At 45.4% G+C, this 71,458-nt stretch overlaps 1 protein-coding gene across 8 annotated transcripts; it reads left to right on the top strand.

Moving 5' to 3' along the window:
* Window positions 1-25,169: 25,169 nt before the first annotated feature.
* Window positions 25,170-68,172, top strand: RGS8 (regulator of G protein signaling 8). 8 transcript variants are annotated; one of them, XM_060197801.1, is made up of 8 exons: window positions 40,470-40,789; window positions 41,153-41,216; window positions 41,876-42,067; window positions 43,056-43,184; window positions 46,581-46,682; window positions 49,309-49,373; window positions 60,952-61,118; window positions 63,262-68,172. In XM_060197801.1, the coding sequence occupies exons 4-8, from the start codon at window positions 43,159-43,161 to the stop codon at window positions 63,442-63,444; spliced, it is 543 nt and encodes a 180-aa protein (XP_060053784.1). In that variant the 5' UTR covers window positions 40,470-40,789; window positions 41,153-41,216; window positions 41,876-42,067; window positions 43,056-43,158; the 3' UTR covers window positions 63,445-68,172. The 8 variants fall into 8 exon arrangements, with proteins under 8 accessions (XP_060053781.1, XP_060053783.1, XP_060053786.1 ...); XM_060197798.1 differs by lacking the exons at window positions 40,470-40,789; window positions 41,876-42,067 and adding an exon at window positions 25,170-25,342; XM_060197800.1 differs by lacking the exons at window positions 40,470-40,789; window positions 41,876-42,067 and adding an exon at window positions 40,087-40,126.
* Window positions 68,173-71,458: the final 3,286 nt, after the last annotated feature.

The following is a 71,458-nucleotide window of genomic DNA, read 5'->3' as shown; positions in this document are numbered from 1 at the left end:
CAGATGCCTGTATATCTGCACTGCTTAGGGGTGGGGATGGGGTGGGCAGACATAAAGCACACTAGAAGCCTGGGAGTGCAACCATGGGAGGTTCCGAGGCCTTGCTGCTTTCTATGATGATGTGCATATAATATTCCTACCACTTGCCTTGTATTTGGGGGATCCCTTCCCCACTAAGAGGATCAGACCTAAAAAGTTGGAAAGTGAGGAAAAGGTGGATCACACTCTAAGAGGATAAAAAGTGACCTCCACATTAATAAAGACACATCTACAGAAGCAAGAGAGATGGGGGTTGGGGAAGAGACACTAGACCTACGAAAGAGGAGGAGGAGAAGAGTTGCTGGAAGTTAGGTGGCTCTCTTTACATCAGAAGAGGCTGGTCACCCTTTCCCTGTCCCCTTCTTGCCTCAGGGTACTATGTTTCTCTAAGCAGCTTCTGGGAGCAACAGTGTCTACTTGGGTGTTCAGAGCTCCCCACTTTTAGCTAGACAACAAGTGGTCTCTTACTGACAACCAGCATTGGAATTTGGGGGCAAGAGCTGTCAGCGTTTCAAACCCTGTCCCTACTGGAGTCCCTGACATGATCCTTGGAACCTGCATCTGCAGATCCTGGGCAGACCTGAGTTGTGCCTGCAGCCAGCCTGGTGGCAGGAGAGATGGAGCTGGCGCTAAGACGTGCAGAGCTAAAATTATCCTGCCCTTATTTCTGTAGCTGAAAGACTCATGTGGTCAAAGTTATGGGTATAATGCTGTCAGTCCACGGATGGCTTCAAACCCTTGGCAGAGCTCTTTTTTCATCTCAGGATGCGACTGGGACTGGGGGAAGGTGGGGCCCAGGCTGGACCACGTGGAGAGTTGCTTTTCTGCACAGCCTATGATCCAGGTCTTTTTCTGCTCCCTCATCTTCTTCAAAGACAAAAAAGGATCAGGCTAGACTCTCCATTCTGGGAGGTTGCATGGACAAGCAGTTTTTTTGTCAGGGCTCACTGTATAGGGATAAATCCAAGCCAGGTAGAAGGAAACAAAAATTTTCTGGTTGATTCAGCCACTAACTGGTCTTTCTCAGGACTCAGTGCTATTTAACCTACTGGCTAGGTATATAGATTCAGACTACTTGGTTGAATTTCCACTAGGAAAAGATAGAAACAGGCTGGGGGTATGGATCGACCTGTCAATGACCATGTTCAGCAGGGGAACAATTATAGAAGCCAGACCTCCTACCTTCTGCACCCCATAAAGATCTTTGGTCCATATACCCAGAGGGATAAAGAATAGCGAAACTTCCAATGGAGGGAATGGGAATGTCACTCTGGTGATGGGAACTGTATGAATTGTAACCTTCATATCCCACAATCTTGTTGGCCATTATTAAATTACTACTAATAAAAAAAAGTTGAAAAAATAAGAAAACACAAAGCGGAACTCGGACTGGGTTTGGTGTGTTGCACCAAAGTAAAAGACTCTGGGGTGGCAGGTGAGTGTGGGGGAGGGTTCAGGTCCTGGAACATGATGGCAGAGGAGGACCTAGAGGGGGTTGAACTGTTATGTGGAAAACTGAGTAATGTTACACATGTACAAACTGTTGTATTTTACTGTTGACTGTAAAAAATTAGTCCCCCCAATAAGTATATATATATTTTTAATTTATTAACAGGATGTGGGAAAACCAACCATCACTGTGGGGCATGTGATGATGCTGGGGACAGCACCTGTGACCTTATGCTTTAGGGTCACACAGTTTATCCACTGCACCATCTCCTGGGTCACAAGGTCTTTTTGAAATATTATTATTTACTTTTTAATCTTTATTTATTTATTGGATAGAGACAGCCAGAAGTTGAGAGGGAAGGGGGTGATAGAGAGACAGAGAGATACCTGCATCTTTGCTTCACCACTTGCAAAACTTTACCCCTGCAGGTGGGGACCGGGGGCTCAAACCTGGGAATAGCACTGCAACATGTGTGCTCAACCAGGTGCACCACCACCTGGCCTCTGAAATATTTTTTATTAGAGGTTTCCAAATGGTTTGTAAGATTATAAGATTACAGGGGTAGGGCAGGGGTAGATAGCATAATGGTAATGTAAAGACACTCTCATTCAAAGTCCCAGAGCTGAGTAGTACTCTGGTAAAAATTATAATAAATAAATAAATAAAAATTACAGGGGTAAAATTCCATCTGCATCCATTATTCCCATAGTTCTCACAGATTGTGAAAGATAGTTTGGTTATTTGTTTATTTTTCCAGTTTTTATATCTAAGCAAGCATCAGCTTTATTAATGCCCAATGATAAACTTAATTCATGGGCTTTTGGAAAAACAGAATAATCCATCTAAAAAGTCATATTGACTTATAGAAAGGGCCTAATGGGCCAGGCAGTTGGTGCACCCACTTGAGCTCACACACGTTGCCATGCACCAGGACCTAGGTTCAAGCCTTTGGTCTCTAACTGCATCTGTGAGTGTTGAGGCAATGCTACAGGTCTCTCTCTCTCTCCCCTCTCAATTTCTCTCTGTTTCTATAAAAAATAAGAAAGACAGGACCTACTGAGAATGTCTAGATGTCTTAGGTGCCTCTGTCCTTGGACTTTTCCTGACCAGCATCAAGATAATCTTGTGCCCAGCTAAAAGGTTCTTGGAAGAATTTTCCTGGTGATGCAGATGGATGATGGGGAGAGCAGAAAAAGGAATAACTTGGCTTGACACATATTAAAATCAAATTCTTTTTTCTCTCAATTAGCTTTCTTTTTTATTTATTTTTTATATTTATTTTCCCTTTTGTTGCCCTTGTTATTTTTCATTGTTGTTGTAGTTATTATTGTTGTTGTTTATGTTGTTGTTGTTAGATAGGACAGAGAGAAATGGAGAGAAGAGGGGAAGACAGAGAGGGAGAGAGAAAGATAGACACCTGCGGACCTGCTTCACCGCTTGTGAAGCGACTTCCTTGCAGGTGGGGAACCGGGGGTTCGAACCGGGATCCTTACAACCGGGGGTTCGAACCGGGATCCTTACACCGGTCCTTTGCACCATGTGCGCTTAAGCTGCTGCGCTGCCGCCCGACTCCCTAAAATCAAATTCTTAAGTATGCAGAAGTGACTCAGTGGCAGTGCCTTGCATGCACAAGGATCTGGGTTTGATCCCTGGTACCACTTAACAACACAAAAACTAATATCGGGAGTATCAAGGATGGTGGAGTGGTGCTCTGGCCCCCCTCTCTCCCTGTCTCTCATAAAAGAAATTAAATGCTTGACACTTCTGAGCACACACTACCCAGTTTTGTACTTGGATTTGGACCTATGTGTTCAAAGCCAGGCACAGCAGCCAACATTCTTAGAAAGCTGGCTCAAACCACAGTAGCTTCTGTGTTCTTAGTGGGCATGAGGCCATGTTCCTCATCCAGAGCATCTCTGAGCAAACCAAACTGGGAGAAAAAAAAATGAAAACAACCAGTTGTTGCTGTTTCTTTGGCCTCCTTCCTCCAGACTCTTTTTTATGATAGAAGCAGCCTTCCAGGCAGGTGGTGACTTCAGCATTCTTTCTTGTTCCTGGCAATGCCAAGTTTTAGAAAAGGATTGGAAATACCTTCATGCTGAGATGTCAGTGTCTGAGTCCAGGTCTCACCTCTTCAGGGGAAGCTGGTTTTGGTGTACGATGATGTACTCTCACTTTAATTTGAGGCATTGGCCTGTGGGTAGGTCAGGCATCCTGGGGGCATCAGGTTTTCTTGCCCAGGTAGCAAAGGACCTTCTCTTGTCTTGGTCTTTAGACCTCTCATCTGGCTTAGCCCCAGTAGGCAGTATGATAGCAGCAATTGGACACTGGAGTCAGATTGATGCTCTGATTTATTTATTTATTTATTTATATTTTTGTTTTTGCCTCCAGGGTTATTGCTAGGGCTGGGTGCCTACACTACAAACCCACTGCTCCTGTAGGCTTTTTTTCCTCCCTTTTGTTGCCCTTGTTGTTTTATCGTTGTGGTTATTATTATTGTTATTGATGCCATTGTTGTTGGATAGGACAGAGAGAAATGGAGAGATGAGGGGAAGATAGAGAGGGGGAGAGAAAGATAGACACCTGCAGACCTGCTTCACTGCCTGTGAAGTGACCCTCCCTCTGCAGGTGGAGAGCTGGGGGCTCGAACTGGGATCCTTTTGCTGGTCCTTGTGCTTCATGCCATGTGCACTTAACCTGCTGCTCTGATTTATAAGATGCCTCTCTGAGAAATTTCTCAGGGATGGTGTGGCCTCAAATCTCCTTGCTCTCCCCTTTCTCCTACAGCTCTCCACACACAGGAGAAGCTATTCAAGCAGAAGAATTGTTCCAGCTGCTGGAGTAGGACACTGAGAGGAACTCCTGGGAATCTGAGACACTATAGGAATTGGAAGCAACCTACAACTCCTCCACATATAGCCTTTTTCTTCTCTAAAAATCATTTTCTTCATTTTGTTATTATTTTTTATATTTGATAGGACAAAGAGAAATGAGCTGGGTGGGGGAGATAGAGAGGGAAAGAGAGGCACGTGCAGCACTGCTTCACGACTTTTGAAGCTTACCCCCCATAGGTGGGAACCAGGGGCTTGAACCATGGTCCTTGGGCATAGTAGCCTGTGTATTTATGTATCACTACCCGGCCCCCACAGCCTTATTCTACAAGTAACTACACAAGCTATATCCCTTTTCTGGTACAGAGTGCAAATTGTTATTTTTACCTTAGTGTTGATTAGATGAGTATGTGGGTCATTTCTAAGACTTTCGGCTTCATGCTCACCTACATTAAGGTATAGCCTAGACTGGTAGCTTTAATAATAACAACAACAACAATAATAATAACCTCTGGTAATGTTAAAAAAACCAATAAGGTCTCCTGGTAGAATGTGTGCCCTTAAATATATACCTGAAAGCAAAAGTACACAATAGTCTGCAGTGAGTACCCCCAACACTTCATCTGCACTATTCCAGACTTTAGGTCCATGATTGTTCAACAATTTGTTTGGCTTTGTATGTTAACTTTCTTTTCAGCCACCAGTTTCCAGATGCCAGCATGATGCCAACCAGACTTCCCTGGACTGACGACCCCACCAATGTGTCCTGGAGCTCTGCTTCCCCAGAGACCCACCCTACTAGGGAAAGAGAGAGGCAGACTGGGAGTATGGACTGACCAGTCAACACCCATGTTCAGCGGAAAAGCAATTACAGAAGCCAGACCTTCCACCTCCTGCACCCGACAATGACCCTGGGTCCATACTCCCAGAGGGATAAAGAAAGGGAAAGCTATCAGGGGAGGGGATGGGATATGGAGATCTGGTGGTGGGTATTGTGTGGAGTTGTACCCCTCCTATCCTATGGTTTTATTAATGTTTCCTTTTTAAGGAAAGAAAGAAGGAAAGAAAGAAAGAATGTGTGCCCTTATGCACGTGATGCCCTAGGTTCAACAACCCTGGCACCACATGGGAGTATGAGTGAGGCTAGGGGACTTCATGGGTGGTGGAACAGTGTTATAATGATTCTCCTTTCTCCATTTGTGACTCCCTTTCTATTTGGAAGAAGAGAGAGAGAGAGAGAATAGAAAATTGGGCAGGAGAGATCACTGATATTAATCAAGTATGAGATCCTGGATTCATTGCTTGGCACTGAGTTAAAAAGGAGGAAAAAACTAATACAGAATGAACCAATACAAAATTCCATTTCACATAACAATCCTTCCCTTACCAGGTGTAGAAAGCCTTATCTGGTTATCAAAGGCCCCACATTCCCCTCCTGCACTGACAGCTAAAATCAAACACAAGAGCTCAGGCTCTTGAAGAGAGAACCAGCTAGAATAAGAATGGAAGAGCCAAGGTTTTCAAATCCTTGCTAGGAGATCAAAGGCAGGAGTTTTGTAGGCTAGGGAATGTGAAGGAGATTCTTCAGGGAAGAAGGAAGGGGAATCTACATTTCTTGACAGTCTTATATCACCATACGCAGTTAGACTTAATTGCGTCAACTGCAGGCAGGACTGGGCTGTAGGCAGATGACTAGCTAGTGGCTATAATGACATCTGGCCATAGAAAGGGCTTGCTGCTGACATCTCCTGCTGAGTTCACTGGGTTTCAGTCAGCTGGTGGCAGGAGGCCAGCCATGGGTTTGTCCACAGCTCTCCAGGTACACCAGGCATGAGTGCTGGTCTCATTGGTCTGAGTGAGCTGAACTGGAGGTCCCTTGCTCCCAGAAATAGACCATTGGGTTGGAATGGGCGGGCCTGAGAGTCACACCCAGCAGGAGCACACACAGGATCTGCATTCTGGAAGCAGCAAAGAGTGGAAAGGAAAAGCTGTCAGAAACGATTCTTGAGGGTTAGTACTGTTGAAGTCAGTCATGGGCCTGCTGCCTGGTAACACAGAAAGCCAACACTGTCATACTAGCTGTTGAAGCAAGAGGAAAACACTCATTTTATTGATATTCAGATACACAACAGAAACTGGAGTTACTACTCAAATCAACCTTCCTGCTCTCTATACAGAGTGAGCATTTTTTATAGGTGTGTGTGTGGTGGTCGGTGGGAGGAGGGAATACCAGAAGACTGGACTCAGAGGCAGCAGGGAGGGATCCAAGGGCTTAAGGTCTTCCCAAAGCCTTTTGGATCTCAGCTATCAAATTTCATCCTAGAACAAAGCCTATAGTTGGTTTGAACTGTTCTTTGTTATTTCTAAAGGGCAAAGCCAGTAGGAAGGGGATGGGGATGAGAGTCCCTCATGTTGTCTTTTTTTTTTTTTTTTAACCGCAGGCTTTAGCATCCTGACTGCCAGGAGAGCACTGACAGTTCAGTTCACTTATCTATCTCAGGCCACCTACTCTTCTATCTCCATGTTGTGAGCCTGTTCCACTGTGAAACTGCCATTGTGTTCCTCTTGTATATGAGTTTAGGCAGCCCCCTGTCTGCCTCCCCTGCTTTTCTCAAGTTAGGGGATGTTCCTTTCAGGAAAGAGCTATTTGGGGAAAGTCCCACCCCCGAAGGGCCAGGGAAACCCAGATTCTAGGCACAGGCACATAACGCCAAAGGATGGTCAGGGCTGGCTGGGTCTGCCTGGAAATAGTTGAACAGAGTACAGAGAGACACTGAGTAATTTGCTTCCTTGATGATTAACTCATCAGTAAATCCAGACAAGCAGTCTCAGGGGAAACCTCTCCAACCCATTATCGTGAGCACTCAGGCATCCTGGGGACTGAGTCCTCTGCTCTTTTTTTATACAAGCTGAGAAGCTTGGGTTTTGTACCAGTAGAGAAACAGAAAATGGCAGTTCTAGTTACGAGGAGGAATTATTACTTGTCTGAATCACATTAGATCAAAAGCCACGTGGGCCCTGTGAATATAGGGGTTAAAAGCCATGCTGTCTAGGTTCGTATTTGGAGCTGTCATGAAATCTTGATTGCACAAACATGAAGTCTTTAGACACTTTTCCCGAGAAGATGGTAAAATTCCTTAGAACGGAGACAATAGCTCCTTCCTTCTTTCCACCTTCTGCAAAACCAAGTGCACTATTGTACAATTAATGTTCAATTAACATTTGTGAAAGAAAGAATACAACTCATGAGTTAACTCCTATAAATTTTATCTTAAACTAGCTTCTTTTTGTTTTTTCAACACCCAGCCCATTTTGCATCTTGTTCCCCTACTGCCCAGGCTGTGTGTGCCAAGGGAACACAAACAAAACATAATTCGGAAGGGAAATCAGCTCTGAAATGCTCACATCTAAACAAATGTAGGTCGAAGACAACTGTAAATGATGTTCAGACTCATCTGTGGGTATTATCCATGTCCCCGTGCTGGCCCAGTTTGATAGATAATCAGGTGAGAGTTGATATCGGTTCTACATTTGCCCTTTACAACAGAGGGAAGAGGTGGGAGATGCTCTGAGCTGGATTAGGAGAAAATAAAGTTATAAAGACCCTGGAGGACTGGTGAGTTGCAGACACAGAAGCAAAAGGATATTACCTTTCTTAGCTAAGTCTGTGCAAATCTACCTCAGGGCCTCCCTTCCCTGCGAACTAATTTTGTTTGCTCTCTCACTGGGCTTTTCATGGTGGGGGTGGGAAGTGGGTGGTGTGGGACTTGTGAAACCAGAGCAGTCTGTTATGCAGATGAACCAAGGAGATGGCACAACTTCCTAGCTCCCAGCTCCATTTACAAAGTTTTCCTTTCAAAGAGGAAGGGGAAGGAAAGATAGGGGGGGGGGGGAGGGGGGTGGTGAGGAATCATAGTAGGTTTCATTTCTTTTTATTTATTTTATGTAAAAAATATTTATTTATTTATGAGAAATGGGGATAAAACTAAAGCATCACTTTGGCATATGCAATGCCAAAGATCTAACTTAGGACTTCATGCTTAAGAGTCCAATGATTTTATCTACTGCACCATCTCCCTAGCAGCTCATTTCCTTTTATTATTTTCAATCAAATTTTATTGATTTGCAATACTATAAAAATTCAGTGGAATAGTGTGACACCTCTATATGTCTAAGCCCTGCCACACCCACCACTAAAGTTCCCGTGCCATGAAACTATCAGGATGACCCCTCTCCCCTTTCCTTCACCTCCTTCTTCATTTTCCTCTCTGGCAACCATTGTAATTTTCCACAAATTCTAAGAGTTATTTCTGTTGTCTTGACAGTTGTTTGCTTTAGTTGTTTATTTACCACATGTGAGTGAAACCATTCAATATTTATCTTTCTGGTGTTTTTGAGCTCTATGACTTTTTCCATATAGGATAATCCCTTTGATTTCCAACTATATCATCTTAAAAAGGATGATTTCATCTTTTAAAATAGCTGAGTAGTATGCCTTTGTGTGTATATAGACCTCAACTGCTTTATCCAGTCATCCATTAATGGGCATTTAGGTTTGTGCCATTATTTGGCTATTGTAAAGTTGCCAGGAACTTAGAGTATCCTTTTAGTTATTACCCATTTGTCCTTTGGGTAAATGTCTAAGCGTGGCATTGCTAGCTTAGATGGCAAAACTTTCCTCTGTATGTTTTTGTGTTGCACATGCATGTGTCCCAGGAATCAAACCCAGGGCCTTATACATGGGAAGCATGTGTTCTACAACGGGGTTTCATTGCTGAGCTTCGACTATTTAAACAGGGTTCAAAAACTTGACTGTGAATCTCAGTTCTGCTATATTAATCATAAGTTCTTAGATAATTTAGTTTTCTTCTGGCTGCTCCAAATTCCTTAAAGGTCAATAAGCCTGCTGGATTGTTGTAATCAAATTAGATGATTGTGAGGTTTTTTTTTTTTTTTTAGTTATTTCAGTTATTGGTAAGGGCTGGCTCATCCACACAGAAAAGATTAAAGCAGAAGTCAGAAACCAGTTTACAGGATGACCCTAAATATGAGGACTGAATGGCTTCTTTTTTTTTTTTAATTTCTTTACTGGGGAATTAATGTTTTAGATTCAACAGTAAATACAATAGTTTGTACATGCATAACATTCCCCAGTTTTCCATATAACAGTACAACCCCCACTAGGTCCTCTGTCATCTTTCTTGGATCTGTATTCTCTCTACCCACCCACCCCAGAGTCTTTTACTTTGGTGTAATATGCCAATTCCAGGTTCTACTTGTGTTTTCTCTTCTGATCTTGTTTTTCAACTTCTGCTTGAGAGTGAGATCATCCCATATTCATCCTTCTGTTTCTGACTTATTTCACTTAACATGAATTTTTCAAGGTTCATCCAAGATAGGCTGAAAACAGTGAAGTCGTATTTCACTGTGAGTAGTATTCCATTGTGAGTAGTATTCTGTTGTGTATATATACCACAACTTGCTCAGCCACTCATCTGTTGTTGGACACCTGGGTTGCTTCCAGGTTTTGGCTATTACAAATTGTGCTGCTAAGAACATAGGTATACACAAATTTTTTTGGATGGGTGTGTTGGGTTCCTTAGGATATATCCCTAGGAGAGGAATTGCAGGAATTGCAGGATTTGCAGGAATTGCAGGAATTGCAGGATCATAGGATCATAGGCCCATTTATAGCCTTCTGAGAGTTCTCCAGACTGTTTTCCACAGAGGCTGGACCCATTGACATTCCTACCAGCAGTGCAGGGGGGTTCCTTTGACCCCACAACCTCTCCAGCATTTGCTGCTGTTACCTTTTCTGATGTATGGCATTCTCACAGGAGTGAAGTGGTATCTCATTGTTGTATTTATTTGCATTTCTCTGACAATCAAAGACTTGGAACATTTTTTAAAATTTATTTCTTTATTGGGGAATTAATGTTTTACATTCAACAGTAAATACAATAGTTTGTACATGCATAACATTCCCCAGTTTCCCATTTAACAATACAACCCCCACTATGTCATTTATCATCCTTCATGGACCTGTATTCTCCCCACCCACCCACACCCACCCCAGAGTCTTTTACTTTGGTGCGATATGCCAATTCCATTTCAGGTTCTACTTGTGTTTTCGTTTCTCATCTTGTTTTTCAACTTCTGCCTGAGAGTGAGATCATCCCATATTCATCCTTCTGTTTCTGACTTATTTCACTCAACATGATTTTTTTCAAGGTCCATCCAAGATCGGCTGAAAACGGTGAAGTCACCATTTTTTACAGCTGAGTAGTATTCCATTGTGTATATATACCACAACTTGCTCAGCCACTCATTTGTTGTTGGACACCTGGGTTGCTTCCAGGTTTTGACTATTACAAATTGTGCTGCCAAGAACATATGTGTACACAGATCTTTTTGGATGGATGTGTTGGGTTCCTTAGGATATATCCCCAGGAGAGGAATAGACTTAGAACATTTTATCATGTGTTTCTCAGCCTTGTGAATTTCTTCTGTGGTGAATATTCTGTCTATGTCCTCTTCCCATTTTTGGATGGGGTTATTTGTTTTCTTGTTGTTGACTTCGGCAAGCTCTTTATATATTTTGATTATTAGCCTGAAAAAGCTTTTTTAAAAGCAAAATTTTTTCAGAGAACTTTCAAATGTATAGTTTTGTCAAAATGAGAGGGTATGTTAATTTTTTCTGTATAAGTTTTAAAAAAAATTTTATTTATAAAATAGAAATGCTGACAAAACCGTAAGATAAGAGGGGTACAATTTCACACAATTCCCACCACCAGAACTCCCTATCCCACCCCCTTCATTGATAGCTTTCCTATTTTATAATCCTCTGGGAGTATGAACCCAGGGTCATTATGGAGTGCAGAAGGTCTGGCTTCTGTAATTGCTTCCCCGATGAACATGGGCATTGACAGGTCAATTCATATTCCCAGCCTGTCTTTCTCTTTCCCTAGTGGGGCATGTTTCTGGGGAAGCAGGGCTCCAGTACACACTGGTGGGGTTGTCTGCCCAGGGAAGTCAGGTTGGCATCATGGTAGCATCTGGAACCTGATGGCTGAAAAGGGTGTGTTAATTTTTAAAGTGCGGGGCTCTTTTCATTTCTTGGTACTTAAGAAATGAGAACTCTATGAAAAAGTATTTGATTTTCCTGATATGGAACACTTGCATGATTGCCAGGGAGCTGCTCTTCATGAAGGCTCTAGAAGGCAGGTTGAGAGAGACCCAGCCTGCCCTGTCTACAGTCTGAGTTAAACACAAGTCTTGTCTAGAATACCATCCTTGATGGACACTTTCTGCCTCTGGAAGCCAAGATGCTTCTGATCACATTTCAGGGTCAAGCTGTAGGAGGATGTTGGGTGAGTTCATTCAAATATTCAGGTCTGGGAGACGGCTCAGTGGTAGAACACAGGACTTGCAAGTGTGAGGTCCTGAATTTGATCCTAGGCACTGTATATGTGGGAAGGATGCTCTGGTTCTCTCTCCCTCATTAATTAATAAATAGGTTAAAGTATATATACTGGAGGGCAGAGTAACCCACTTAGTAGGAGAGGGGTGTTTCAGGGTCGGGTTGGGGTGAGTAGCTACACCTGCTCCTTCCATTTTTACAGGGTTAGTGGCCTCAGCTGTTACCCAGCAACAGCCTGTTCAATTCATCAAAGCCTCTGAGACTGGCTTTGAAAATGTGTCATCCAGTTGCAGGGCAGGACAGGACCTGACAGCTGAGCGTCCCCCCACCCCCCCACCCCGCCCCCCACTGGAGCAGATGGAGGCCTGTCTCCCCTTGGTGGACTCCGGGAGCACATTATATGCACTCAGGACTCAGAAGCTGAGACCCAGGCAGACTCTTCATCTGCTTTTGCCCTTGACCCAGAGCTGCAGATGGAGTTTGATAAACCACTCTGCAGGCTCCTTTTGGGGTGTGAGGTTCAGGATCTTATCCAGGGCAGGCACTGGGAGGAGTTTATTCTCTGGTTCAATCTGCCTGCACTCTTCTTCTCCTGTGTCATTAATGCAGTAGTTTAACCATGTTGTCAGCTTTCATGATGACCCTCCAGGGACCCCTTTCTTATATCCCAGACTTGTGGGAATAGAGAGAGCTGTCCTGCCAGGAAGGCCTGAGGCCCACAGCACACTGCAGGCCACTCCAGGGACTTTCCTTGCCTCCCCACTGCCATCCCCAGGGCTCTGAGTCTCCTCAGATTCCTAAGGCCCCTGTAGCAAGGAAGCCGACACAAGGGAGCCACTGCACTGGGAGAACAGCCTCCCAGAGGGACCTGCATGGAAGTTCCCGAGGACATGAGACATGGCTCGTGTCTGACCAGCTTTGTAAATTATCAGAGCCAGTCCCCAGAGGCTGAGTGACGGAAGTTCTCAGGCCAGCTTCCCCCATCCATACGCCACTGAGGCCACAGTCTCTAAGCTAATATTTGCTCCCAGGGAGAGTGAGAGATCTGTTTGCAGAAGTCTGCCTCCTCCCTCTGATACACCCACTAGTGCAAACCCCTTCTTCGATGGTTAAGCTTTGAGCACTGCTGAGAAACACCCACCCATTTGACCTATAGCTCCCCTTTCAATGTCTTTAATCCCTGATGAATAAATAAAGTAGGTGAAGGCTATCTGGCTGATGTGGACAACCCTCTGAACCAGGGATGGAGGTGTGCAGGAAGGTGAAAATACAGCAAGAGGAGAAGCTGCTTTTAATATGAAAAGATGAATTGAAATTGCAAATCATAACTCCCTCCAGGCAATAACTTGTCTTCTGCCTTAACCTTTACGGAGTCATAAAAAATAGTCTAATTTCATCTGAATAAATAGTTTCTGTCTCTCCGGGCTGTCTTTTTTACAGACACAGACTACATCTCTTAGCATGTACACAGATCTCCTGAATATAAGTAGCTCACTTCACGATCACTACAGAGGTGTGCACACCTGCTTTGGATTACTCCTTTTCTAATTTCTACAGTGAATTCAGTATGTATGAAGTAAGAATTATTTCAGGGTTAATTCGTTTATTTATCGATTGTCATCACTGGGGCTTTACTGCTATGAGCTGATTTTTTTTTTTTCTGATACAGAGACAAAGAGAGAGGAAAAAACACCATAGCACTGAAACTTCATCTGATGTGGTAGGGGCCAGGCTTGCATATATGGCAAAACAGTTGCACTAGCCAGGTGAACTAGTTCACTAGCTCATTATTTCATGGTTAAATGGAAGAATGAGACAAGCTTGATTCCCATTGGGATAACTCTGCTCTTTTCTTATTTATTCAGTCCTGAATGGAGAATTTTTTAAAAAAATATTTTAGATATTTATTTTACTTTATTATTGGATAGAGACAGATAAATTGAGAGAGGAGGGGGAGATAGGGAGAGAGGCAGAGAAATACCTGCAGTCCTGCTTCACCATTCTTTAAAAAATTTTTTTATCTTGTTTTTTTATTTATTGGATAAAACAGCCAGAAATTGAGAGGGAAGGGGAAGATAGAGAGGGAGAGAGAAAGAGAGACACTTGCAATTCTGCTTTACCACTTGCAAAGCTTTCTCCCAGCAGGTGGGGACCAAGGGCTTGAACTTGGTCCTTTCGCATTGTAATGTGCACTCAACCAGTTGCACCACCACCCGACCTCCTGCTTCACTATTCTTGAAGCCTTCCCCCTGTGGGTGGGGACCAGGGGCTTGAACCTGGGTCCTTGTGCACTGTAATGTGAGCATTTAACCAGGTGCACCACCGCCTGACCTCCGGACTGGGGAAATTTTGAATACTGGAAATGGAGTTTACTTGGCAGCAAATTCACTCTCACTTAGTAAGCATTGTTAAATTTTCACTTTACTCACAAAAACAAAAGTCTCAGGGAAAGGCATCAATGTCTTTGATCTTAGTGAAAAAAATTATACACCAAGGAGGGGCATACAGTTTCTCTCAGGACTTTATGGAATGATTTTTTTGCTAGATCACATTGCAGATACCTGCTCTTCATAAAACATATTGGCTCTAACAGTGTCGAACTTTGAGAACTACATGACTTAGAATGGAGAGAACAGAGAATTGTCTATCTTTCAAAGAGGAATCTTCCCTCTATGGTTAGGGTGGCATTTTGTAAATGTTCTTCTTATGTGGTCTGCCCTCTCTGGAGCTCAGAATTTTGATTACAGTTGTCAGCCAGAGTTCAGTCTGATTCAGATATCTATTTTTAACAATAGCTGAATGGTTTTTCCTTTCCAAGACAAGGAAGAATAAGGGACCTCGTGGAAGGGCCTGAACTTCTTTCTTGTTATGGAGGACTGGCTTTAGGGCCATCTCCTAATGGACTGGAAATTGAGTGTAAATTATTGCCTGTACTGAAGGGTTAGAAAATTCAGAACAGTGAGCTGAGTTGAAGATCAACAGGGCAGGTTGAGAGAGTCAAATTCTAGATATCAATGTGAGTGCCCAGATTGTCAAGTAATTATAAAGACTGGCTGTGATTTTCCATATCCATGCTTTTTTGGTGGGACCTTGTAGTTCTCATGAAGATGTATAGTCTACTTTGAATATCAGCAGGACTGAAAGCCTGGCCTCATCAACAAGTTCTGGCCAAGTAAGTTTGTTTATGCCAAACCTGGGCTACAAGAGATTTGTGATCCCACCAATACTTGAGCACACCATGCAAAGCACAAGGAGAGTTGCATGGATGGTGGAGCAGTGCTATGATGTTTCTTCTTCTCTCCTCTCTCAAATGGAAAACTTGCTCAACAACAACAACAACAACAACAAACAACAACAACAAAAAATGTGCATGTTTGAGGCCCTTGAGCTCATTCCCTGGTCCTGCATAAGAAAAAGACAGAACAATATATGTGCTTACATGTGCTTGTGTGTATAGCTTGCTGTGCATTTGTAATGGGATGTGGCCACAGAGTAGCCAAATGTGCTCCTATAGGAGGAATTACCCTTCATTCTGAGACAGTATCTATCATCCTTTTTGACATTAAAATTATTTTTATTTTATAAGGTGGTGATGAGAACTGCAATACCATTTTCCTTTGGTATCACTAGATTTTCACTGTTTTGGGCTGATTTTTTTTTTTTTTTTTTTCAGATACAGAGGTCAAGTGAGCCACTGTGGGAAAGACGCTACAGCACTAAAACTATCTCCCGTGTGGTGGAGACTGGGTTCCAACTTGGGGAAAACCATTGAAATATTCTTATTTGGAAAGATGAAAGGTGGCTGATCTTGTGGTCACCATCTGGGAATCTTTCTGAAGGATTTATTTTATTACATATGAAGGAGTTTTACATGAGACAGAAAGAAAGAGAGAGATAAGCCAGAGCACCACTCTGAAACATGTGGTGTTTAGAATCAAACAGAGTTTTAGACATTTAAGTCTGATGCTCTACCAGCTGAACCTCCTACTCCCCCAACCTATGACACTGTCTGGGAATTTTATACATTTTACTGGGCCATGATTTACAAGTCTGGAAATCACTGAGTGGTTACACTAGATCCCATGAAAAACAGGGAAGGGTAACTCCTTGCTCTCCTGAAGAGTAGGTAGTTTCTGTGGAAAGAATAGATCTTGGGCAAAATAGCTGGCTCAGCATGAACTCCTCAAGCTCTATTTGATAAATGGTCTATTCATTTAGATGGGCAAATTCATATACTCATTCAAGAAGACAAACCAGCGAATCTGAAGCAAAGAAGGGTTGACCACAGTTTTAGGAGAAACAAATACAATTCGACTGTCTCATAGGATCTGATTTCATTGAGTTATCTTTGTCAGTTTTGCTTTTTTACATTACAAGTGAATTTGGTATGAGCAATTTTAAATAGCTGGAATGGGTTTGAAATCTGGGCTATCAGTGCACTTTTGCAGTGTAACAAAGATCCTAACACATATTGACTTGAAACAATAATATTTTTTTTAAATTATATGGGTCCCTTTGGTAATTGATTGGATTGAGTTAACTTGTCTTAGTTGGGCTTGCTTATGTATCAATAATCAGCAAGTAGGGTGACAATGCCTGGATTACTTAATATCACACCTGGATGTAATACCTGAGTAATGCTCTTCTCAAATTACTGAGCACCTCTGATCCAAACTGCTCTAACAATATATTCCAGATGAGACTGGAGGAAACATATAGCACAGAACTGTAGAATTGTAGACTTGGAAACTTTATAGGTAACTGAGTCTAAGAGGAAATGGAGACCCAACAGAGTTAAATGACATGCTCAAAGAGCCAGAACAAGGTACAGATAACTATTTTCTTTCTTTTAAGCTAACTTTATTTATGGGATAGAGAGAGAGCCAGACATCAAGAGGGTAGGGGAAGATTGAGAGGGAGAGAGAAAGACCCTGCAGACCTACCTCACCCCTTGGAAAGCTTTCCCCCTGCAAGTGAGGACCGGGGGCTTGACCCTGGGTCCTTGTGCATTGTAACATGTGTGCTCTACCAGGTGTGCCACCACCTGGCCCCATAATTGTTTTCAACAGCTATGTTTATCCACAGTCATCTTGGGTGGAAAGGAAAAAATCTGTCTAAATTCTTTTTATCACCTGGGACAACATGAACAAAACAAAGAGAAACAAGATAGATATAGTCCCCGCTTCCATGGAGCTTATTGTATAACATGAGCACACAGACAAAAACCCAGGTAATTAAACAAAACAGAACATCATACTAGGATAAACACAGGAAATGATACAGAATCAAGGGGTGAGGATCCTGCAGGGGCATGGGGAGATCCACTGCTAGCCTAGGATGGTTGCAAATAAATTTATTAAATTCTAAAGGGTCCTCTGAGGGAGCTTCTATGAGTACCCCTATTTATTTATTTCCTTTTTATTGTCCTTGTTGTTTTTATTGTTGTTGTAGCTATTGTTGTTGATGTCGTTGTTATTGGATAGGACAGAGAGAAATGGAGAGAGGAGGGGAAGACAGAAAGGGGGAGAGAAAGATAGACACCTGCAGACCTGCTTCATCACCTGTGAAATGAACCCCCTGCAGGTGGGGAGCCGGGGGCTTGAACCAGGATCCTTATGCCAGTCCTTGCACTTTGCACCACTCGGAGTACCCCTATTTTATAGGAAAGTAGCACAGAGAGAGGTTAAGTGTCAGGCTCAAGGTCATAAAATTGGTAAGTGGCAGAATGGGATTTGTACTCAGAATATCTGTCCAACCCCAGAATCTATGGTCCTTTTATATGTTTAAGGATAGAGTTATTAGAGAGAGAGAGAGAGAAAGAGAGAGAGAGAGAGAGAGAGAGAGAGAGAGAGAGATTGAATCATCATTTCTCTCTGGCTGCATGCAGTGCTGGGGCTCAAACACAGGACCTTACACATCCCCCTCTGAACCTGCTCCCAGCCATGCCAGTACCTGCTCTTAATCATTTCCACCTGCTGCCTGAAGACATGGAAATAGGGAGAAGAGGATGGAGTTGAGTATCATTCAGACAGCCTATAGAAAGATCTGGTTGAGAATAGAATTTCTGGGTAGATATTTTAAATTCTATTTTCCACAAGCTTTAAACTCAGTGAGCGATGCTCCTATGTGTGTGTGCATGTGTGTGTGTGCGTGTGTGTGTGTTTGCATATATGCAGGCCTGTGCCCATATGTGTCCAGGTATAAGGAGGGCTGAATTTTCACGGATCTATGTATAAACTGGCCCATATGGTGCAGTTCAGCAGCTTCTTTGTTCTTTGACCATGAGTTTTGTTTGTTTGTTCATCCATCTCTCTGTCTGTCCTATTTCTCTCAGTTAGGCATCTTGGAAGCCTCCTACCCTGGGACTGAGTTATTTTGATTTTGGTTTTGTTGTTATTTTTTTTTTTTCCTTTGGGCTGCAGGCTCTGCTTTCTCACTGTCAAGAGGCTCTCTTCCTCTGTTCAGAGAGCTGGGCCCTCTCTGCATTCCTTCTCTCAGAGATTCAGCAGGAATTGTCTTTCCTTTGACAGATGATACTGTATGGGAGAGCAAAGAAAGCCTTCCTCCACAGTAGCTCATCAATCAAAGAGATAAAGCCACTTATGCTAGAAGCAGAATATGCTCTGGCAGGGAAGGGAGTCTAACAAATTATTTAAGTCTGAGTTCAGACATTCGTATTCTCTCTCTGTATTTTAGAGAGATTTAGATCTTACATTCTACTGAAAGGCAGAGGTCATCTAATTTCTGATATTGGTTCTTAAACTGATTTATGTATCTCCATGTTGTTTACTAATACCCACTATCTTTTCCCTTCTTATATCTGCCCTAATGGAAGAAATACCCTAACTAAAATCATGGTGGTCCCTCTGTAGGGCTTCCTGTTGTGGCCATAGCAAGTTACCTCATATATCATGATTTATACAGCAAAGTTCTGCTGGTTGAAAGTCTGGCAGGGGTCTTTCCGGGCTAACCTCTAGGTATAGATAGGGCTGTATGTTTTTCCTGGAAGCTCTAGAGGAGATTGTGCTTCTTTGTTTATTTAGGTTCTTTTACTGTTCAGTTCCTTGTGATTATAGGACTGATGGCTCCATTCCTTGAGCAATGTCAGCTGAGCATGGCTCCCAGCTTCCTGTAGCATTCTCACCTTCAACTCATCTCCACAAGGGCAGTGTTCCTCGTGGCTTCAATCCCTTCTTTTACTACTAGATTTACTCTTTTTAAAAATTTTTTATTTATAAAAAGGAAACATTGGGAGTGGGGCAGTAGCGCAGCAGGCTAAGTGCATGTGGTGCAAAGCGCAAGGACTGGTTAGGATCCCGGTTCGAGCCCCTGGCTCCCCACGTGCAGGGGAGTCGCTTCACAGGCGATGAAGCAGGTCTGCAGGCATCTCTCTGTTTCTTTTCCTCTCTCTCTGCTCTCTCTCTCTCTCTCTCTCTCTCTCTCTCGCAAATTTTTCTCTGTCTCTATCCAATAACAAATAAAAAAAAAATAAATGAAAAAAAAAAGGAAACATTGACTAAACCATAGGATAAGAGAGGTACAACTCACAATTCCCACCACCAGAACTCTGTATCCCATCCCCTCCCCTGATAGCTTTCCTATTCTTTAACCCTCTGGGAGCATGGACCCAGGGTCATTGTGGGTTGCAGAAGGTGGAAGGTCTGGCTTCTGTAATTGCTTCCCAGCTGAACATGGGCATTGACAGGTCAATCCATACACCCAGCCTGTCTTTCTCTTTCCCTAGTGGGGAAGGGCCCAGATTTACTCTTGACTCTCTTTTCCGTCTTCTAATTCCATCAAAGACTCTTGTGATTAGGTTGATCCCACCAGATAAATAATCTGGGATAATCTTTTCATCTCAAGTTCCTTCACTTTAACCACACTGCAAAGTCCCTCTTTCAGTATGGTGCCAGAGACCCCTTTGGGGGAGAGTCAATATTACCCTAACCTTGTCTTCTAATTGTGCCTGTGCTCCCCTTCCTTCCCAAACCCCTTCACATCTTCTTTTTTTCTCTCCCCTCAAAGCAGTAGCACATCAAACTTGCCTGCCTGAGATCCCAGAGACTCCAGATTTACCCAAGCAAGAGCTAAGCAGTGCTCTGCTCTCTCTCTCGCTCCCTCTCTCTCTCTCTCCCAAAGTAAAAAACAAAAAAAAAAAAAACCTTTTAAAAAAGAACAAGCACTCTATAAATATTATCAAGTAAATGAATAAAGAGTTTTTCACAATAGCAGATGGTCCCCTAAACACTGCATGCACCAAACAAACAAAAAATGTTTTGTAACTCTATAAATGTAGCACAAACTGCAGGAGGTTTGAAAGTTCCTCTGGTTCCCCTTCAGTGGAGGGTGGGGAGGAATTTCTCAGCTGGGATAGGCAAGGAGATATATCTGCCTTATAAAACAGGGTTTTTTATCTGTGCTTGATTCTGTGACTTCCATCGGCAACAACTTCTCTTTTTATTTTTATTTATTTATTTATTTCCTTTTTTTGGTTGCCCTTGTTTTATCGAAGTTAGGTTGGAGTCATGGTAACATCTGCAACTTGGTGGCTGAAAACATTAAGATAAAAAGCAGAACAATTTATTTAATAATCAGGAACCTAAAAGTAAAAGTATGGTAGATGAAATTCGGGGTCGTGAGGTTGGAAGGAGCTAGGAAATCTATTTTAGGTATATTCCAAAGGGCCCATGACTTTACTGATTTTTGCCTGAGCCCAATAGCTAACATGCAGGTGGGCTAGGAGTATTGTCTAGGAAGATGGTGTCAGAGTTGAGGATAGGACTAGAAAGCGGGATAAGGGCAGAGAGAAGCTCCTGAATATGGGAAAAATAAAGTTATTTTCTGTCTGTCCTGTGATGCACCAATATGGAAGGGACTCTTCTCACAGTTGACCCTTGTGAGACCTACTTACACACAAATTATTTTCAGTAAATATCTTGGATCATTTTTGGAGATTTGCAGAAAATTGAAAGACAAAAAACACAGATATGACTTCAAAGCCTAGAAATATTGAAAATTGAAAAAGTGCAACAAGGGCAACAAAAGGGGATAAATAAATAAATATTAAAAAAAAGAAAATTGAAAAAGTGAAGTATTTCATGAGTCATGATCTATATAGATAGTAGTTTATTTATTCTGAGATTTGTTTTAAAAGCACACACATTTATAATACTAAAAACTTAAAATTGATCAAAATTATGCATACAGACATTCAAAATCTACATATAGTACTGTTTGCCATGAGAAAAGCATAAGCAAATAAAAAGATGCAAAGCTAGGTCATGACTGCACACAATCAGCAATCAGTTGTGGTGACAAGGTGCCACTGTAATAATTCCAGATTTTTAAAAAAGTTATTTATTTATTTTATATTTATTTATTCCCTTTTGTTGCCCTTGTTGTTTTTTATTGTTGTAGTTATTATTGTCATTATTGATGTTGTTGTTGGATAGGACACAGAGAAATCAAGAGAGGAGGGGAAGACAGAGAGGGGGAGAGAAAGACAGACACCTGCAGACCTGCTTCACAGCTTATGAAGCGACTCCCCTGCAGGTGGGGAGCCAGGGGCTTGAACTGGGATCCTTCTGCCATAGATTTTTTTTTTTAACCAGAGTATTGATCAGCTCTGGCTTATGGTGATGCAAGGGATTGAACCAGGGACTTCAGAGCCTCAGACCTGACAGTCTCTTTGCATAACCATTAAGCTATCTCTCCCTGCCCAAATTCAGATTTTTTTTTGTTATTGTAATTACAGGGAGCTCAAGTGCAGAGAATTTTTGCTTAAAATACCAAGGCCAGCTGGTCATCTCCCAGTGGACAATTGACTTCTCCAGTTTTTAAAAAAGTTATATGGGAAATTTTGACTGTGGGGCAGGGGATTGGAACCTCCTAGCCTTGCATTGTCTACTGGATAATCGTATTCTAATTCAGCAGTGATCAACCATGGTCCCAGACCTTAGACATTAACAAGACAGGGAAGTTGTTAGATGGAAATTCTTGCCCCCCCCCCCCACCCTGGGCTATTGAATTGGAAACTGGAGTTTAGGCCCAGCAGTCTCTAATTTTAACTTTCTAGAGGATTCTCTTACTCCCTAAAGTTTGAGATTTACTGCTCTGAGCCACTTTCTCAAAATCAGTCAAATCCATGCCTGTCATTGTCATCGTCATCTCAGTTCTCACCCATAAGGGAATCTATCCTCTTGAGAGTGAGCTCTCCCTGTTCAAACGCTTATCTTTCCCATCTTCTTTGATGCTTCACTCCTCTAGTTTTCCCTCTTTCTTACCTTGATAATCTTTGGCTGGCTCTTCTTTCTCTGCTACTTAGAATGCGGTCATCTTCTCAAAATTGTGCTTCCTTCCTGTTCCTCTTTTTTCTCCTAAGTATTTGTTTACTTTTTCCCATTTATCCATGTATTTATTTTTACAAGTCATTTTTATTTGTGATTAATAGTGGTTTACAAGATTGTAAGATTATTGGGTATAGTTCCCTAACTCACCTATCACCAGAGTTCTGTACTCCCACTCTCCATCCCACTGATAACCCCCCATAGTTCTTACAAAGTCATAGAGACAGTTTGTTTACTTTTGGATTTTTTTTTCAATTTCATGTGTTTCTGTTCTCTAGATTTTGCATGAGTGAAACCATCTGATAGTTATCTTTCACATCTTTATTTTGCTAACATTAACCTCCACTTACATTTATTTTGTTCGAAAGAACACAATATTATCTTTTTTATGCAGAGTACTAGTCCATTCCTGTAACTTCTTTATTAGGTTGCTTCCACTCTTTGGCTATTGTTAATAGTGCCACTAACTATAAATATAGGGGTGAATATGTTCCTTCAAATTCTGTTTGCATGTCCTTTGGATAAACGCCTAGGAGTGGTATTGCTGGCTCATAGGTAATTCCATTATTATTTGTTTAAAAAATTTCCAGGGGGTCGGGCGGTGGCGCAGTGGGTTAAGCGCATGTGGCGCAAAGCGCAGGAACCGGCGTAAGGATCCCAGTTCGAGCCCCCGGCTCCCCACCTGCAGGGGAGTCGCTTCACGGGCGGTGAAGCAGGTCTGCAGGTGTCTATCTTTCTCTCCCCTTCTCTGTCTTCCCCTCCTCTCTCCATTTCTCTCTGTCCTATCCAACAACGAATTGCGTCAACAAGGGCAATAATAATAACCACAACGAAGCTACAACAAGGGCAACAAAAGGGGAAAAAAAAAATGGCCTCCAGGAGCGGTGGATTCATGGTGCAGGCACCGAGCCCAGCAATAACCCTGGAGGAGGGGGAAAAAAAAACTTGCCAGACAGTCTTCCAAATGGCCAGTGCCTCCTTTCATGCTGTGAAAGGAGTGTTTGAGTGACTCTAGTCCCGTCTTTAGGTGAAAGGGTCCCAGCCTTCCACTTCTTTTCTAAGATTCAAACTTCGTTTTCATATTCTCTTCATCTTCCTCTCCTGCATGCCCACAGGGTGCAAACAATCCCAAATCAGACATTGAGAGTTTTAACCAGCCCATTGCTGCTCTTCCTCCTGGAGTGCAGGGGTTGGGGGTAGCAGTGGAAGCCAGTTCCCAAGGGGAGGTTACAAAGTCCAATTGTTCACATCCCCCAGCTCTCAACTCCCCCAATACTCACAGCAAACCAAGCCCTGCTGACTTGGCCTTCTGAAGTCTCCATTTTTCCTGTCCTTTCTGTCATCCTCTCTCCCCTGTGACCTTACAGTGGTCCTGGTTGGCTTCACACTCCAACTTCTTCCACTCAGTAACTTTTCAAAATATAGATCAGCCATCACATTGATTTGACCAGCTCCTTGTAATGTTCCCTGAAAACAGTACTCTCTCAACCTTCCCTCTCCCCCTCTGCTCCAGCCTTCCTGGAAGAGTGCTCATGCTTCCCTGATGCCCTGGGCTCCTCCTAGCACAGACCCTTTCAGCCTTGAACTCAGAACCTTTCAACCTTGAACTCTCCTCTCCACTAAACTCTCCTGTTCGGTATCCTTAGGTGACAAGTGCAGATCTGACCAGGCTCTTTTGTCTCTGATTTCTCAGGTAGTGTGTCTGTGGCCCTTCTCAGTCCTTAGCTCACATACCCACACACTAGGCCACTTACTTGAGGTCCTCACTCCTCCTTTTGACCACCCTGGACTTGCCAAGGGTGTCTTAATCATCTTTACTTCACCCACAGCACACAGTGGGCTCCACAAGGTGCTTGCCTGGCTGGCTGGCTTTTGCTGAATCAGTCCTCAGAGACAGTGAGATGGGACTGTGACAGAGGCAACATCCTGGCTACAGTAGCCATTGCTCAAGGAGTTGTCTGGGTGGCACTTGTCTGAACCTCTGGACAGAGGCCTGGAGGGAAAGAACCAGCTTTTTGTGAGGAATGATAAGTCCCTAGAAATCTGTCTCTGTCAAGATGTTACCCCCACCCCCACGCCAGGAGAATGCCCTTACTTGAAATCCTTTCCCCTTCATTAGTCACCTCCTGAGTTCCCCAGCTGCAAGCTTCCCTTGGTCTTCTCTGGCTTCCACTGTTTGTTTATTTCCCTGGCAGCCTTTCTCTGGCTGTGGTTGTGATTGTAAATAGAACGGATGGCTGTCACGGGGGTGGGAGTGGGGGCTGCCGAGTGAACCGGGTGTCAGGTCTACCAGCTTCTACAAATAGATGTGAAGGGTTATCCCTCCCATTCAAGAGCTGCCCCGGGCACTGGCCCAAGCTCTCCAGAAGGTTTTGCTCCTGAGCATCCAAATGGAACTTTACAGAGAGCATGTCACGTGGTGTGCTCTCTTGGTCCCTTTCCTGTCCTGTTCCTGCCACCACAAAGCCCCCAATCACAGGGTGGGCAGATGGCAGAGGGGCACTCAGACTTGAGATAAATGACAATAAACAGTTAATGTACTGTATTTGTTCATGCCAGTGCTTGTCTTCCCTTTGAGAAAGTTGGACCAGTGCATGATTGAAATTGCCTAGTCATCCCAAATTCCTTGGTCGGTTGGCCTTGCTCCTGGGCGATGGAGAGAAAGACAATGTGGAAGGCAGGTCAGGGGCGTGGGGCTTTGTCTCTCCCTGCATCACACCGCCTCCCAGGGCAGATGCTTGCAGCCTGATCTGGTCTCCAGCCAGAGCAGGTGGTTCCCTTTCCCTATGCCAGTTACCCTGCTGTGCAACTTATGTAGGGGGGACCTCTGCTTTCCTCCCCTCCACCCCTGCCACCCTCTCTTCCTCTCCTCGAGTCCTTGAGTGACCGGTCCCTTGGAAGCAGCTGTCGCGGAGAGGCACACAGGCAATGCCATCCTGCCAGTCTTCAGTCCTTCCCCACTGCGTGGCAGTGTGCATCATCTGTCAGCGAGCCCCCTCCCCGCGCGGTTTCCCACCCCCTCCCCTGCCTGCAGCTTGCTCTCTCCCTGTGCTTGAGATCCAAAGCTGGGAGAGGAGCTGAGCTGAGCCGCGGCAGCAGCCTGTTCCTGCAGCCCTGCCAGGGGCTCAGGCAGGTGCCACCCTCTCCCATGTGCCAGCAGGTGGCTGGATCTCTCACCTAGGGCCTCAACACGCCATGCCCAGCTGGGGCACATGCCAGCCACAGCTTCCTGGCTACACTACCCACTGCCACACAGGTAAGAGAGCAGCTCCTCCCTGAAGGGTCCATGCGGGGCCCTAAACCGCCCACTTTGAGGCAGGAATCTTGCTGAGTGGTATGGGACAGCCTAGGGGAAGAAAGATACCCCCCCATCCTTCTCTATTCTCTAACAGAGTCCCTCAGAGCAGGATAAACTGCCTCCCTTATCAGGAACCGGGTGCAGGAACCTGACTGTTCCTTCTAGTTAGTGGGCACTAAGCTGCAAATGTCCGTTTCTGTTTCCTTTCCTCCTGATCCTAACTCCCAAGTCTCCTGCAGTCAGCTTTCTAGTCCCAGGGGATGCTGTTTCTCCCCTCAGATCTCTTCTGGGACTCTGCAGATTTTGTAGGCTAGTGTCTGGACTGAGACACTGTCTGGGTGAGGCTCATTCACGTCTGCTCCAGCTGCTGTTCCCCGCCGATTGCCCAAATAGCAGCCTGACTGCACGCAGCATTCTTGGGCTTTGTTTCTAGTCTGTGCACAGGTCTCAGTGTTGCTGGCACCAGCAATACATTCCGATACAGGAAGAGACTCACATTTAGATTAAGATATGTTGCAAGTCCCTGATCCCTTTTTATTTAAACTTTATTGCATGATGCTTGTCAAGTAGAATTGTGGTTTATGTACAGTATACAGTGGGATGATTTGATATATGATGCATGAGTGCACTGTGAAGGAGTCCCACCACCGACTTGATTAACTCATGCACTCTCAGGACACACACTTCTGCTTTAGGGAAAATGTTCACAAATCTTTTGTGATTGTCTACAATGCCTCACATTCCATATTGTTTTTTTTAACATGCATTCTTAAATTTGGACTTGCTTGGATGGGATTCTTGTAAAAATGGAAATATAACATTGGTTTCAGGCATGCACCATAATGATGGACTATATGGCTCATTGTGAGACAGTCAGCACAAGAAGTATAGCTAATATTCACCACCGCTCAGAGCTCCAGTGTTTTGTTTTTGATTTTGCTTTTGGCAGGTTACCTGTTTCTAGGCAGCTAGGTGAGGGCAAGGTGGTCACTACATGGAGACAGTATGTTCCTGGCATCATCTCAGTGGTTCTTTTTCATGGCTTCTTAGGTAGTGGTTTTGATGTTGGAGGAAGAGACAGAGCCACTCAACACCAGCCTGTTGTTTCACTAAGACTTGGCTTTTGGGTCTTCATAGGTTCTAATCTTTGGGGAACTTTCAATCACATGAAAAAAGAGGGCAAATCTACCAAACCTACAACTTGGATTAATTTTGGTTTATTGGTTTCTACAGACTTGGTAAACTTTGGGATTTCCTTGGCAGATGGAGGAGGTGCTAGAAAGGGGAGGAGTGAGATCACCATAATCATGAGGTCATATAAGTTCTTGGGAAAAGCTTGCAACATGCCACTTGGTGTTATGCTGGCAGTGGCTATTGTGACTCCTGTGGGAACAATCCCATAAATAGTCAGTATGTCTGGTAAACTAGTTCCATTAACCATTTACTCTCTGCTTTGTCCTTAGAGTAGGATTCTGTTGTAAAAGTGTTCTGATCCTAGACTTCCTGAAGCTTGTTATTGGAAATCTTACTGATTGTTACCTTTGCATATATGTTTGCAAAATATATTATTTGTCTACCAGGTACATTATTTTGACTAATATATGCCATGAGGCCTCTATTTCAGGCTCCGTTTTGTTATCACAATATCCTGCTCCAAGGCAAAATGGATGTTTCAGAGATTCTTGCCCACAGGCAGTAGAGGACTGGATTGCCACATGTAAATCAGCCATAACTCTGATGTCTGACTGCTGCCCTAAAGGTCTGGAGATTATGCATGGGACAACTAGAAAAAGCCAATATCTTATGGCATCAAAAGAATGTACCTGATAGACAAATAATGACATTTGGATAATGACAGTTTTAAATACCTTTACTTACTCTGATGTTTTCTCCCTTAGAAATGTATTCTGATCTTTGTTATTATAATAACCACTTGTTATTTTGTCTGAACATCTATGTCTGCATAGGTTTTACAAATAAATATTCCTTGAAGCATGGGATGGACGAGGCACATACTTGACACTGTCCTAGCTAGGGATGTCATATGTGTGTGTGTTTCCACCTGACCTTTTTCTGATCAATTGTATGGTGACTGGCTGTGATTACTTTCTCTTTCTCCACCCTGGGACGCATTTTATCTCAGGGGCCTGGCAAGTGGCTAAGGTTCTCTCCACCCATGTATTCTCCATAGGTTTAGCAAAATTTGGTGGATGGGGACAGCATGAGTGAGGGTTAGCTGTGCAGTTTAACATTTAGCTCATCTCAGAACCAAGCAAGAAAAAAAATCACCCTTCGGTGCTGGATCCTTTTGACATTGAAAAAAAAAAGTATTTCACACAGTGCCTGACACACAAAAGAATCTGCAAACTTTCTTCTTGTCTTTGTTCAGCTAAATTAAATGAGTCAATGAAGCCAAGGTCTTTCTGTGTGCTCCTGAGTCACAATAGCCACCTCAAAAAGGCAAGGTACTCCCAGACGGAGAGAGAGCACGGCTGGCTGGAGCAGAAGCTGTCACCTTTCCATTAAAAAGCATACTTCCAAATGTTGCTTTCAGAAACGTAGAGGCAGTGCACAGGATGGAGAAGCACTCCCATTTTGAGGCAAATTTCTCAAATGTGCTCTGTAAAATGGGCATGATAATAAGTGCTTGGCTCACTGCTTACGGTTTCAATTGAAAGGCAAAATGATAGCTCCTGGTGATGAAGATATGCTGGCAGTTTTGCTGACCACTTCCCTCTATTCTGCCATTTAACCCTGGCAACTTCCCAGGGCCTCAGGTGGAGGCTCAGTGCCTCCTCCACCAAGTCCAGCAAGAGAGCTGAAAGCACTTTGTCGATTGTGATTGTGTAACACAAATGGAAGTTTTGTTGCAGCTAATGACTTCCTGGCCTGTGCCAGGCTCTATGTTTTGTGCTTCCTCTTTTCTTCTTTGTCCAAACATCTGCTTCTCCAGAGATGCTAGAAATGCTGTTGTGCTTCCTTTCTGTCCCTGAGGGATCGTATTGCCTTTTCATTCTCATTGGGAATTCTCAGTGTTCTTTGGGTGGAGGAGTTCCAACTGATTTCTGAGTCCTTCAGTTAAGGCATAGGGTCTCAGAAAGGCTGGAGGCATCACGTAGCTTCTTCCCAGGGACTCCTCTCTCAGAGATAACTGTCAGAATCTGCTTGATGTATTTGGGCATCAGAGCACACTTCCACAGCCCATCTCTCCTCCCCTCCCAGTGCAAACATTGCTATATCCTGGGCAAAGTCAGGTGCCATGATTCCCAGACGCTTTGAGAAGGAGTAGGAAGCAGCTCCCTGGAACTGATGAGACTGGAATTACCTCTTTTGCATGAGTCTAAATGTCTGGTTAGAGCAGAGTTTGAAGGGAGAATGTGAGAGCCATTGACTGGAATCTTTAACAATAGGGAATTAGGAAGAGCTTACTTTATATTCAGAGGAGGGGGAGAGAGCTTTACTGAAACTGCTCAGTGCCCATAGCTGTAGATCCCCTGGCAAATGCTAACACTTTGTTTCTGCCTGCAGAAGGGACTGGCAAGTGCCCTGGCACTGGCAGGTGGGAGAGCCAGGGCTCTTCTGCAGCAGCGCTTATACACACCAGTCTAGCCCAGGGACTTCAAAAAGTAGGTATCACTGTGTTTCCATCTCTGGCCCAGTTTCCCCTTCCTTTGGGGCTGGGTCTCTGCCTTATGACTCTCTCTTGCTTCCAAGGTTATTGCTTCGGCTCTGTGCCTGCACTATGAATCCACTGCTCCTGGAGACCATCCCCCCCCCCTTGTTGCCCTTATTGTTTATTGTTGTTGTTGTTGGATAGGATAGAGAGAAATGGAGAGAGGAGGGGAAGAGAAAGATAGACACCTGCAGACCTGCTTCACCACCTGTGAAGTGACCACCTTGCAGGTGGGGAGCCTGGGGCTCGAACCAGGATACTTAACGCTGGTCTGTGAGCTATGCAACATGTGCACTTAACCTGCTGCGCTACCACCCGACCCTCGTGACTCAGAGACTCTCCATGAGACATCACACTTTTATCTGACTGATTCATTTACAATCCATGTTGTTGAATTCTCACCATCACCTGGGGAGTTGGCAATGCCTGGTTAATTCTAAATATAGGGCTGAGAGAGGACTCTCCTAGGCCAAGATGATCTAGGAGCTTTATCCTTGATGCCTGGTCCTGGAACCTGTGACATTTTTATGATTCCATGCTGTCTCTTCCAGCCAGCATCCTGCTCCAAACATGGTCTCATTCATTTACCTGCTGGCTGGTTCTGCTAGATCCATAGGAAAGATTGCCCTTGCGCCAGGCACTGCATTAGGTGCTGGGGAAGAAGAGATTAACTTTTACTTGTGTGACGTACATGGATGGTGTAATGTACCTGTGCCACATGCATTGCATGGCACACAGAAATATCTGAGTATTAGTTGAATGAATGAGTGAGTGAATGAATGAATGAATGAATGAATGAATGAATACACTTCCCTGCCCTCAATGAATGTAGAACCTGGTTAGTAAGAAGGCAGCAGAGACTTAATGAAGCCAGGTCTGGAGCAGAGAAGTGTTCTTGGAGCACAGTGTAGTGTTCTTACAGTATCAGTGTATACAAGGGAGGTTTCCTGGAGGATGTGGTCTGGAAGTGCTGAGTACAGAATAAGAGGGGTATAGACTAAGAGATGTGCAGTTCTGTTACATGTGCTGAAGATTGTGAACAATGTGGAACATGAAACCCCAGAAAGAAAGGGGAGCTGTTTTGGGTGGGCAGGACCTGAATCTTGGGGTGTGTATGTGCTAGAATCTTTAACCTTAGGCTGGGTGGTGGGGGTGGGGAGAACTTAGAGGCTTGAGGAGAAGGAGACAGAGTCATATTTGTCATTTAAATCAGTGATTTGGACTTAAAAGCAGACCTGAACTGGGGTAGGAAGGCAGGTTCACAAAGTCCACCAGGACAGGAATCACAGTAGTTGTAGAATTGTGGGAGTGGGGAGAGGAAGAGGAAGAGGAGGAGGAAGTAATTGATTGACTAGAAGGGATGAAAGAAAAGCTGCCTCAGGGGCCAGGTGGTGGTGCACCTGGTTAAGCGCACACATTATAGTGCATAAGGACCCAGGATCAAGCCCCAGGTCCCCACCTGCAGGAGCAAAGCTTCATGAATGGTGAAGCAGAGCTGCAAGTGTCTCTCTGTCTCTGCCCCTCTCCCCTCTCAATTTCTGTTTCTATCCTAAATAGAATAAATTTGAACAAAAGAAAGAAAAGAAAAGCTGCCTCTAATGATTTCCCTGACCAGGAGTCCCCTAGGAAGCCAAGGTAGGTGTGTGTGTGTGTGTGTGTGTGTGTGTGTGTGTGGCTGGTGGGGTGGTGGTGAAGGTGGAAGATGAAATAATACAGGAAAAGGGGTTCATTGTGGCCAATCTGTAGATTCATTTGCATCTGTTGTGCCGGTATGATATCCGAGACTGTGTCCATCCTGAACTCTATGGGACTGTATGGTCAGGAGAGGTGTCAGAGTTGGAGGACAATATTTAGAGAGACTCAGTTCAGCCAACACAGTTAGGATGATGAACAAGGGAGAGGTGACTCAAGGAACATTTAAGGAGAGAAGGTTAGGAAGCCAAGGTAGAGAGCAGGAGAGACCACCAGTACTGAGGGGGTGAGCAGAGCAAGGGGGAGCCAGGGATGGAGGCCAAGAGGAAAGGCAGTTAGAAAACTGTGAGCCACTGAGGTCAAGGGAGAAGTGGATGGTCTCCTTGGTCAATACAACAGAGAGGTCTTCAAGGACCGGGCCCATTGGCCCACTGGATCTCACTATGGAGATGGGTCCATGGTCAGATGGAAGTCAAATTGAAGGACCAGGAAAGGGCTAAGAAGTGGGGAAATAGAAAATTCATTCAGACTCAATTTCTTTTTGTCTCTATTCAATAAATAATTAACAAAGAAAAGAAAATAAAAAGAACATTCTTTCAGGCAACTTTACTGATAATGGAACATCCAAGAAAATTTTTTAAAAAAATAATTTATTTTAAAATTTATATTAAAGAACTTTTGTTGAGAAAGATGAGAGACTAGGCCTCTATTGAACCATTTTAAACAGGGTGGGGGTGGACTCCAGGGCTTTATGCATTAAGGCCTTTACTCTACTAGTGAACCACCTTACCAGCTTTATGAAACAGTGTTTTTATGAGGAAGTGTTGAACCCCCTGGGAGGAAAGAATAAAGACACACACACACACGCACACACACACACGCGCGCACATGCACACACACACTTGATAAAGCAGGGCAGGTGGCTCCAGATCACAGAATAGACATACCTGATGGAAGTGTTGATAGATTGGGGGGGGGGGCAGACAAGAGATATAGAAACAGGTTGAGTTATTCCCTACTCAAGGCCCCTGTTATCTGATGACATGGAAGCTCAGCCTGCAAAGTGTGGATTCTCATTGTGCAGCTACCCCTCTCTGGCTCATTCTCTCCTGCTTGCATACCCTTCAGCTGCCTCCACAGAAACCAGCTGGTCATGGGGGAACCAGTTTGTAAAAGCTGAATCCACTGCCTATAGCTGAGGTCAAAATAGGAATAGAGGTGTGTGTGTGTGTGTGTGTGTGTGTGTGTGTGTGTGTGTGTGTGTGTGCGGGGGCTAATGGATAGCTAGGTCATCTTTCTCACCCTCACTGGGTGGGGTAGGTGGGAGAGGTGTCTCACTGCCCTGGACTCTGGCTGTGTAGACAAGTAGTTCAGTGATGGGGAGAGCAGGTACAGGTGGAATTTGCTCCAGGAGCTCTGGGCCTGGGTCCTGGCCACATTTACTTTCCATAGCTGATACCAAGACCATTCCAAACCTCTCTGGACTTTAGCATCTGCTTCCCAGAAGTCAAATAGTAACTCTCCCCTCCCCCATGCGAAAATGTATTTATTCATGGGGAAGAAAACTTACAATAAGAAAGAGACAGGAAATCAATTTCTATTCAAATCGCCTGCTTCTGAAAAATTCAGTTTCCTTGAACTGGCAGTGCATGCCTCATCTGCTCCTTTTATCCAAACATACATTGTCTCTGGTGGCACTATTTTAAATAGATTTCTATTTACAATCTCAAATCCACATACCAGGAGAACAGAGGAATGACCTCTGTGTACTAACACGCATCTGCAACACCCTGAACTCTCTACCCTGGGTGATTTTAAAACAATTACCAGAAAGCACAGCTTTCCAACTCTAATAGTTCAAAGCCTACTTATAAATAACATGGTCACTTAAGAAAAAAACAAGGCAACCACTGGTATTACACTGATCAGTGCTCCAGTCTCCCCTATTACTACATAACATACATACAGTTTTAAGTTAATCAGTGTCCAAAATAAATTCTATCTTTTGGCTGATGTATTTTTTGAAATTCTTTTTTCCAAGGCTTATGACCATTGTCTGAGAGATAATCCCATCATCCTACAATGTCTCCTGATTCTCTGTTGTTTCCTCCAGGGTTGGGATGGTATCTAATTTTAAGAGCCTTCAGGAGAATTTGCAGGCTTAGACATCAAAGTCATCAAAGTTTAATTTAAAAATTTCTGTTAGACACACTTAGAGAAGTACAAAGACAGTGAATGAAGAAAAGAGAGAAAGAAGGAAAAGTGACAGTGAATGGTAGGTAAGGAGACAAAGGGCTCAAGAAGAACAAAAGAAAAAGGTAGCTGAGTTGTGAGAACTATGGTGGTTATCCTTGGGAGGTGGGAACACAGAATTTGGTGATGGGTATGGGTGAAACTATACACTGTCATCCTACAATTTTGTAACCCACTATTAATTACAAATAAATAATAGAAAGAATAAAGATAATAATAACAAAAATAGGTAGCAGAAGAGTACAGAATACTCCTGTCTTATAGGAAATTTGAAGTCCTTACAAATGTGTTTCATCCAATTTTATATCATATTGAAGAGTAGGTGTTTAAAATACATCGTCAAATAGTAGTCTATTTATTGCTCCCCCCCACCCGAGCTTATCAAAGAGTTGAGCAGACATCATCTAAGAATACTCAATCCCCATTATACAGATGATGAAGCATTTGTACAGTTAATGATATTGACTCACACCAAACAGTTGCTTCTTATTTGTCAAACATTGTACTAAACACCTGATTACATGATCCAGTTTAATTTTTGTAACAAGCCCACAACATTGGGCCATTATCTTCATTTTACTCATATTAGAAATGACACTCCGAGAGGAGAGTAGTTTGCCTGCAGTTACAAAGATGGCAAAGCTGGGCGTGGGGTTTGATACTCATGGTTATTGAATGGGGTCAGGGCTGTTCTTGATTCTCTTACTCCCCATCTGTCTGTCTTCCTTCCTTTCTTTTTTTCATTCGCTCACTCCCTGGCAGAATTCCCTTTTAAAGGGACTCTCAGAGCATCAGCAAATGCAGTAAGAGGGAATGATGTTCTAGAATTTGCAAAGCATTTTCCTTCCCACAGACTTTCTCGTTTCTTTCTTGTAACCACCTTTAAAAAAATAGACATGGCAGGCATGTTAACTTCTGTTTTACAGGGGAGGAAAGGGAAATGTAAAGCTCTGGATTATGTCTATTGTAACCACATGGCTAGCCAGGGTAGTTCTTGCACAAATCTACTAGTAGTAGCATCAGGACCAGAGGTCATGTCTTCTTTTTTCAGGCCATGTGCTTCTTGATTTCTCTTTGCAAACCTCATGTGCCCACACCCTCAGCAGCTGACTTGTCCCCTCTGATATTCCTTGTGGGAAGTTGAACAGGCTCATTACAAATTAAATATCTGGATGCTTGTACTGATGAACAGGAAATGAGGCTGCGAATTCTCAGAGGAATGAAACTGAGATCTCCTTTCTTTCTTTCTTTCTTTCTTTCTTTCTTTCTTTCTTTCTTCCTTTCTTTCTGGTGAATTTTGGACTAAGTGGCCTCTCTGTGTCCTTCCCTTCCCTTCCCTGTGTCCTTCCAGTCTCCATGGAAACCCCAAATCAATGCAGCATATGTTGATTCATGTTTCCACTGTTACCAGGAAGCAACAAAGTGGAAATTGCGTTTAAAAGATTTGCGGAAGAGCTTTAGCATGACCAGAATTCAAATCTAATATCCAAATGACTGTTTTATTAAAAGCCTTTAATGTGGTGTTATCCTAGGTGGGATGTTGATTAAATAAATACACAGGGGGGTATTTGGCCAAGAGCCTCCTCCTCCCCCCACATTATCATAGCTTTTAAAAATATGACACTGCAGACTGTAATTCCCTTTACCATCAGCTTAATGACACTTTTCTGGCCTATGTGACAAAGCCAGGTGCTCCTTTTGCTCTAGGTTGATTCCACTCTGCCCTGGTCCTGAGTTAGTGAATGCCTCAGGTGCCTCTGAGTGTTGTTAGCACTAAATAGACTACTGTCTTGACCTTCAGATGGTCCAAGTCCAAGGAGCTTCTGCCCTAAGGAATCCTCGGTGACTGCAGGGTTTTTCTCAGGAACTCAAAATCGAATCCAGCCGACATTTATTAAATGCCTGCTCCGTTGGAGGTGATGAGAATTGATAGTGAGGGGAACAGAAGGTCAGAGAGTCTGCCTTTGGGAATCACAGCCATTTGGGAGTCTCAGGAAACGTAAATCACAGGGCTAACTGCAGACAGGGGTGGATTGTCAGAGACTCACATAGCAATGGGGTGATGCTAGGATGCAGGTGCCTCCTGCCCCTCAAAGGGCTTCTGAAGGAGTTTTGAAAAGGAGATTCTTTGGCTTGAAGTTTCAGATTTAAGAAGAATTTGAGAGGGAAGGCTGGGGATATCTGGGCAGAAGAACTACATAGAGGAGTCAGAGGTGTGTGTGTGTGTGTGTGTGTGTGTGTGTGTGTGTGTGTGTGCGCGCGCGCGCGCGCTGAACTGTTTGAGAGTCAGGCAGATAGGCAGCTGCAGCAGAGCCCACCAGAGGTGACCATATAGATGAACTGCAGTAGAGATTCTGTTCTTTAGTTAACTAGTGGAGGGGGAATGTGTCTTAGGGGTGTAGGGATATGATTGGGGGGAAGAGTGTGGGTGTAGGGGCCTAGTTATCATGGAGGATATGGAAGGATGCTCTCTATCGGGTTCCCACTAACCTATGATGAACCTTTGCCAGTGATGGGCGGAAATGATATTGAGAGCAACTTCGGAAATATAATGACAGTCCAGCAAGAGGGAGGGAGAAAAGGAGCTTCCAGTACCAGCATGGGTTGCTCTGCAGGGTTAGGCCAGAGCCACATCACATGTAGACACAGGGCAGCCTGCAGGAAGCAGGGTTTGGAAGGAAGGGACTTGTTTTCTTGTGTATAGACAAGAGGTGGAGTTGTCCAGCAGGCCCTAGAACAGCAACCTGGAGCTCTAGGGAGGCAGGAACCAAGCATTGGTTCATGGAGAGAGGCAGCAGTGGGTGCTGCCTGGAAAGGGGCTTCCTGGGAGGAGAATGAAGAGCAGAGAGGGAAAGGCAGGGTCGGACTGGGATGACTGTTTCCCTGGGAAAGCCACGTGTCACAGCCAGCAGAGGTGCCCTATGCCCAATCTTCTCCCAGGAGCTCAGGAGCTGTGACCAGAAGTGCAGCTGGTGTTCCTGGACTGGGCTTTGAGCCCAGGATGTGGAATTCAAGCAGAAGAGGGATCTCCTTATTAGTATTCCACCCTGCTCTTCTTGTCCTGCTCTCATCTTCAGAACCACACAGAACTGATTACCCTTGGTTCTGCTTAACCCTCCTCCATAATTCTATATGCACCTGCATCTATAGGAAAGACAGTCACATTCTCCCCTGAGAGAGGACCAAACCAGGGTGCTGTGTGGTCATTCCTCTAGGAGTGCTTCTGTTAAAAAACAAAACAAAACATTGGACTCAAGTTTCTTTTTTGTCTTTTAAAATTTTTTCTTTGAAAAAACATTTTATTTATTCATTTATTGTATGGAAGTAGAGAGAAATTGAGAAGGGAATGGGGAGATAGGGAGGTAGAGAGAAAGAAAGGCACCTGCAGCACTGCTTCACCACTCGTGAAGCTTCCCCCCCCCCTCCCCCGTAGGTGGGGACTGGGTGCTTGAACCTACGTCCTTGAACATTCTAACATGTCTACTCAACTGGATGTGCCACCACCAGCCTCCTCTTTTTTGCTTTTTAACTATGTCAGATGTGCGTTCACTTCTGCAGTATGGTCTTTTCTTGAAAGTGTTATCAACCTTAAACATTTGGGTTGACTTCTTGACTTCTTAGGGCAATAATAGTCTGGCATTCCAGGATAATGAGGTTTTCTGATCCGTGGTGTGTGCTATTCACTTTCCTCTTGTGGTGACCTTTTCCTGTCCCCTTGGTGCCCTTGGATCCCAGGTGCTTCCTGAGACTGGAGAATGGGAGGCTTGGAGGAGGTCTTTGTGGTGGAGCCACAGGCAGAGCTAAGGCTATAAGCACCGAGACTGGCATGGGGGCGCCACCTCTGTGAACAGTCGTGCTGAGTTTCCATCTGTGCAGTGGAGGTGAGGAAGGTGTCACCCTTGGAGAATGTCTGGAGAGAGCTTGAGAAAGCTCCAGTGCAGCATGTAGCATAGCACCTGGTACCAAGCACTCATCAGATGCTGAGATTGTGCACATCGGGGAAAACAGTGGTCAGTGGGGTTTCCTTACCCGGGTCATTTATGCACTTGCTTCTTATGATACTGGCTAGAAGGAGCCTGTCAGGATGGAAAGGATTCCATTTATGCTCCTGTGAAATGTCCTCCACTAGCATCAGGGTCCCAGGCAGGGCTTATGAGCTGCTTTCCAGCTCCTTTAAAAAAATAATTTTTTTTATTTATAAAAAGGAAACATTGACAAAATCATAGGATAAGAGGGGTACAGCTTCACACAATTCCCACCACCAGAACTCTGTATCCCATTCCCTCCCATGATAGCTTTCCTATTCTTTAACCCCCTGGGAGTATAGACCCAAGGTCATTGTGGGATACAGAAGGTGGAAGGTCTGGCTTCTGTAATTGCTTCCCCGCTGAACATGGGCATTGACACTTCCATCCATACTCTCATCCTGTCTCTCTCTTTCCCTAGTGGGAAAGGGCTCTGGGGAAGCAGAGCTTCAGGATGTATTGGTGGGATTGTCTTCCAGGGAAGTCTGGCATCATGCTAGCATCAACCTGGTGGTTGACAAGAGAGTTAACACACAAAGCCAAACAAATGTTGACCAATCATGGACCTAACGGCTGGAATAGTGCAGATGAAGAGTTGGGGGGGGGGGGTTCCTCCATTTTATAGATTGCTAGTAGGCATAATTTAGTTAAATTCCAAAGGGCCTGTGACTATACTAGTTCTTTTTTTTTTTCCTTTTTGTTTTTGCCCCTGAGCCTGAAATCTGATATGCCAGTGGATCCAAGTTATTGTCTGGGGGGATGATGTCATGGCTGGAAAAAGGACCAGAAAGCTGGATCAGGGAAGAGAGTAGCTCTTTAACATGGGAGAGGGGTATAAACATTGTTAACTGTAAACCCCATCGATTTGATGTGATCTGGGGCCCATAATTAGCTTAGGAGCCTATGTGACCTCTGCATCCCTCTAGATCTGAGCTCACATTCTGTGGTCATGAGTAGGAACATTCTATGCTGCCCCAATTTCTACCCATCTTCCTCAGATGTAGCTTAGAGTATGTTGTCCATTCTCCCTTCAGAGGATGGAACATTCTCTACCATTGTCGATCCAGGTTGAGGGCAAGGTTTTATGGGGCCCCACAAAAGGGTCTATTTTGTTGTTCCTGATAGAAATGAACGGTAACAATGGAGAGAGGGATTTATTCGAGGTCTAGGCCCATCATATTTGCTTGGGAATCTCAGGACTCGCTGACTAGGGCTCCAGCTGATGGAGTGGCCTTAAAGTGACTAAAGAGTCATCATTGAAGTATGCCAGCCTCTTGCCCTTATCAGCTTTTGCAGTCCTTGCTTTGCTAAGGTTAGCTTTGGAGTGAGTGAAAGAACTGTAATAGGAAGTAGGTGAGGAGGGTATCTAAGCCTAAGTAGACACTATTTCATTATGAACTTGATACTGACTCACTACAGACTATTGTGTATTTTTGCTTTTAGGTATATATTTTCCCCTAATTTATGGATACATGTGAACATATGCTGTATCTTACGGGACCTGGTCTATATCTAAGTTTTGGGACTTTGTTAGGAAGTGAATCTGCTGGAATGGAATTAGAGAATATCATGAAAGAAAAGGTCTCACCTGAGTAATGAGGGTGAAGGGTTGGCATTCCATGCCTGATGTCTCTGGACACAGTCTGAAGTGAAGCATGCTGAGGTGGTACTCATTGCATTGATTAGGTTGGGATCGGCTGATGCAATATCATTTGGTCTAACTTGAGAGAAGCATGCAGGAAAGTGAGCCCCACCTCAGAGGTTCCAGGACTGGGGGAAATATAGGCTCTATAGTGGAAATGGGAGGTTCCTGCTGTCTTAGGGCTTAAGAAGACAATAGATAGTTATTGCTATAATCACACTGTTTGGCAATTGGGTTAACTTTGAAAAATTCTTTTGTTAGGATTTGCTGTATCATACATACCCGCACCATATTTTATGTGCTTTGACTTTATTTGTATATAGCTATACCACTGGTTGCTTCTGTTCTCCCTGGACTAAGCTTTTAACATATCAAAGACTCAGCCTATGTATTAAAAGGACTCAGTCTGTGCTTTAAAAAGTTTGAGACGTTCAATCAGTTTTTCCTCTCATACTACTTAAATAGTGATTTGTATGACTACAAATTAATAGGAGTGTATATAAACACCATTCCCACCACCAAAAGACTGTGTCCCATCCCATCCCATCCCCCTAACCCCCCCCCCCCCGCCCCAATCAAGCTGAACATCCACCCTCACCCTCAACCCAGGGTTTTTACTTTTAGCTCCTTTTATAACACTAAGTTTCTAAGAGAGGGGCCCTGTGGACATTTTCAGAGAGAGACAGTGAGTCACTGTGGAGGCAGCATCAGAATTTTGATTCCATCCTCTGGTCAGATAGCGCGTGGCTGTGGCAGAGTCACTCCACCTTGAGCTGGGAGTTGGGTTCCCACCAGTGGTTTTGCTGGGAGAGTTGAGCCGGCCTAGCTGATGTCACAGGAGAAGCTCTGCTCTAAGAGTCATGAGCACATGCTCTGGTCCTTGTGCTGCTGCTTACACCTTCTGTCTCATTGGAAAGACCCCTCCCATTCATTCCTGGCCTCGGTTTTTTCATCTGCACTGGGATATGTGATGATATCCCTGACTCTGGTCCAGGGAGTGGGTGGGGGGGGTTGAGTGACAAGAGATGAAAATGCATCGTCCCTTGTTAAAGGTAACCACACAAACTCTGGCATCTAGATTATAAGCTCTTACTTCCAGTGGGGGTTTTCTGCTGCCTTCCAGGGTTCAAGAGTGATGAGCAGCAATGAAAGGCAGGTGCATTTGGAGTTAGTTCCCAAGCAGAGCTGGAAGGAGTGGAGGTGAGCTCCACCCAGGGCAGCTGGCTGCAGCCTTGAGCAGACAAGCATCAGATCCACCTGCAGGGCGGGGCCCAGTCGCAGGGTCTCTGATTCTGGTTGGGGGGTGGGGCCTGAGAATTTGCATTCCTAGAACATTCCTAGGTGAGACTGACTGACTCAGAGAACTCCTGTACTAGGGCAAGCAGCAAGACAGCCCTCAGATGCGGGCTGCTGGCAACCCCTGTGGGTAAGGTGGTTTGCCGGGGAAAGGGCAGAAGGTGAGTAAAACGGAGAAAATGTGCAGATCAGGCAGAACAAAGGGAAAAGTCACAAGTAGGGGGAAGTTGCTAGGTGATGGATGAGGGAGAGAGGTGAATTTCCTCTGTCGGAGAGAGCAGGTGAGAGGCAGGCAGGCAGGCGCCTGGAGTTGGAAATATACATATTTGGGGGAGGTGGAAAATTCTCAGGAAGAAGTGAGGAGCCCTGCAGTTGGCTGGGGAACGGATGCCTCTGGAGCATAGGGAGACAGTCAGATGTGGCAGAGAGGAACCTAATTCTAGGGCTTTCTGCTGTGTGGCTTGGTAGCACAGCACAATAGATATTGGGAGAAAGGAGGTGGAATTTAGATGTGTGACCTGCCCCATAGCTCTCTCGCTCTCTGCATTTATCACATCACATTGCATCCAGCAAGACAGCCCCCCTCCTCCTGGTTCATTAGGAGATGTGATTCCAAGTGGCTCCTGTTGTCAGCTGCTGTCTGGGCCAAGATCTCTCTCTGCTCCCTGCTCCCCTGAGCAGAGCAGCCACAGGCAGAGCAGTGGCGCTCCTCAGAAGAGAGCCCCCCCACCCCCACCCAGACAGACTCTTGCTTCTCACCTCCTCAGTGGCTGGGAAGAGTTAATACCCATTGCATCTCAGTCCCCTGCACGGGTGCAGAGGAGGTAGCTGGGGGCTGTGGGCACTTCTCCCTGGGCTGCAGGGAATCAGGTTGGGGAGGCTGGGGAGGAAGGTGCAGGAGGAGCTCCAGGTGACCTCTTGCATCCTGTAAGGAGGCTGGATGCTCTGCGAGCTGTGCCCAGGAGTCCAGCGGTCCACCGGGTATAGCTGCTTCAGTGTTTCCTGGAGGAGATAAGCCGAGAGAAGAGCTTTCAGCCACTGCCCGGTTCAAGTGGTGGGAGGTGTGCTGTGCAGGCACGCGTGTGGATGTGTGTGCATGCGCGTGTGTGTGCCCGGGCTCGTGCACACATGCCCTTCACCCGCCAAGGATTTGACTATTCAGAGAATGCTCTTCTCTCTCCCCACAGCTCCTAAGCCCGTGAACCAGCCCATTGGCAGAGACCTGCAGGCCATGAGGAGCGGCCAGAGACAGTGAGTATTGCTTGGCTGTCCGTACTCCTGCCCAGGTGCCCACGGGGGCTGATGGCATTCTCCAGATTTAATTAACTTGCCTTCCCTGCATACTGATTGCCTCTCCCGTGGAGGTTCTTTGCTGCCTCTGCTTCTCTCTATATATCTTGGCTGCTTTGCTTTTCACCTTGTTTTTTATTTATTTTCCTGAAATATTTCTTTGCATTACATCCCCTCTTTCCTGCCCCAGACTCACCAGTGACCTAATGTCCTCCTCAAGGGTGGGAGGACTGTAGGTGCAGTCACACCCTCAGCCAGCTTGGGCTCTGGGTGATCCCCTACCTCTGTCCCACTTAAGAGGGTTTAATGGGGTATCAGCCTACAGATTCTTATGTTCTTGAACCCAAAGCTGAATTGAAGGGATAGTGGAAGATCCAAGGACCATGGTGAACTGGACTTAGATGAGAAAGAGGCAGATGGCTGAGTAGCACAGGCTGGCCAGTGTGGGCAAGGGGAGCGGAGAGAGCCACATGGCAGTGATAGCTGGCTCAGTTACCCCAGTCTCCTGTAACCTTGCCTGCCATGTGGGGGAGATAGTTGTCTCTGCTTCTGTTCAGTCCCAGCATCATGGAGACCCCCTAGTCTTTTTTGGAGTTACACACCCCACCCCCACCCCGCAGGAGCCCATGGGCCATAGATGCTCCCAGGAACCCAAATTTCTAGAGGCTCCAGTGGCTGGAAATGGCTGCCTGACTTGGGGACAAGCTGGGGTTCACATGGGGCAGAGATGAAGGAAATGCCCCTGCTGTTGGGGGACAAAGTTCCAGAAAAGTGTCCTGAGGACAAGCCTTCACACAAAGTCTAATATACGCGTATGTGTGTTTTACTTTCTCTATATTAACAAAGCAGTATTTCTAACTCACTAGTTATAGTTATTAGAGGAGTTACTTTCATAAGTATTTGTGAAATGTCTAGGGTAATATCAAAATCACTTAACTGGTATATGGAGGGTTCTTTTCTATATAAATTGGGTTTTCTGTTTAAGTGGATTCTGTGTATGGCACGGGAGTTCTCAGGGGAAGCCTTTATGGAAAGGCTGCTGTCTTCATGGGAACAAAAGATTTGAGGCCCTGAGAATGGAACTCTCCAGAGAGATGATCCATGTCTTTGTCCCGTGTCTTCTTCACTTTGGGTCTGGTAGGGTCTTTTCTGAGCAGAGTGAGGTCTGTCAGCATCTGTCTGGGGAAAGAGAGGAAGAGGGACCTTCTCCCTGGACCCATGGTCCCCACAGAGGAGCCAGCCCAGGCTGTGCAGTAGCGGCAGGGCCTGACAAACCTCCCTAGGTGCTCTCCATCCTTCCTTCTTGCCTCCACACCCCCAGGTTCTGTGCTCCCACCCCCAGGACAGGATTCCCTGGGAGCTAGGTGGGAGGCAGGTTCACAGCCAGCCAGGTGATTTTTGAGCCAGTATTGGACCAGTCACACACACACACACACACACACACACACACACACACACTGGGTGGTTACTGGGATCCCACTCAGAGACGGTCATCTGGGCTGGCCAGGCCATGCCTCCTTCCCTTGAAGCACATGCCCCACTTCACTGCTGCTGGCCATGGCTGGAGATAGGTGACACAGGCCAGTAGGCCGCAGTATGCATCAGCCCCCTATTAGGTTCCTTCCTGTCTGTGGTTTATGGCCCTGGCTGTGCATGTCTGCGGGGATTAGGGGGAGAGTAGTGGGGATGGGTATGTGTGGAGGGAATGGAGTATTGCATTGACTGGAAGTCCCCTAAGAGTAATAGTATTGCCATTAGGTCAGAGAGGGCCCCCTCTTACAGCAGGTTCTCTGATTGTAGGTGAGAGGAGGCAACAGGGTCTATCCCTGTGCCCTGCAGCCTGACCCCTGGCCCTAACATCCCTACAGACCAGCCCAAGGGGTGCCACACTCCGGGGGCCTGCATGGCCGCTTTGCTGATGCCACGCAGGTAAGCATACCTGTCTTCTCCTATGGCTCTGTCTTTTTTTTTTTTGTGCCTCCCTGTGTCTCCTGCCCCCACTGTTCTAGATCCCAAAGGTGAACATCTACTGGCATGTCTCCCAGGCCTCCTGTGGATTGCTGCCCTCCCCATGGGGCTTATTTTTTCAATTTTGTTTTACAAAAGGTTTATTTATTAATGAGAGAGAGAGAGAGAGAGAGAGAGAGAGTGAGAGAGAGAGAGAGAGAAGAGAGGGAGAGAACTGCAGCAGCACTCTGGCCTATGTGGTGTCTCTGGACTTCATGCAAGTCCCATGCACTGTGGCTGTGCCACCTCCTATGCCCCACCCTGGGGCCTCTTGCAGAGCCTTTACCTTGTGGACAGGACCCATCTTGGGTGTCAGCCTCTCTTGTCACCAGTGAGACTGATGGGGTAAGACATTGCATGCATTTATTTGAACCCTTTAGGAACCCCTTTGAGTTACTGGGGAAGAGATAAAGTGTGAAGACCAGCTTAGATTTTTTTTCCCTCCCTCCCTTTTATGTTTGTCTCTTGCATGTGCTCCCATGATTTCAGAGCTAACTAATCAGGCCATCATGCAGTTATTATCTAGACAGGATGGATAACTCAAGCCATTTTGTTCCAAAAAAGAACATTTATGTGGAAGAATTCTGCAAATGTCTTGGGGAGCACAGGCACCTTGATGACAAATTTCCCCTTTTATCTCCATGGGTCCCTGCCACTCCTTGTTAGAAGGCTGGCGGCATTTGCCATTTTGGGAAATCCTCTGAATTGCTGTTTGGAGGCGTCAACGTGACTATGCTGTGATTGATGATCCCGAGCTACTGGGGGTGAACTGACTCACTGGCAGTCAGGTTCTGGCCTAGGCACTGCTCAGTGAGGGAACCGTCCCCAGGAGGGACATAGCCACCACTGTGAGGTGCACTGTGCACCTGACTAAGGCGGGAGGTGGACACACAGTTGTGCAGATCCATTGTTCTGCAGGGCAGGGGATATTTCTAGAAACTTGATAGTTTCAGTCCTGAAAGCTTCTTGGAGACAAGCTGTGGAGGTGCAATGCTGTACAGCCTGGACAAATAGGACAGCAACCCTGTGTGTCGGATACGATTTTTGTGCTCATTGACGAGGTTAGGGAGGAGAACCCATTTGACGTAAAGGGAGATAGAGTTGGATGCCTTCTGACACCTGTGCAGAAGCAGAAGAGCCTTCTTAGCCCACAGAAGACAGTGTCCTCTAGAACTAGAGCCCAGGCAGACGGGTTGCAGAGTGCATGTGGCAGTCCCTTCTGAGTAGTAAGTAAGCTACTCTGAGGCCCTGATATGATTATCTCAACCCCTCCCAATTGTCTTTGTCCTCCACACCAGGGATTGCCATGGTTAAAGGTCAGAGGTTAGCAAACCGTCTGTCAGGACCAGAGAGTCAATATTTTCCACTCTGTGGTGATGTGGTCCATGTGCAGCGTGCACTCTGCCCTGGTGCCTGGCAGTCGCTCCATATTGTGTGTGGCACAGGGGGTTCCTGTGTCCCATTCAAACTTGATTTCCATAAACAGACAACCCACAGGGCTTGCCAGTTTCTGGGCCAAAGTGAAAAGGGGGTGGTCATGTTGGAAGTCAGAGACAGTTATATCACCTGCCAGTGGGCCACCACAATAGATACTGACTTAAGTATCTAGTCTTTAGAGCTTGTTTGGAGGTTCTAGCAGGGGAGTGCAGCTACTCGTATACCCTTGACCGAAGGCCGTCCACTTCGACTGAGCATGCAGCTTCGGGAGGGACGCACATGGAGCGGTGAGGGAGGAAGGGGACACCCGCCTAGCCAGCCAGATTAGCCAAATCAACCCTGGCGATCAATGGGGTGACAGACATCACAGCCAGATCGCCCTCACATCCGTATCTAGTCTTTAGAAAAAGAAAAGTGTGAGGGTTAGAAACATGCATGCTGGGGCTGGGTGTTGGTGCACCTAGCTAAGTGTATGTATTAACATGCACAAGGACCTAGGTTCAAGCCCCCGGTCCCGACCTGCAGGAGGAAAGCTTCATAAGTGGTGAAGCAGCGCTGCAAGTGTCTATCTCCTTCTCTACCTCCCCCTCCCTCTCATTTTTTTTACTGTTCTATTAGATAAAATACATAGTTAAAAAATGAAGGAAAGGAAACATGTATGTTAAGATGTTCAACATTGGGAGTCGGGCTGTAGCACAGCGGGTTAAGCGCAGGTGGCGCAAAGCACAAGGACTGGCATAAGGATCCTGGTTCGAACCCCGGCTCCCCACCTGCAGGGGAGTCGCTTCACAGGCGGTGAAGCAGGTCTGCAGGTGTCTATCCTTCTCTCCTCCTCTCTGTCTTCCCCTCCTCTCTCCACTTCTCTCTGTCCTATCCAACAACGACAACAACAATAATAACTACAACAATAAAACAACAAGGGCAACAAAAGGAAATAAATAAATAAAATAAATATTTAAAAAAAAAAGATGTTCAACATTATGGGCCGGGAGCTAGCTCCGTGGGTAGAGTGAGTACCTAACCATTCATGAAATCCTGGGCTCAAGCTCCATCATCACATGAGAACATTATGAATAACACTGAAGGGGGCACCAGGAATGGTGGAACCGTGCTTGGATATACCTCTCTTTCTTTCTTTAAGTACATAGAATAAAGAAATTTTGGGACAATGATGGAGCTGGACCCTAAACAAGTGATAATTCAAGTGCATGGTCAAGTGAGAAGAGCCAGCAGAGGGGCTATTGGTTCTACTGGGCTATTGACCTGCTGGTTGTCCTGTTGGTTCAGTCTCCAGGACTGCTCGTTTGTAACAGCAAGGGGTTCCCCAGATTGTGGGAAGAGTGGGATGGAGTTGGTACCAGTGGACCTTCCCTGAAGCTCCCCTCTGTGTCTGTGCTCCCCTGTGGCGTGCGAGTTCCCTCCTGCTCTCTGTACAGGGGTCGCTTCTGGGACTTTCATAGTCAGGAGCCACTGCCATTGCTACTTTGCCATCCTTGCAGGAGACCAAAATGTGCATTGCTATTAAAGAAATCACTGTGATTTCTTTCCCTACTGGGGATCCTAATTTAGAAATTCTTGCAAGCTAGTGACCTCCACTGACTTACCCTTAGCTTGCTTTGCAAAAGTCTGTAAAGCACCAAGACTCTTAGGAGAGGGTTCCTATTCTGTTCTGCTGGTCAGGGCACAGGCCAGAGAGTGAGTCTATGCCTTACCCTTATAGATGTTTCTCCTTCCAATTCTGCCATCTTCAGGAGACCCTATGGGGAAGGATGATGCTGGGCACACAACTGGCTCCAGAGGTGGCATCTCCAGGGTCCTTTCTAGAACTGCCTGCTGTTGTCATCACTGTGTCCCCCCAACCTGTGTTTGTGCTTGTTGCAGGAACAAAGGGATGAGGACACGACTGGGATGCTTGTCTCACAAGTCAGATTCATGTAGTGACTTCACAGCCATTCTTCCCGACAAACCCAACAGGGCTCTGAAGTGAGTAGAAGGGACACCTGGCATTCTTGGGGCATCCCCCATGGCTGCCTGATACAGGGCTGGGGACCCGGTCTTCTCCAAGGAGCTGCTGACCAGGGAGCCCTGGGACCATACATTCCTGCCTCTTGGGAACAACTGTGCTGTCTCGGTATATGAAGGAAAATGTGTTCATTTCCCTTTTCAAAAAGTGTAACTGAGTGAGGGAGATAGCATAATGGTTATGCACAGAGACTCTCATGCCAGAGGGTCTGAGGTCCCAGGTTCAGTCCCCCATAAGATCATAAGCCAGAGCTGATCAGTGCTCTGGTAAACAAACAAACAAAACCCTTTCTTTTGGGACCAGGTGGTGGCACGCTTGGTTGAGCGCACATGTTACAGTGCTCAAGGACCCAGGTTCAAGCCGCTGGTTCCCACCTGCAGGGAGAAAGCTTCATGACTGGTGAAGCAGGGCTGCAGGTGGCTCTCTTTCTTTCTCCCTCTCCATCTCCCCTACCATCTTGATTTCTGGCTGTCTCTATCCAATAAAGATATTTTTAAAAAAGTGTAACTGAGGTAGGGAAGATAGCATAGTGGTTATGCAGAGAGACTTTTATGCCTGAGACTCCAAAGTCCCTGGTTCAGTCTCTCACAACATCAAAAGCCAGAGCTGAGCAGTACTCTGAGGGACAAAACGTCAAAATGTATAACTGAGTATAGTCACCTCCTTTTATTATTTTTTAAATTTTTTATATTTATTTATTTTCCCTTTTGTTGCCCTTGTTTTTTTCTTCATTGTTGTTGTAGTTATTTTTGTTGTTATTATTGTAATAGAGAGAAATGGAGAGAGGAGGGGAAGACAGGGGGAGAGAAAGATAGACACCTGCAGACCTGCTTCACCGCCTGTGAAGGGACTCCCCTGCAGGTGGAAAGCCGGGGGCTCGAACTGGGATCCTTATGCTGGTCCTTGTGCTTTGCACCATGTGCGCTTAACTCTCTGTGCTACTGCCCGACTCCCCCTTTATTATATTTTAAATATTTATTTATTTGTCATGAGAGAAGAGAATGAAAGGTGTGTGTGTGAGAGAAAGAGAGATCAAGGATTAGGGCACTGCTCACTCTGGATGAAGGTGGTGCTGGGCTTGAACCTGTGCCCTCTGGGGCCTCAGGCTTGCAAGCTGGTATTCTAACAGACTGAGCTATCTGGCCCTTTATTTTGATAACTTTCTTTTCTCTTCTTGACTGTAGCACTTCTCATCTCTGGCTTACAATAGTGTGGGATATTGAACCTAGGCATCAACATGGAAGTCTACTGCATCATCATGTTATCTCCCTAGTCCCTGATCCCTTACTTTTAAGGAAACGATAGTACCCATCATGTTTAGAAAGTTTCATTGAAGGATATTTCTTGGCTTTATTTAGTTGTCAGTCTGGCTCTCAATTTGGAAACATTCAAAGCTACTCTAAAAATTTGGAAGTGGCCCCAGGGCCCTCTCCCACTAGGGAAAGCTACAAACAGGCTGGGAGCATGGATAAACGCCAGTGGAGAAGTAATTACGAAGCCAGGTCTTTCACCTTCTGTACCTCATAATGATCCTTCGTCCATGCTCCCAGAGGGATAAAGAACAGGAAAGCTTCCAATGGAGAGGATGGGATATCGAATTCTGGTGGCGGAAATTGTGTGGAATTGTATCCTTCTTATCCTGTGGTCTTGTGGATCTTTATTAAATCAATGAAAAAATTTGAGAGTGGAGCAGTGCTAGGAGTAGGGATCAGTACTAGGGTGGGTAGGTCTCTTTGGGGTGATGGCACTGGAACTTTGGTGTGAGTCTTATATACACATATAGGTGTGAGACTATACTCCCCAATTTTCTTAGGATTGTACATCCATGTTAATAAAAAGAAATAAAAGTCTGCTTGGGTGTAGATAACCAGGATTCATCTACACTGTGAGGCATCGTATTAAGCGAGAGCACAGAGGGAACCTCTTTCACCCCTCACCGAGCTGTGTGGTAAGGAGGGCACCTTCTTTCTCTCATGGAGGTGAAGAAAGTCAGGGAAAAGCAAGAAGCTGAGTCAGGAGCTATGCCAAGCCCTGTTGCTTTCCCTCAATACCTTGGCATCATTCAGTTTTGCACATGTTCGAGCTTTGCTTTTATTTTATTTTATTTTATTTTAAAAAATATTTATTTATTTTCTTTTTTTGTTGCCCTTGTTTTTGTTGTTGTTGTTGTAGTTATTATTGTTGTTGATGTCAGCATTGTTGGATACGACAGAGAGAAATGAAGAGAGGAGGGGAAGACAGAGAGGGGGAGAGAAAGATAGACACCTGCAGACCTGCTTCACCGCCTGTGAAGTGACTTCCCTGCAGGATCCTCACGCTAGTCTTTGCGCATTGTGCCACGTGCGCTTAACCCGCTGCGCTAGCGCCTGACTCCCCAAGCTTTGCTTTTAGACTCAAAGTCTATGCACTGAAAACCTGAGGTTTCTCTGTCAGTGACTTACAAATGTGCATGTTCACGGGGATAGATTCTAGGACTGTAGGTACAATCTTTATTGGTGCCCATTTCCCTCCCTCAAGCCAATCTTGGCAACAACTGGGGATAAGTTGTTTCAAAAATATCCAAGAATGACGTTTCTTCTTTTCTAGGAGGCTTTCAACAGAAGAAGCTACAAGGTGGGCAGATTCCTTTGATGTGCTTCTCTCCCATAAGTGTAAGTGGAACTCATCAATTTAGTAAAAAGGTGAATCACATACTTTCTCTAAGTCAGGTCATAAGAGGGTCCCAGAAACCTCTAACAATGCCTCCCCAGATCTGTTTACTTAGAAATGCATGTAGATAAGAAAACAGCTTAAATTCAGTAAGAATACCTGCTTGGCTGTTTTTTTGGTTGAGAGCATAGTCCTTACTCCAGGCCTTGTGCTTTGTGCCATGCGCGCTTAACCCACTGAGCTACCTCCCGCCTCCCTGAAAGTATAGTCCTAATAGATTTTCACACACTTAGCAGTTTGTGCAACTGGAAGGTTATCTCAGAAAATTAGAGTGATGGGCTTCAAGGGAGGATGAGGAGAGAAAGGCAAGGTTCCACCACAGATCTTGTTAACAAAATTCAACAAGAACTCTTGGAGTTACTCATCAATCAACTGAATATTCTGGGCTTGCAGCTATTCATTGGAGTTGTCAACTTTTCTGGGTTGTTATTATTTTTTTTTGGGGGGGCTACTACCCCACCTTCTTCACAACCCTCAATGTCTTAGGGTGCAAGTTTTATTGGATGACTTTTGTCCTTCTTCCTTTTTCCTTCTTTATCTCTCATGCCATCAGTGTGCCACCAAGGCAGACATAGTTGCTCATATAAAGGTGTGGGAAGGACACATTGGTGATGCTCACAGTCTCCATCGATGACTTTTTTCCCCTCATCATAGGCAAGACCAAGTTACCTGGGTTGTGAGATGCCAGTGATGTTAAATGTATGGATGTGGAAGAACAGGAGTGAGGAAATGAAGATTTTTTTGAAGAGAAAAGAAGTTTCACACTTCAGTTCATCTCATCAATCTTAGAAATACACATTGATTCAGGAACAGGACAGCATTCAGTTTACTGTTTCCACATGACTGGGGAATGTGACTTTGTACAAGGAAGCTAAGGGCATGTTGGCTGAAGATCAGACCTGTGTTCTCAATTCTGATCCAGGTCTGCTACTAGAGAGTTGAGTGACCTGGATGGCTCCCTGGGTTTCATGCAGGTGCCTTATGCATTTAGAAATGATTCTGTCTCTACATGAATGAAGCCTTCACTCTAACTCCACCCCCACCATAGTATACTAATGAGCAAATGCCTGTGACTGGATTTTCAAAAAAGATTCAAAATCTACAAATAAGCACATATTGTAGCAAGCAATTTGATGAGACAAATAGTCATTTGGATGTTCTATGGATTACATTTGGGAAGGAAAATAAAGAAGCATAGATTCAGCATATCGAACATATGGCCATCCTCCAAACAGCAAGTGTATGTGGTGTATTTGCCAAAGCAGAACATATGTATAAGAACACTTAGAATTTGACAGTAATGCTTGCTTTTTTGTCCAAGGCTATCCTAACTTATTTTTGAAAGTTGAATTATGTAAAAGAAGTGTCACTATCAATTTGCACCTTCAATTTCAGCTTCATAACTGACTCAATTTAAGTCAAGTCCCTGAGGCTGTTTCATTCCAGAGGGGAATAGAGACACACACACCTGCATGCTACCTGTCATCTTACTAAGAGGCACCATTCAGTGACTTGGTGTTTCTCTGCTCAAAGGCATTTTGTCAGAATATGTTGGATATATATATATGAAAAAAGCTATACGTTTTGGTGCTAGTTATTAATGTAACAATGTTATGGATAGAACTTTGTAGATAGATTAGTGGATATAGTGGATGGATACTTGGGGTGTATTTAAACAGCCTCAGTGGCAAAATATGGAGAGTTAAGAGGTTTAATTCCACTTGTTTTATTTGATTTGATGGTTTTTGAGAACAGAGACTCTTGCCTCCACTCTGTGGGGTCTGCTCTTAGTTTTCAGGAACAAGTCATGATACTTTTCTGAGACAGGGAGCCCCCAAGGGGTTAGAAGCTGACACCAGATTGCTGGCTTGTAAAGCCACTACAGAAATAAGCCTTTTGAACTTGGAACTTCTGTGATCCTTCCTATAGTCTGGTGCTCTGTTTTTATTTGTTTGGTTCAGAAATAAAAAGGCATTGGTGTGAGTGTCTTTGAGAAGAAGGAGGTCTTTATTCAAGAGCTGTGGGAAGAGTGTCAAGCTTTTAGAACTTGAACTCTTATTCCTTATAAAAGAGACAGAGCAGTTGGAACCTGGGTTACCTTGAAAGGTGTTGACAACTTTCTCAGAGTCTAATTAATTTGGGTTAGTATCATGGCTCAATTAGGGATGATTAAGCTTTTCCAAAGAGATTGCGCCTGTCTGGTCCCTTAGGGACAGAAGCTGATCAGAGGTTTGCAGGCGTTTGAATGAAGACAACAAAATGTCCTTAAAAAGGAGAGAGGAGGGGAGTCGGGCTGTAGCGCAGCAGGTTAAGCGCAGGTGGCGCAAAGCACAAGGACCGGCATAAGGATCCTGGTTCGAACCCCGGCTTCCCACCTGCAGGGGAGTTGCTTCACAGGCGGTGAAGCAGGTCTGCAGGTGTCTATCTTTCTCTCCTCCTCTGTCTTCCCCTCCTCTCTCCATTTCTCTCTGTCCTATCCAACAACAACAACAACAATAATAACTACAACAATAAAAAACAACAAGGGCAACAAAAGGGAATAAATAAGTAAAATAAAAATAAAAAAAAAGGAGAGAGGTGAAGTGCTGGATGGCTGGGTTCCAGGGGAAAAAAGTACATTTTTCTAGAGCCCAGACCCTGAAAATTCCTCCATACTTAGGTAGATACCCTTTTTAAGATTCCTATTTCCAAAAATCTGGATGGTGGTAGTTTTCTTTTCATTCTCAATCATTTAAAAATATTTTTATAAATAAATAAATAAATAAATAAATAAATATATATATATATATATATATATATATATAGAGAGAGAGAGAGAGAGAGAGAGAGAGAGGGCCCAAGGAAGAGACCAGGGAAGTGTTCAGGACCCCTGAGCCTCAGGCATGAAAATCTTTTGCATAACCATTTTGGCTGTCTCTCCAGCCCCTCTCATTCTCAATCTATAGAGCATCTTTGCCATCTCTGCTTTGCCTGGGTGTTTGGTACACTTAGTTTTTTTTTTTTTTAAAGCATACTGCATGTTGTTAATATACAAAATCTCTATCAAGTAGTTTATTGGAGTAGGACCATGCTTACACATAACACTGGGAATGAAACAGTGTGCTGACTACTGACTAAGGGGAAAAGTGGTCTTCAGATTTCACGCAGAATCTTGATTCAGAATTCCTCTTCAGTTCTCTCGCTTCTGTATTAGAAGTCCTCACTGATCTGGAGCATAGGGGGCTGCTTTTGGTTCAGAGCTGTTACTACTGATTTGGGACATATGCCTTTGGTCGTTAAGATGAGAATATGGGTTGTGATCTGGGTTTTTATTCAGGCCTGCTTATCAATAACTGGGAGACCTGGACAGAAGTCCCGTCTGTTGGGAAACCTGCTTCCTCCCCTTACAGGGAGGGGTCTGGAGGTGGGGGAGGCACAGAGGCCAGACCCAGATGGGCCTTCTTGTTCCAGGATGTTGTCTTGTAGCTACCACCCAGCTAGGCAGTAAATTAGTTCCCTCTCACAGGTGGTTGGAGCTACACTGCCTGCTGGGCTATGTAAAACTGCTTCCAAGTTGAAATGGCTATCTTACAAAAGGGGTTAGGCATCCTGCCCTCAGCCTCCTCTCTCCCGCAGGGGCCCATAGTACAAAGCATACAGCCCAGCCTTAAATGTTAGAGGGAGAAGCCTGGGAGGTGGCACAGTGGCTAGAGCACTGGACTTGTAAGCATGAGGTCCTGAGTTTGATCCTTGGTGTTGTGTGTATCAGTGATGTTTGAGTTCTCCCTTTCGCTTGTATTAAACAAACAAATAAATCCTTTAAAAATGCTAGGGGAAAGCAGTAGTTTTGCTGTTTTCTCAACTTTTGAATAAAGAAACAATTTGGAAAGCAAATGTTTGGAGCAGTTTTATTTCCAATCTCATTTGCTTTCAAGTACAGTACAAAGCTAAAGAAGCACCCTCAGAGGTGCGTGAAAGAACCATTAGCTAAGTGCTCCTTTTTTTTTTTTTTAAACTAACAAATGAAAAATGAAATCAAAATTGCTGATGGCTTCATTAGATAGGGTAGTATTTCTAGTGTGCATTAATTTGACATCTTTTTCTTGTTCATCTAGTGACAATTCCATTTGGTGTCTGTGAGTAGTGCATGTAATCGGCCCTGAGGGTGTGTGTGTGTGTGTGTGTGTGTGTGTGTGTGTGTGTGTGTGTTTTCCTTTCTAACTCTTTCTGAAGTTTGTAATGGGCTAGGGAAGGCTCCCAGCTTGTGGGAGATCACTTCTGCTGCCAGGCTACTGGAGGGCAGACACAGAACTATGTATCTTCTGCTTTGATTTTTCATGGGGTTCATACCTCTGCTTGTTAGTTGTTTAACTTTCAGTGGACATAATTGGGAATTGGTCCTCTTTTTCTCCCATTCTCTCCCACCTCTTGACATAGAAGGTATGTTATTTCAATTTTAAGTGAGGTTGTATTCAGGATTTCTTTCACCCTGACCCCCACCTGGATAACAGAGCATCCCAGTGTCTCTTCCATCCTTGGCCTTGTTTTGATGTTTGCATAGAGGTCTACACAGACCTGACCCTTTCAGGCCCAGGCGGGGCTAGAGAAGTGGAAGAGCATAGCTGGATGTTCTTTAGCATGTGCAGAGTTAGTACCCATCTTGGAGAAAGGAGTCTATTGATAAAGAAACTTTAGTATAAGAAAAAATTATCCCGGGGGCATATAGCATAGCAGTTATGCAAAGAGACTCATGTGCCTGAGGCTCCAAAGTCCCAGGTTCAATCCCCCACACCACCATAAACCAGAACTGAGCAGAGCTCCAGTTAAAAAAAGAAAGAAAGAAAAAGGAAAAAAAAATCTCCACTTTGGGAATAACAGTTGAGATTTATAGAAAAATATGCTAACATGACCTGGTTGCATAGCAACCAGGCACAAACCCGAAATCCCACAGTGAAATGACCTGCTCATGAACTTCCTTAACCTTTCATCCCATGCCTTTAGCTCACTTTGAATATACTTAACCAGTCGGGTTTCCACTGACTGCAAAGCCCTGTGCACACATTTCTCCAGATCCCCAAGGCCCTAGAACAGTGTTAGAAGTACTACTCTGAGCAGCCCAGGTGACACAGTGGATAAAGCATTAGATTTGGAAGCATGAGGTCCTGAGTTCACCCCCCAGTATCACATGTACCAGGGAGATGCTCTGGTTCTCCCTCTCATAATTGATCAATTAATCTTTTTAAAAAGAAGCATGTTCTCTGGAACAAGGGAGAACATCCACAGGCCTGAGCATCTTGATGTTGATGTTGAGGGTGTTGTGCTCGCCAAGAAACACACTAAGTGCTCAGGCTGTGTGGCCCTTGGGTGGTTAGCAGTCCAAATGATGCAGCCTCTGTGGCCTGTAGGGCAGAGGGTGTCCACAGTATAAAGCCAAGTCCCGCATGCATGCTTTCTGGGCAGACTGAGGACAGGGGTTAGAGAGAGCAAGAAATAGAGTAAGATGGGAAGAAGCATCTTAGAGATGTCTACAGGGTGGTATTTTCCTCGGTGTCTAAGAGTGTGGGTGCCTTCTGCCCAGGTAGGTGTTTCTGGGACACACTTAGTAACTAGAAGAAGAGTTCTGGGGAAGCTCGCTAACCAGCTTTGTGACATTAAACAGGTCACATCACCTCTACACACTCCATTTCCTTTGTCTCTACCAGAGGAGGAAGGAGAGTTTGCATTGCAACACTGTTGTGAGGATGAAATATGATCCTGGTTGTAAGATGCAAACTTTGGTGCACAGAGAAATTTATTTGTGTATTTATTTTAGATAGGGACAGAGAAGGAATAGAGAGGGAGAGAGAGAGAGAGAGAAACAGAGACAGAGGCTTCCTTCAATACCATGGGAACAAGGCCTGAAGCTGGGTAGTTACATGGCAAAGCAGTATACTATTGTAGTGACTTATTTGTTTAAAATTTTTTTTAAATATATATTTAGCAAGTGAGTTATTTCAGCACCCCCACAGAGAAGTTTATAAAGGGTCATACTTTTTGGAACATAGCATGAAATGTGTTGAAGAAAATATGCTGTGCTTCCTTTGTGTTGGAACTTTGTTTGTTGTCACAGGCATATAGAGATTGAAGTCAGTGTAGAGTGGACCCACTTTGATTCCATACTGATGCCTCCCCCATCCTTTCCAATTTCCACTCAGTGCAAATGACAGAATCCCTTTGAAGATGTAGCTTTTGTTAAGTACAGTACGCAAATATGATCTGTTCCATTTTTTACTTAATATCTTTTCATTATTTCTATATTAAAACAAGAAAGATATCCCTAGATAATTAATTACTTTGAATAAAATAGATGATAGATAGATTGATGATAGATAGATAGTAGACCAGAGCATCTCTTTGCCATCTTTGATGGCCTATTATTTTTGTCTTATGTGGTACTAGGGGTTGAATCTAGAGCTTCACAAATGTATGCTCTATCACTGAGCCACCTCCCCATGCCCCATGTTTGGAAGTTTTCAGGCTATGGAATGGTATATACATGAGGTTTTCTAATACTTCTCTTGCGTTAAAGGAGTCATCTGCGAGTGCTAAACTTTCTCCCCATTGGGATGCATCTACTTGGTGTTCCCCTGATTGGAAAGCTCCTTGCCAGTTTCTTATAATGGTTGCAAATATAGACTTGGCTTGTTTTTCTATCCTGTTACTTGAGCCAGCATCTGCTGGATAACACATGACAGGACACTGAAATAGGCGTTGTAATACCCAGGCTCCCTGGACTCTTTCTGTGAGCAAGTCCTGGAAGAAACCATGCTGCCTTTTATTCTCATGGAGAGTTCAAAGACTCAAACAGCTTTCAAGTCCCACTGCTATTCTAATCTATCATCTTGGTATATATACACTGACAAAGTAAAGATCATTGAAGAAATTACATTAGTCACAAGACTGAAGTATAATCAGCATATCAGTTACTTGTCAATAAGTGTTATTAACTGGAAATAGTTTGTTCTCAAAATAGTCTCCCTACAGAAATCCCATTTAGCCATAGTCATCTGTCTAAAACCCGTTATTTTGTAGATAGCATCAAAGGATGCTTTGATCCTTTCCTCATCACAAATTTCAAATTAGTGAACTTGGCTCTGAGCCAACGAGGCTTCGACTTTGTTATTAGTATATGTGACTGGATTTTATAAATTTTTCTTCCTCTCCTATCTTGTCTGACCTTGCAATTCATTCACTAGTTTATTGTTTCTAATTGACCGAAGGTGCCAAAGGACTCTGGCTAGGAGGACAGGTCCTTGGTAAGCAGGGAAATGAAAAATCATCTTTCGATCTTGTATTTTTTTTCCCAACCCTGAGAGTGGTGTTAGGCTCAAGCCCACTCCCATGCCACTTAGATCGGGACTCCTGGACCTTGAACTGTGAGCTGAGCCCCTCCCTGCTGCACCAGCTGCACTGCTCATTCATAATGACCTAGTTTGCTCTCTTATGTAAGCTCTGCATCAAAGAGCTGGAGACAGAGAGCGCCCGCAGCATGTGCGGCCATGGCTGTATTCTTGGAGATTCTGTGCAGACTCAGGAGGCAGCCAGCATTCTGTCGGGTGTTCCAGGAATTCTGGACCCAGGCCTCCACCTGCCTGTGATTAGACACAAATCTCAGACAATGGGCCATGTCCTTAGAGCCTTGACTTTTTAAAAGGTCATCAAGACAAAGGCAAGGAGAAGAGAAAATGAATGAAGAAACAGCACATCCTCCTTTTCTGTCCAGTCTGCCTTAGCTGTTCACTCCCTACCCCCTTTAAGTTGCCAGGGCTGTCTTTTTCTTTCCTCCTTTCTTTTTGGAAGCAGACAAGTTAGGTCCTGTATGATGGCTCCTTAAGCCACTCAAGTCTCATCATAAAGGTCATTTTTTGAGTGTGTATTGTACGTGCTGCTTGCAGGTAGTAAGACTCGTCCCCTACCCCCAACAAACAGGATCTGGTTTCCAGGGGAGAGACCCAGGCTCAGAGAGGCTTAGCATCATGCCCCAAGTCACACCTAGCCATGTAGGTCAGAGCCAGGACATTGTCCTAGCCAGAATGACTTCAGGGATAAGAGCCAATTCACTCCAGATGTTGGAGGGGGACTCTTATTCCTGGGGCTGCTGAGATCTAGGGAATAGAGAGGGTCACGCTGAGAGCCTTCAGTCAATCTGTGCAAGCCAGCCTCTGGGCGATGACCCTGCATTTAATCCACTGCAGTCTGTGGTCCAGCAGAGAGAAGATGAGAAAGGTTGGCAGAAAGAGAAGGATGGCGGAAGGAAGGGGTAGAATAAGAAGAGAAGAAAGGGAGAGAGGTGGAAATGGTGCTGAGAAGTTGGGAAGAGGGCAGGAGATGAGATTGCTGGGAAGAGATGGAAGATGAGACAGGAAAAGAACAAAACTGGGGGAGGGGAGACTCTTAATGAATGTCACATTAGACATTCATTATAAATTAGCTTATAAATTCTGCCCAGTGGTGACTTTTTCTGATTTGTTCATGTCATTCACAAAGCCCAACCCTTGGGGGCTGACCGAGCACATTCACAGGGTGTGGAACTACAATCCTGAAATCTTGTAAGTTTGTAAAGCAATGTTAATTCAACAATCATAAAAAGAAAGAGATGTCTTTATTTTCTTGCTCTCCAAACTGGAAACTTCCCTATCTCCACACACAGCCTTTGCTTTTCCTCTTTTATAATTCTATTCTCAGGTGGACTTCTTCCACCTTTTTAATTTAAAACATTTTTTTTCTTTTTACCATCAGGGTTTTCACTGGTGCTTTGTGCTTGCACAGTTCTAATGCTATCAACAGACTTTTTTTTTTAAAGATAGAAGATGAGAGACAGAGAGGGAGAGAAATAGAGAGACACCACAGTACTATTCCATCTCTCATGAAGTGTCCCCTGTGCATGATACTACCCATGTAGTGACTCAGAATTTGAACCCAAGTCTTAGAGCATGATCAGATATGTGCACTACCCAATGAACTATCTCCCAGCCCCTCTCCCACCTTCCTAAAGGCAATGCTTGATCAGTGAAACTTTCTTTTAACTGCAACTTGAGCTGCTCAACAAGTCTTTCCTGTTTAGACCCACATTTACACACAGCCAAAACTAGCTAACCACAAACTCTCAAATCCTTTCCTGGCTTCCAGTTTCCTCCCAGTTGTACAGGTCTGTGGTCTCCATTTCCTTCCTTACAGGAAGTATCTGCACTAATGCATTTCCTGCTTCCCTTTTATCTCAACACCCTGAAATGTGGGGAGATCCCATCACCTCTCTAAAGCTGTCTCTGCCCACACTTGCTGGATTTCGTCACTGAGTCTGATGGCTGAGTCTCAGGGGACCTGGCTGACCTCGGGTGGTTCTGAGTGCCAGGCAGAGGCTGCTTCTTCCTTGGAAACATCTCTCTGCTGTGTTTTCTGGCTCTCTCTCAAACTTCCTGGGGTGCGTCTAAGATCTTGTCAGTACACTTGCTTTTGCAAAACTTTAGTACTATCAGTCTGATTAACCCATTTCTAATTATGCAAATAAACACTTTTGCAAAAGACTTATTTGTGTGTGTGTGTGTGTGTGTGTGTGTGTGTGTGTGTGTGTGTGAGAGAGAGAGAGAGAGAGAGAGAGAGAGAGAGAGAGGAAGAGAGAGACTAGAACACTGCAAAGCTTCGGCATATGAAGGTGCTAAAGATCAAATCTGGGGTCACTGGGGCCACGGGCATGCACACCCTATATATATTCTAATGTTGAACCATCTCCCAGACCTTTAGGTAAACTTTCTGAATTTGAGGCCTGAGCCTGTGTGGTTTCCCCTCCCTGCACTTGTTTCCTCTGTTCAGCCTGCCCTCTTCACTCAGCTCCCTACTCCTCAGCTTCACACATCAGCCAGGAAGCTTCTCGTTCCTGCAAATCTTCTCTCCTCTCCTCAGGTCTACCCCAGGAGCCTCTCCTAGCCACTTCCTTATCCGTCCTGTGCATTTCCTTTTTTCTTTTTAATAAATATTTTGTTTTATTTTTATTGAATTAATTTATTTATTGAGTAAAGATAAAAGAGAAATTGAGAAGGGAGGGGGAGGTAGAGCGAGAAAGAGACCGAGAGACACACCTGCAGCCCTACTTCACCACTCATGAAGCTTTCCCCCTGCAAGTGGGGACCAGGGGCTTGAACTTGGGTCCTTGTGCACTATAATGAGTGTGCTAAACCAGGTGCACCACCTCCTAGCTCCATCCTGTGCATTGCCTATCACCTGGCTTGTGTTTCCTTGGTTCCAGTCATCCTTGCACTGCAAGTTCTGTGAAAGCGCAATATGTGAGCTTTTAGCATCTGTCAGGCTGCCTGGGATGCATCACAGGCAAGGAAGTGAGTGAGTGCAGATGGACTACTTACTGCATGGGCTGGGTGTTAGCATCCATTATGTATATTCATTTCTGCGTATGATTACTTACATGAGTTCTATTAAACTAGTCCTGGCATCAGTTTCCTCCTCTAAAAAAAGGAAGTAAAGCAGTCTTCTCAAGAGCACTTTGCTGGGTGTTTTTTTTTTTTCTTTCTCATTTTAAAATTGACATTACACTGAGTTACATCACTGTATGTGGTTCAGAGTGCCTTCGAATACTACTTCATCATACCCACCACCCTCCACTGGCCCCTCCAGCCTGGGTGACTGAGGGCTGAATCCAGGTGTTGGCTCTGGATTGGTATTGTCTGTCTCCTTCTTTGTTTCTTTATATCTCACATGTGAGTGAGAGTAACCACTGTTTGTCTTTATCTCTGAGATAATTCCACTTATCTTGTTCCAGTCGGAGGCTCTGGCAATATACATGACATTGATTAGTAAAAAATGAAAGGGTGCATGAGTCATGAAATCATTTGGTAGAAAGACGATAATTAATCTTAATTAAGACATATAATTTGATAAGCAAGACCTTTTCAAATAAAGGACCTAGTGGAGGGAAGCTATTAACATTAACATACTAGTGACCACAAAGAATTAAAGAAAAAAACAATAAAGAAAATTTAAAAGGAAGAAGAAGCTGGCAACCATGTCCAGGTAATGGAACAGCATAGCTGATCGGATTTCAGCAAAGTGTTTGTTCATTTCTGGTGTTTGTGCAGGATTTGCCCTGAGGCGCCACATCGATCCCTTGCTGATTCTGTAATAGACTACCTTTTCAGGGCAGTTGACTTGAATTGGGGGGTAGGGAATTATTGCATGCATGGAGGCCTCCTCTGTAGACGCTGGGGTCAGTCTACTCTGGGGTAGGCAATGGCCACTTAGGACTGATTAGAAGTGACCTAGCTTTCCCAAACTTGTGATGACTGTAGTTTCCTGAGCATTTCTCTCTAGTGTCCCCAAGTCCTTGGAAACGTGAAAAAAGCAGCAACAGCAGCAGGGCTGGTCTCTGAGGCTGCTGTGTGTCCAAGAGGACAAGGAGGAGGAGCTGGGGGTGCCTCTGTTGTCTCATCTGTAATCCTTGTCCTTTAATATCCGCCTCTCTCTCTTCCTTTCTACCTCCCACCACGCTCACAGATGGAGTGGCTGCATTTCGAGCCTTCCTGAAGACCGAGTTCAGTGAGGAGAACCTAGAGTTCTGGCTGGCCTGTGAGGAGTTCAAGAAGACCAGATCGACTGCCAAACTGGTCTCTAAGGCCCATCGGATCTTTGAGGAGTTCGTGGATGTGCAGGCACCACGAGAGGTATATAGAGGGGGGCACTGTGTCACTGTAAGTCTTCTGTCCATGCTCCTACCTCCATCCTTTGCTTGAAGAAGGTGTAAGGCAGGCTTGTGAGCACCCCTGTGCAGACGGCTCATGATGAGAAAGGGTTTTTGTCTGTTCGTTTTTTTTTTTTTTTTTTTTTTGCCTCCAGGATTATTACTGGGGCTCAGTGTCTGCACTATGAATACACTGCTCCTGGAGGCCATTTTTTCCCATTTTTGTTGCCCTTGTTGTTGTTGTTATTATTATTGCTATTGTTATTGCTGTTGTTGTTGTTGGATAAGACAGAGAAATCCAGAGAGAGGAGGGGAAGACAGAGGAGGAGAGAAAGCATCAGTTACGCAGCAGCTCTCAGACTATAGCTGAACAACAATGGTTGAAACACCTGCAGACCTACTTCACTGCTGTGAAGCGACCCCTCTGCAGATGGGGAGCTGGAGGCTCCAACCGGGATCCTTACTCCAGTACGTGTGCTTCGCGCCATGTGTCTTAACCCACTGCGCTACCGCCCATCCCCCAGGGAGTTATTTTATTTTATTATTTTTTTAAATTTCTTTATTGGGGGATTAGTGTTTTCCATTCGACAGTAAATACAATAGTTTGCACATGCATAACATTCTCAATTTTCCACATAACAATACAACCCCCACTAGATCCTCTGCCATCCTTTTTGGACCTGTACTCTCCCCACCCACCCTAGCTAGAGTCTTTTACTTTGGTGCGATACATCAACTCCAGGGAGTTATTTTTGAGGTGCACAGGCCACTGCTTCTATAAAGGAGCTCTCCTAGGCGTGCTGTAGCTAGCTGTCTCTAGCATGTGCCAGCAGGACTGTTTCTAAAAGGGACCTGGAAGCACAGAGGCCCTGGAGTCTATGCCAGTTTTCTCAGGGGAAGACAGCATGGCTCCGTAGAAGGAGCCCACTTTGGAATCTTGTTCTGACCTCACCCCCCATCACCTGCTAGATTTGTGATCATGCTTCAGGTACCTGTTGCCCCTTAATCACATTCTCCCTTCCCTGCTCCCCAATGTGAAAAGGTACATATTCAAGGTACTACTTTCAAGACTGTTCTGAGTAATCAGGATAAAACTCCTAGTGAGGGGAGTCAGGTGGTAGTGCAGTGGGTTAAGTGCACGTGGCGCAAAGTGCAAGGACTGGTGTAAGGATCCCGGTTCGAGCCCCCTGCTCCCCACCTACAGGGGAGTCACTTCTCAAGTGGTGAAGCAGGTCTGCAGGTGTCTTTGTTTCTCTCCCCCTCTCTGTCTCCTGTTCTCTCTCCATTTCTCTCTGTCCTATCCAACAACAATGACATCAATAGCAACAACAATAATAACTACAACAATAAAACAACAAGGGCAACAAAAGGGAATAAATAAATTAATTAATAAAAAAATAGTGAGGCTCTACCTTGGCTTCCTAATGAGTAATCATGGTGATTTGTAGCATTTTATAATCATTTATTATAATTATATAGAACTGTAACATGAAGGCCATGTGCTGCTGTTCTGAGTTATAAAATAGAACTGTTTTTGCAAAGTACTGATGGAAGAAAGTTATCTACTGTCTCTGAGTTTAGGTGACCCACAAAACTGGGACACTTCAGTTACACAGCAGCTCTCGGACAGTGGCAGAATCTTGTCACAACAGTGGTTGAAAGAGAGATGTCTGTTGTCACCACAGTCTTTTTCTCACATCCATTTGTTTCCTTGGGACTTTAGAAGGGACGAGCAGGCCAGGCCACTTCAGGAAAGCTGCAGTAATTCCTGACTCCAGTCAAACCCCCTGCCTGACATTTCAAAGACCCCTGGATTCAGAACTATATGATTTGGGGTTTTACTCTGGTTCTGCTTGTGACTTTCCATACTACATTAGACCAGCTTTTGGGTGTCTCCTTTCTTCAGGGTTTCTGTCTCTCTGCACAACAGGATGAAGAACAATTGGCACCTAGACGCCGCAGTATTCTTTCCAGAATCCAAAGAACCTCCGAGAAAACGCTTTGAAAAGCCCTCATAACTTTACTTGGCAGGATGCCATCGCTCACCGTTGTGCACAGCTAGGTCCTGTTCCCAGGTTCCTTAGCCCTTGAAGGCCAGTGACCTTGCTCTCTGTTTGTATTTCCAGGTGAACATAGACTTCCAGACCCGAGAAGCCACAAGGAAGAACATGCAGGAGCCTTCCCTGACATGCTTTGACCAAGCCCAGGGGAAGGTACACAGCCTCATGGAGAAGGACTCTTACCCCAGGTTCCTGAGGTCCAAAATGTACTTAGATCTGCTGTCCCAAAGCCAGAGAAGGCTCAGTTAGACCTTGGATGGGGACACTTGGAAATCATCGGCTTTCCCCCTCCCCTTGCTGCCAAGACCATATTCTAAAGTGAACCTTCATAGGGTGCAAAAGCAGTGGCACTTATAGGGCATAAGACTGGGTGGTAGGGAAAGGAATGGAACGGCATTCCGGAGTAGGATCCAGTCCCTAGAGCTCAGAGTCCATTTCATCTGCCTACGTTTGTGTTTTGGTTAGCAGTAGCTCCTAGCTGCAGACTCCCTTTTGTGGGCCAGCAACTTGCCCTCCACAATGCCCAGGGTCTTTTCCTCTGAGAAGGCAGGTTCTCTGTGCTGGGCGAATCTGTAAATAGTGCACATGTGGTCCCCATGCCCTGCTCAGGTAGGATTCTGGACCCTTTCGCCAGTCCTCTACCCTGGGAAGGAACAGCTAGACGACCTGCTTACCTCTGTGATTTGCTGTCACAACACAATGGTTAGTCCCAGTTGCTGGGACCTCACAGCTTATGGAGAAGTCTCTGTAGGACCCCAGATTTCCAGTGCTGTCATTGACAGGTAGCCTTTCAGGAGAAAGGGGCAACTCCATGAAGTTGGCCATGTCTTCCATATCCATTAGATCAGTGGGGAAAGCTGTGACCACTGCCTATGTTAGCCTGGGAAATTCAAATGACTCCCCTAGCCTTGCAAAGACAGAAGGAGTCTTGGGAGAAGTCTTTGATCACTTTCTGATGTGGGGCTACGATTAAGAAAGACACTGATCTTTGCAGATCTTCCTCCATTCTGCCAAGAAGTTTTCCAGAAGTGGAGTGACCAGGGTGTATGTGTGCATCACTAGACTTGCACACAGGAGAGCTGCCTATTGCTTAATGTGTTCTCTGCCCCACCTCCCTGCGGTACTGCACTTCACTTACCTCTTAGGATGACAGTCATCCTAAGGGGGAGGTGTATCCCCATAGCAGGGTTGGCACTTTCCTTGTCTCTCCCCATCACCCCTTCCATGCAGGTCATGTAATTCTGATGGGGAAAAACAGGAACCTAGGCTGTATTTCTCCTTCCGGCTTGCTTCCCGGGAGCACACTTTCTTAGAAAGGCTCCCCTCACGCTGGTCATCTCGGCTATTCAGCAGCTTCCCTCTCAACCTCTGACCTTGGGATTGAACATGGAGCAGGGCATGAGACTGAGATCACTGTGACCACCTGAAGAGTCATCCTCTAATGCTTTCAAGGTCCTCTGGGGCCCCTTTTGGAAATATATCCAGAAACTTCCTTGGAAGATGAGTGAGATGCATGAAACAAACTCTGCCTGCCTGGGGAAGAACTGTCTTTGGCATGAAATTGCAACGCCAAGGAGGTGAATCTTCTGCAGAGAGACTGGGAAGTAGAATAAGAACCTGGAAAGAGACTGCTTACTATGTGAACTGGATCACGGAGAATGTGATGGAAATTCTAGGGAGTAGTCTCCCAGCCTGTGGTTTTTGGACTCACCGCATTTCTAAACCTTTGGCTTGAAGAAATGAAAGAACACACATAGTTGCAGGTTCTGGAGCACATTTGTAGTTGAGAGCGAGCTACAGTAGTCTGCTCTTGTGGGGTGCTGGGCCTTTAAGCTAATGCTAAGGTTCCAGCCTTTGCTATCCTGTCTAATAACTTCGTAGATCTCTTCCTCAGTGACAGCTAGACAAGGCCAAGAGAGCTTTGCGTCCTGCTGGTATAAGAGCCCACTGCCCCAGATGGTGTGTATGTGTGCAAGTGAGGGCAACCTGTCTGTTTAAATCCTCTGGACAGTGTCCTTTAGAGCCTCACACCCAGGAGATCTGGTGGAATTTCACTGTCGGCAACTCTGAGGCCTCAAGTAGGTGTTCCTTGTTATGGTCAGGCCATCCCTCTCATCCCCACTGGTGGAAACACCCCTCTCAACTAAAGCTGCCAGAATGATCAAATTCTCACACAGGGTATTTTAAATAATGTTTACACAGGAATGTGCTCCTGCTGCCAACTCGACTGTGACTTGACGTGCATCCACATTAGAACAGCACAGGGTTAAGGAAACAGGGACAGTTCTGAGAGGGGCCTTCTTGCTATTTCCACAATGTCCAGGAGAAAGACTGTGGTGACCAAGACTGCAGTGATGTGTCCTCATGAGGACCCTGGAGTTCATGCCAAGAAGGGTGAGGGGCAGAGATGGAGGGTGGCTTCCTCACATACATGGGAAGGATGGCAGCAACACTGGAGTCTCCTGGATTTTAGTGCCAAGTTAGGATATGTAGGCACATATGCTAAGGAAAGCCACGGCTGTGTTTATGGCACTCCTGTGGAGTATGTAGGAGGGGGGGAGGTTGAAATAGAGAGAAATGAGCTGTACCTGTCCCCTGTAGAGATGGCTTCCTATGGGGTGGTACCCTCCTCACATCCTTATGTCCCACTTTCCACAAAAGGCACAGAGGCTTCTGCTCTGAGGCCCATGTCTAGGCACTTTGGCTATTCCAACCAAGAGGATGGTCTGTGAAGAAACCAAGAGAAATGTTTACAACATCTAGAGCAATATCTGAGCTTACCTCATCCTTCACCCCACCCACCCCCAAGCCTCCCAGTCCCCCTTCATGCCCGTCTCCTCTTCCTCCAGCCCTCATCTGCCTCACTAGCTTGGCCCCACTGGGCCACTTCTTCCATTAAATGTCTTCCTTTGCTCTCCACACTGGCTGGAGCTGTGGGCTGCCTTCCCAGCTCTGGTTTCTCTGGGCCAGGGCAGGTCAGGGCTGGGACCCTGGGTAGCACCTTCCCTCCTGGAGCAACTGTGAGATTTCTCCTGCCCTGCACAGACGGGATAGAATCAGTGGCATTGTGGACTACAGTCAGGGGAGCTCTGGGGTGAGGAAGGCTCCTCTGAGCAGAACTTAGGGAACTACAGCACACACAAGAGTTACTCAGAAAGCCTGCAGGGAGCTGATTCTCAGACCTCACCAGAGATGCTGACCTTGTAGACCTAGAGTAGGACCCTGAAATCTACATTTGGGTGTGCATAGTGACCCTATTTTGAAAAGACACAGGTTGAGATATTAGATGTCCACTGGAATGGCCTGGGCAGCTTTAAAAACCAAGGCTTAAGTCCCTCCACCCCCCAGAACATTCAGGGATGTGGGACCCCAGGTCCTGGTGTGTTTAGAGGTTCACAGTTGAGTCTGAGGTGCCTGGGAGGTTGGCACTGGCCCCAGTGGAGAGGAGGAACACAGCTTAGCATAATGCAGAGGTGTGGGGCCTGGGAGGTAACTCTGTGGTGGCATATGTGCCATCCATTTGAAAAGTCCTGGTCCAATCCTGGTACCCCTAAAATAAATAATACAGATGTAGATAAGCAAATAAGCACAATAATGGGAAGGAGACTCAGGATGTCTCGAGACCTCTGTGTCCTGGCAGCCTGACTGGTAACTTTGACATCAACTGGTTCAGCTCCCGTTGTAGGCATCCAGGAGCTGAGTGGGCACTTGGTTCAGAGATGTTTGGCCAAGTCTCCCTGGCCTATTCACAATGATTCCCTTGTCCCCCCCCCCCCACACACACACACAATGTTTTTCTGCTCCTGTTACTGTTATTGTGTTTGGCCAATTCAGGTTAGCTATGCCTCTGTCCCCAGGGCCATGTAACATAGTAGCTGGAACTCAGGTAGTGAGCGTGGGGTGTGTGTAGAATAATAGTGGTAGCACAATTACGTCTAAGTCTTGTTGGTGAGTGTCAGCTCCAGGAAGGATTGAGCTCTCTGGGGATTCTCAAAGGCCTGGGATGGGGTTGAGGGTGTGACTTCCAGTTTTGGTCTTGTGCCCCTACCCTCCTTTGTCTCTTGCATCTTGGGTTGGAGAGGCAACTGGAAGGTTCCTAGTTGATAACTCTCTGGTGCTCTCCCCAGAACTTGCTGCTCTGAAACAACCAAAGCTGGGAAATGTGTCTGCCCGAGCTCCACTCAGCCCCAGAGCTGGCCTTGGGTGCTTGTCCTGGCAGGCCCGGGCCCCAGGTCCTACCTAGACAGCACAGGGAAAGCTTCACCCTGCTGTGAGAGCTAAAGAAGAGGGTGGGAATGGGGAATGCCCAGAGGAAAGAGTGTGAATCAGGGAAAAACAGCAGTTGATAAGGTCTCTGATCTTTGTGGACCAGAGAGAAAGCTGAAGGGCACATCCAAAGATGGGGTGGTCCCCATCCTCTATGGAGTCCTGGACATTCCTTGAACTTGCCTGTGCCACTTCCAAACTAGACTGTCACTCACATCTTCACCTGAGACTGTCCTCCCCTAGGTCATGTGTCACCCCCTCTAAATCTGAACTGCACAGGGTTAGACACAAGAGCGGTGGTGGTTACCCCTGGCATTGAGAGCCTGTACCACATGGCATGAGAGGGTGGAGGGAGAAGCCATGAGCAGCTCTGACCTCTCTGAGTCTGCGTGAGGCCGCGGTTCAAGACTTGAGACAGCAGGATAGGGCCACAGGCCTTCCTTCCCAAGTTTGGGATCAGGGTCCTCTTGATGAACTGCCCCTTCCTGCTCCCATTCAACCCTCCTGCTCCCTCCCCTCTGCCAGGGGTGGGAAAGGTGGCCAGGACCTGGGCACTGCCACCACCTCAATGACTTTAGCTGAGCACACGGTCCACACTGCCCGGCTGACAGAGTCCTGGTGGAGCTGTTTCCTTGCTGTGCAAAGTGGGTTGATGCCACTCCCCCAACTATACACCAGGCTGTGAGAACCTAATAAACAACCTGATCACGCTGCCCTCCTCTCTCTGCCCACATTTTGGGCCTGCCGCCTCTCTTGGGGGAGATCACACAACACATGGACTGGTGTGGGGGGGGAGGGCTTGGGGTGCACATGGTCTCCCCAGTGGAAGCAGCACAGGGATGGCCAGTGGCCAGAGCGTGGCACAGTGGGTGAGGATGGGAGGGGAGTGGCTTGGGGTGAGCACGGGGGTGGAGGATGAGGAGAGCTCTGCCACTGTAAAGTGCCGTACAAACACGGGTGGTGTTTTTATTAGCACCACCTACCGCTTGCAGCGCAGGGAGAGAAAAGGCTGAGGGCCGCACATGTGTGTGTTCAGCTGCTGCTGTCTGTGACAGCACCTCCCCTTATGTAACCACCCTGCCCCTGAGAGATGAGCATTAGGCACCCAGCTTCGAGCTGCTCTGCCGGTTGGGTCCCACAGAGAGAAGCAGAGGAGAGTGAGATGTGGTCCCTGCTCATAAAAAGACCTCACTTTTCAGGGGTGGTGATGGGATGTGTACAGGGTTTTAATCTGCACAATTTAAGAGCAACAGATGGTTTATCTTTAAAGGAAATAGGATGCTTTTCTCCATAGGAAGCCTTGGAGCATATGATCAAACCTTTTTTGTGTGTGTGATGGAAACTATCACCCTCAAATTCCAGTTCTGTGGACTGGTCCAGGAGTGGTAGCAGGCTGGAATCAGATGCCCATCTGGTGGGGTCCTAGGCACCTGGGGTATAGGGCAGGCTGTCCAGTTACCCCATAATAGTATAGCTGCTGCTCCTGGAAGGGAGCAAGGAGCAGGCGCCCCACCTGTACCCTGCAATGTAGAGATTTCTCTAAAGCCTCCTGAAGTCTCTCCAGCCCTGACCTACTTATTTGAGGGGCAGAGAGTGTCTCTCACTTCTCCATCCCTCTGCATGCCTGCTGGATCTGGGCTTCTTTGGTTCTGAGCTCTGTCTCCTGGATGCTCTTGAGAGAAAGCACTTTACATTCTTCACACAGGAGACAGGGACAAGCCAAGCAGAATCTTTTCCAAGCTTGTCATCTGCATTAGCAGTGAAGACAGAGGCAGAGCACTCCCTGTGGATATGCTTCCTGGTTGGGGTTTGTCATGGGCCTCCTGCCCAGGTATGGGGTGAAGCCTTTGAAAGGCTGGAGGGACAGAGTGGGGGTCACCACAGGTTGCTGGCTTCCCATCTTTGTCTTAGTCCAGAGCCCAGACGGGCATCTGCCTACCAGCCACAGAGACTGAAGCTCCAGGAGAAGAGGCCCTGGCTTTCCCAGCATGCCCTTCCTGCCCTTGGGCTTTGACACCAAATTGTGAACAGGAATCCCAACCTTAACACCTGCAGCGGTGTGATCTCGGACAGATGCTTCTTCTGTGCCTCCCTTTTCTCATCTTTGTCAGAGTGAAGCATTCGCAGAGCCAGCCCATTGGGGTTGTGGTGAACACTGCACAAGCTAGGGAGCTGTGCACAGTGTGGCTTTGCACACTGCCCAGCACACAGGAGATGCACCGTGTGCTAGCTGGCGGCATCTTGTATATAGGGACAGCCAGAACCTAGCCAGTGCCTCCACCCAGGGCTGGACTGAAGCCGTAGGGAGATCACTCAAGGTAAATGATACCACAGGCTCACTGTGTCCTCCTTCCTGATGACCCATGAACTCACCCAGGGTAGGCAGGCAAGTGCTCTGTCCTCGAGAGTATCTGACCACTACCCAGTGCCCTCTGTGCTAATTACAGCAAGGAACATGCTTTTGCCACAGACTTTGCAATGTGGCACTCCAAACACAAATAAATGACCTGGATTTTAAGTCAGCAGAGTTAACATGGAAAACAATAGTGCCTTTCAAAACCAAATCAATAAGTCCATGAAATTCTTTCAACATGTCCTCACCTATTTGGGAACCAGAAACCTCCTGACGCTAGGCCTTTGGAAGAAGCACAGGAAACGTAATAGGCAAAGGCATTCTCAGGCATCTTCCAAGGTCTGTAAATGACTGTAGTATATTAAATGGAAGTTTGCCAGAACACTCAGTACATTGATGATCTTTTTCAGTCAATTAAAAATTTGTTTCTTTGCCTTATCATTGAACTTTTTATTTTGCCTCCAGGGTTATTGCTGGGGTTCAGTGCCTGCACTATGAATCCACTGCTCCTGGAGGCCATCTTCCTCCCCCCCATTGTTTCTGTTGCTGTTATTGTTGTTGTTGCTGCTGTTGTTGGATAGAACAGAGAGAAACTGAAAGAGGAGGGGAAGACAGAGAAAGGAAGTGAAAGACACCTGCAGACCTCCTTCACCACTTGTGAAGTGACAGGTGGGATTATTGAACTTTTTAATATTTGGAATTAGAGTCTCCCACTTAGGCGATTTCACTGCAATCTCAGGTCACTTGTCTATTCAGATAGAGAGAGGGAGAGATTTCATAGCACCAGAGCTTCCCCCAGTTCCTTGGTATCTCCCATGTGGTGCAGGAACTTGAACCAGGGTTGTGCATGGCAACACATGCATCCTACCTGGCGAGCTATCTTTCTAACCCTTTGTTATTGGAAGTTTTAGTTTATTTGTGTGTGTGTGTGTATATATATATATAAATTTCAGTTGATTTGAGTTTAGATTACAAATGGAAACCCATCTATCCTCAAGTACTTAGTAGAGTATCCCGATCATGAATGGGTGGGTGTCCCTTGCAAGGGGGGGTACTGCAAAGTCTGCAAGTGAGTTTTGTCTCAGTGGAGTAACAGTGCATTCATTACAGTGTAGCTGTTTCAAGCCTGCATCATTATAAACCGAAGTTTATATAGACTGTATTAAATTCACTGTGGGAAGTCTAATGCCATCTTTCACTTCACAATTGATCCCCTTTACCTGGCTGACCTCCTGCTCTATAAAAGGGACTTTAAAGGTTTTCTAGTATGCAAGTTCTGACTTAGTTGTAACCAACCTACAAGGATGATTTAACTGAGGCGGGGCCTCAGTGGACAGTGTCTCCTAGGAAATGTCAAGAAAAGGGTGAGGAGCTCAGAAAGGGGCTTCTAGGATCTTCTGCATCATCATCACACTCAAATCACGGCAGCCCAAGATAGCAGCATGCTGGGTCACATGCGTGTTCCTGGAATTACAGTTGAAAGGGGTGTGACAGCTTGTAATTTGACCCTTACTGCCAGCCCTGTTATGCTATCAGCCTGACACCTGGGTGGCCCTTGTGTGGGCAGGTCCAGTGGGGGTTAAACTGGGGTAACTGGAGGGCAAATGGGTCTGCATTCTTGGCCCCAGGCTGAGTTCTCCAAGA

The sequence above is a fragment of the Erinaceus europaeus genome, chromosome 9 (genome assembly GCF_950295315.1).
Source record: "Erinaceus europaeus chromosome 9, mEriEur2.1, whole genome shotgun sequence".
Classification (NCBI taxonomy): Eukaryota; Metazoa; Chordata; class Mammalia; order Eulipotyphla; family Erinaceidae; genus Erinaceus; species Erinaceus europaeus.
The sequence above is the reverse complement of the archived record's forward strand: the minus strand, read 5'-3'. Positions and strand labels throughout refer to the sequence as shown.

Bases quoted from the DNA above. Each gene is read 5' to 3' on its own strand.
- RGS8 (XM_060197798.1), top strand. From the start codon at position 43,159: ATGGCCGCTTTGCTGATGCCACGCAG. The intron at 49,374-60,951 runs GTAAGTGGAACT...CCACGCTCACAG, and splicing joins TGTGCTTCTCTCCCATAAGT to ATGGAGTGGCTGCATTTCGA. The intron at 61,119-63,261 runs GTATATAGAGGG...TTGTATTTCCAG, and splicing joins ATGTGCAGGCACCACGAGAG to GTGAACATAGACTTCCAGAC.